Source organism: Quercus suber, unplaced genomic scaffold (assembly GCF_002906115.3).
Source record: "Quercus suber isolate HL8 unplaced genomic scaffold, Cork oak 2.0 scaffold_282, whole genome shotgun sequence".
Lineage (NCBI taxonomy): Eukaryota > Viridiplantae > Streptophyta > Magnoliopsida > Fagales > Fagaceae > Quercus > Quercus suber.
Window position 1 is genome coordinate 752,924 of NW_027069738.1, and position 53,085 is coordinate 806,008.

The following is a 53,085-nucleotide window of genomic DNA, read 5'->3' on the forward strand; positions in this document are numbered from 1 at the left end:
ATCTCTGAAAACTTACAACCTGCAATAAAACTTACAAAGATAGAGCTTGAGGCTTTGATGGTTAGAGAGAGTCGTATTTTCTGAGCCTACCAGTACCAGGGCCGGCCCTAAAAATTTTGAGGCCTAAGGCGAGAATTAAAATAGGACATTTTTTATATTTATGTATTAATTAAATTAATATTTATTTAATATTTTTATATTATAATATATTTCATTTAAAATCTATTTTTCTTACTTTTTGAGATGCAAATTGACTAATTAAATGTTTGTATTCAAGTTCTTCTAACATCTCATTTTCAATCGATAATATATCTAATCCATTTAATCTTTCTTGAGACAGTGTATCATTTCATTATCTTCTAACTCTTTTTGGTGAATTTCTTGGCCATTTGTGATATTTTCATCTAAATTTTGTGTTATATTTTGTTTATTATTAATAACAAATTTATCCATTGATCCTTTTTGAGATTCAATTAATTTTTTTTTTCTTTTTTTAAGTTTTTCATATTCGGATGCATATTTCTAGTAGACATTTCTAATCAAACAATATATTTATAAAAGACTAAAATAAAAAATAACTTTCAAGTGTAGAGCAAATGAGAAATAGAACTTGATTTATATAAAAAGTATTGTTGTAGTTTCACTAAATTATACCAACTTTTAGCAATCTCAACCTGCATAACTAAATATTTATTCATTATATTACCAATCACTAAATATATATATAAAAATAAAATAAACAAGATAAAATATAAAAATAAAATAATCACACATAACAAAACAAGCCCAGCCCAGCCAAGAACCTGCCAAGACCCACCCACCACAAAAAACATAAAACAAATCCTAATATCCTATTACATTTACACCTATAACAAAAAAAAAAAAAAAAAAAAAAAAAAAAAAAAAAAGGCAGCACGGCCCATTACCCAGCCAGAATCAAGCCTAAGCCTTATAAGTTATTAGGGCCAAAATGGGAAATTAGCCATAATTTTTAAACATTATAATTAGTAGGCTAAGTTTTCAAACTATATTTTTTAATAGCATCTCGAGTCTAAGAAACTCGATTTATGGCCTATAAATCGAGTCTTTAAGGGTCGATTTTCATGTTCTGATCGGGTCTGAGTTGACACTTTTTTCACGTGGCGTCCACTTATAAATCGAGTCTCTAAGACTCGATTTACATTCATATTACATTTACAATAAAATGAAAAGATTTTGGCCTTTACACCTTCTGACCTTAACAACAACAAACAACAAAGAAAATATTATTTTCGACAACAACAACAACCACAACGACAACAACAATGATTCCATCGACTTCTTTGAGTTCTTCAGCAACCTCAGTTACTCTGAAAATATGTGTTCATCAGAGGAAAAAAAAAAAAAAAAAAAAAAAAAAACCTAGAAACAAAAACAGCTGCGCGCGGCTTGGGTCGCACTACGACCTGGGTCAAGCACGATCAGGGTCGCGCTGCGACCTGGGTCTGGCGCGGCTTGGGTCAGCTTGAGCTTGCATCTCCATTTCTTCTTCTTCTTCTTCTTCTTCTTCTTCTTCTTTCTCTCTCTCTCTCTCTTTTTCTTTTTTCTTTTTTTTTTTTCTGTGTCTTCTGGGAATGAATCATTGTAATAATAAAATGAGTTATAAATCGAGTCTTAGAAACTCGATTTTCATGTAAACGCCACATGGAAAAAAATACCACATCAGACATGATCAACCCATGAAAATCGAGTCTCAAAGACTCAACTTATAGGCCTAAATCGAGTCTCTTAGACTCGAGATGCTAGTAAAAAATATAGTTTGAAAACTTAGCCTACTAATTATAATGTTTAAAAATTATGGCTAATTTCCCATTTTGGCCAGTTATTAGACTATTTATACCTGAAGCAGTGAAGCTCAAAAGTCAAAACCCATTACTCTGCATCCCAGCCAGAATCAAAACGCAGCATTGATGGTAGCAGCGAAAAAAAAAAAAAGGGCAATCGACGGGAGGAAAGGAAGCTTGAGCCAGGCAGCCAGGCCCAGCAACAGTGGAGAGAAAGAATGAGATAGGCGGAAAGCAAGAGTTGAGAGAAAAAGAAGAAGAAAGAGACGGTAAAAATTTTAGGGATTTGATGTTTTTTATTTATTTTGATTATTGATTGTTTTGTGGTTAATTTGTTAGACCGGATTTATAGTTTATCAGGTTAGATTTTGATTTTTCTAGAGGATAATGATGTTATTTTTTAGACAATTGATTTTATTTAGACCAAAAAATTTTGTTGTGCTACCAATGTTTAACTGGGTATAAGTGTGTAACAGCAATTTTTTTTTTTGGTCACAGATTATCTTCCAAAGCTCCAATTCATCTTCTTTTCAGTGAAGCGAAATGGCTGAGGCTGTTGTTTTGGGTGTCATGACAGGGATTGGTGACTTGCTCATACAAGAAGGAAAATTCTCGTCCGGGGTGAGTAACCAAATTGAGCTGCTAAAAACTGAGCTCAATCTGATGCAAGGCTTATTAAAAAATGTAGATTTAAGGCAAGATGAACCAGAGCCTGTAAGACAGTGGGCTGCTGAAATAAGAGAACTTGTTTATGATGCCGATGATATCATTAATAACTTCAAAGCTTCTTCCGAGAGGGGAGGACTCATACAAAAAATCCTCAAGAGGTGTGGTTGCATCTTGGATAAATGAATTTCAATCCACAAGGTTGGGTCAGTAATTTCAAATATCGCAAAACAAATTTTTAAGTTGAGAAAGACTTTGCTAGACTATGGGTATGGGATAAGAGATTCAATAATACAAGTAGGTGGGCCGAGTTCTTTGGATGATAGGAAAACTTATTCTTCGAATGAGAGGGAACGAGAGTGCAGGCAAACTTTTCTCATCTTGAACATTATGTTGTTGGGTTTGAAGATGGTGTATATAAATTGTTGGAGTTTTTGCTGAAAGAAGGGGAAGGCAATAGAGTTGCTTACATATGTGGTATGGGTGGTCTAGGAAAGACCACTCCCACCAAGATGGTTTATAACCACCCCAATGTCAAGAAGCACTTTGAGTGTTGCGCTTGGGTATATATCTCATAGCACTTTCAAAGAAGACATGTTTGGGAACAAATTCTATTGATCCTTTAGTCTCTATCAAGAGAGCAAAAGGATGGAATTCGACGATTGAAAACTTACAACCTGCAATAAAACTTACAAAGATAGAGCTTGAGGCTTTGATGGTTAGAGAGAGTCGTATTTTCTGAGCCTACCAGTACTAGGGCCGGCCCTAGACATTTTGGGGCCTAAGGCGAGAATTAAAATAGGACATTTTTTATATTTATGTATTAATTAAATTAATATTTATTTAATATTTTTATATTATAATATATTTCATTTAAAATCTATTTTTCTTGCCTTTTGAGATGCAAATTGACTAATTAAATTTTTTTATTCAAGTTCTTCTAACATCTCATTTTCAATCAATAATATAGCTAATCCACTTAATCTTTCTTGGGATTTGTATCATTCATTATCTTCTAACTCTTTTTGGTGAATTTCTTGTTCATTTGTGATATTTTCATCTAAATTTTGTGTTATATTTTGTTTATTATTAATAACAAATTTATCCATTGATCCTTTTTGAGATTCAATTAATTTTTCTTTTTCTTTTTTTTAAGTTTTTCATATTCAGATGCATATTTTCTAGTAGACATTTCTAATCAAACAATATATTTATAAAAGACTAAAATAAAAAATAACTTTCAAATGTAGAGCAAATGAGAAATATAACTTGATTTATATAAAAAGTATTGTTGTAGTTTCACCGAATAATACCAAAATTTTAGCAATCTCAATCTACATAAATAAAATTTATTCTTTATATCACCAATCACTAAAATATATATAAAAACACAAGACTAAAATTTTTTTTAAAAAAAAATTAATCAAAGCCATAACAAAAACAAGCCCAGCCTAGCCCAGCCAAGAACCTGCCAAGACCCACCCACCACAAAAAACATAAAACAAATCCTAATATCCTATTACATTTACACCAAAAAAAAAAACGCAGCACGGCCCATTACCCAGCCAGAATCAAGCCTAAGCCTTATAAGTTATTAGACTATTTATACCTGAAGCAGTGAAGTTCAAAAGTCAAAACCCATTACCCAGCGTCCCGGCTAGAATCAAAATGTAGCACTGATGGCAACAGTGAAAAAAAAAGGGCAGTCGGCGGGAGGAAAGGAAGCTTGAGCCAAGCAGCCAGGACCAACAATAGTGGAGAGAAAGAATGAGATAAGCGGAGAGCAAGAGTTGAGAGAAAAAAGAAGAAGAAAGAGACGTTAAAAATTTTAAGGATTTGAGGTTTTTTATTTGTTTTGATTATTGAATGTTTTGGGGTTAATTTTAAGGATTTGATTGTTTTTTATTTTTTTTTTATTTTTTGAGGGAATACACTCTATTAGTTAGTACAAGAAACTTAAATAATTCAAAATTTGTCAAAAGAATGAAAAATAATAGTAATTCGAAAAGAAAATGGTTTGACTAATACTTTTATATTATTAATATATTAAAAAATTAGTGAATGCTTCCAAAATAATTGAGAAAAATATTACCACATAAAATTTAAAATAAAGAATTTGAATTAATTGTAATTGCATTTTAAATAATTTATAAAAATTAATTTGATATTGGTCGAGAGTTTGTATATTGGGTAAAAGTCAAATATTAGTATCTTCCATTAGCATGGAGCAAATTTCTCCAAATGGATCTACGATTCTCACTACAACAAAAAATGTTTATTACAATAAAAAAAAAAAAATTGTTGCAATAACATCGAAGTCATTACAATATTTTATGTGAAGTGTTGCAATAAAATTTGAGGTAATAAGTTTGTGCTACAAAAAAAAAATTTGTTGCAATAAACCTTAAATATTTTAATGAAAATTTTGATGTAATAATATATTTGCTATTGCAATAAACAATTTATTACTTTGAATATCTTGTAGCAATAGGCTATTATTTCATGAATTTTATTACTATAGATTGTAAAGAATTGACAAAAATAATTTGGGTTCAAATTATTGCAACGGTATATTTATTATAATAGTTAAATTTTTCATATTTTTTCTTACAATAGATTGTAAATTAATTGGAATTAGATCATTGTAATAATATATTCACTGCAGCTTCATGTTGTCATTGCAATAGATTGTAAAATAATTGATATTTTAGTTATTGCAATGTTAAATTTTTTGCAATAAGCCATCTCTTTGAAATTTCGATCTATTATAATATATCACAAAATATATAATTGGTATCAAGTTATTACAATGGTTTCTTCAATTTAAGTTATTAAAAAAAAAATTTGATTTCTTCAATTTAAGCTATTGCAAAAAAATTTCTAAATTCAATTTAGTATTAAAATCTCTATTGCAACTGAAAATTATAAATTATTACAACTAATTATTATTAATGTAATAATTTACTATTTTTAAGTTACTATTGCAACGACTTTTAATTTTTAGATGTGATATTATGTCTAATACCATTATACTAATTTTGTTGTATTAAAACTTGATATAATAGACTTATTTTGGTGTAGTGTCTATATCAGTAGTTAATAAATATTATGTTATTTGTAGACTTTCAAGCCTTTAAATATAGCTATTTGATGTTATTATTGTAGTTGATTTTGTTGTGGTTGTTGTAGTTCAAGAAGAAATGATATTATTTTGTATGTTGTTGGCTTTGCAGACTTTGTGACCAACGCTAATAAGCCTAATATTGAAAAATTAGGGAAGGAAATGGTTGAATATTGTGGAGGTCTACCGTTGGCTATCACTGTACTTGGAGGGGCTTTAGCAGCAAAGCAAACACAGGACGAGTGGGAGGATGTGCTTAAACATATTAAATCATACATTTTTAAAGAAGACTTAGTCAATAAGGTCTTATGTTTAAGTTATAATGATTTACCTTACCACTTGAAACCATGCTTTTTATATTTAGGCCATTTCTCGGAGGATTTTGAGATATTGACAGAGGAATTGATTCAAATGTGGATGGGAGAAGGTTTTATACTTCAAATTTCGCATGAAGAAGATAGTGCGGATACAATGGAGTATAAGGGAGAACAATACTTGAGGGAGCTAATGTAGAGGTGCATGGTTCAGGTGGGAGAAATTAGCCAAACTTGGAAGGATCAAAACTTGCAGAATCCATGATCTTATGCGACACTTTTGCATTTCAAAAGCCCAACAAGAAAATTTCCTCCAAATCACCAAGAAAAATATTCACTCCATGGAAGGAAGCCTAGGGCATATTGGTAAAATCAGAAGACTTGCTATCACTTTGGAATCAAATGATAATTACCTTAATGAATATCCTTACCTCAGGTCTCTTCTCTACTTTGTGCCTTCTAAAGAATTTTATTTCAAGAAATCCAAGGTGCTTAGAGTCTTAAATATGAAAAATTACGTAGGAAAAGACTTAGCTAACGACATTGGATGTTTCATCCATTTGAGATTTTTATCTTTGGAAAATAGCAATATAAATAAGGTGCCATCATCCCTTGGCAATTTGAGGTGCTTGCAAACACTTGATTTATGGCTTATAACTTACAAAGGGAGAATGCCAAATGTTTTTAAGGAGATGGAACAGCTGAGGCATCTTTACCTACCTTATAATTATAGGGTAAGTGAGAAGTTAGAATTGGGTAGTCCTTGTTATTTGCAAACATTGCTGAATGTTGAGCCTGAAACCATCAAAATGCCAACAAGTTTCCGATTCAACTATCTTCGGATTCTTGTCATCCGATATCAAGTTGATGGTGAAGGGCCCCACCTAGTACAAATACTAGTATCAAGCTGTCCACGTATATATGAGCTATATGTACACTACCCTATTAAGAAACTTCTAGACTCGCCAATTCTCTCTAAATCTTGCCGAGTTGAACTTAGAATACAATTGTCTTGAAGAAGAAGACCCAAGATTTGGGCTTCCATTCCACACCTAATCTTGGTAAGTACCTGGGGATTCCCATCAAACATCCTGGTCCCTCTTCTCAAGATTTTAATTTTGTGCTTGATCGAGTTAAGTAGAAGTTGGCGGGTTGGAAGGCAAATCTTTTGTCTTTGGCAGGTTGATCTGTATTTGTGAAGCATGTCTCTTCTACCATTCCTAACTATGTGATGCAATGTGCCCTCCTACCTAATAAAGTTACTGAAAGCATTGATCGAGTCAACAGGAATTTTCTATGGGGCTCGACGGAATCAGTGAAGAGAATGCATTAGGTCGGTTGGGATAAAATCACTAAGTCTAAGGATGAGGGGGGTTTAGGTATTCAAGCAGCTAAGGGTAGGAATATGGCACTCCTATCTAAGCTCAACTAGCATTTTCATATAGAAGGGGAGTCTCTATGGGCTAAAGTTCTTAAAGGAAAATATTGCAACCCTCGGAGATTGAGTTCTAGTAATAAAGATAAGCTGCCATGCTCAAGGGTTTGGGCAGCAATGAAAAAAGAGGCTGATACCTTTCAAAAGGGAGTGAGGTGGACTTGTGGTAGAGATAGTAGTCTCAACTTTTGGACTGACAATTGGTCCAAGTTTGGAGCTTTAAGGCAAACCATATATGGCCCTATGTCTAGGGAAATTGCAACTCTGAGGGTAAAAGATGTGGTGTCCACTTCCGGATGGAATTGGTCTTTAACTTCTTTTGAATTTCCAGATTCTATCAAGCAAGAGCTTCAAGCTATGCCCTTTGCTTTGGCAGCCCATGGAGAGGATAAACTAACTTGGAAGGAGTCCGAGCATGGCTTATTTAACCTTGGATCAGCTTACAAGCTAACCACAAAGCAGGGTAATGAAGATTCATTCAAGGGTCAATGGATTTGGAAGGTTAGGATTCTACCTAGAATTCAATATTTTGTGTGGCTTTGCTGTCATGAGAGTATTAGGGTGAAGGAATGTCTCAATCGAAGGGGCATGTTGGCTGATACTCAATGCCCTTTTTGTCATGCTTCTAGTGAATCCATTTTGCATGCCCTTCGTGATTGCGGAGTGGTTAAGCAGATCTGGTACCAGCTGGGTGAGAACAGGAGTAATAGTCCATTCTTCAATTGTAATTTGCAGGATTGGCTGGAGATGAATGGTACAAATCAGCGAAATGCTGGTCAGCATGCTATGTCCTGGAGTATAGTTTTTCTTTTTGCCATATGGCTCATTTGGAAGCAAAGGAACCATGTCGTGTTTAAGGAGCAAAGGCTGAATCCTTGCTTAGCCAAGGACATTACTCACAAAGCGCTTGAGTTCCAATTCTACGCTAGTCCTTTTAAGGAAGCTGTCACAAGAGTTTGCAAACCTGTCCAATGGAGTAAACCTGCTAGTGGATGGGTTAAATTAAATACGGATGGGTCCTCTCTTGGTAATCCAGGTCTACCAGGGGGAGGAGGCCTTATCCGAGATGAGGAAGGGAAATGGATTGCCGGATTTGCTCGTAGGATTGGAAAAACCACCAGCTTCATTGCTGAATTATGGGCTCTTCGTGACGGCCTTAATATGTGTATTAGCCATAACTTTGCTGTTGTGGAAGTGGAGTTAGACGCCAAAGCTATAGTTGATGCTATTATTAATCCGAACTACACTAATGTTTTTGTTTCTTCTCTCATGGATGACTGCAGGCTCTTAGTGTCTCGGATTTATCAAGTTTGCTTTAGGCATTGTTATCGCGAAGCTAATAGATATGCTGATGCCCTTGCCCGTATGGGAGGTTCTCAAGCATCTGATTTTGTTCTTCTTGCTGGTCCGCCTGTGGACCTAGTTCAGCTGTTAGATTTTGATTTGCATGGTTTGTACCTGAACAGGTTATGTCCTGTGACTTTGTTTTCCTCTTAGTCTTTTAATGAATTCCTTTAAACCAAAAAAAAAAAAAAAAAAGACCCAATGCCAACCTTAGAGAAGTTGCCCAATTTAAAAATCCTCCGCCTCTTAGAAAGTTCTTTCACTGGGAAGGATATGGTTTGTTCTAAAGGAGGATTACCTTTGCTTCAATATCTTCTCCTTGAGAGATTGTACTCCTTAGATGGGTGGAGGGTGGAGGAAGGAGCCATGCCCAATCTCTGCCATTTGACAATTTTTTACTGCTGGGGATTGAAGGTTATTCTAGATGGATTGAGGTTCATCACAACCCTCCGAGAATTGGAGATCAGAAACATGCCGAAGTCATTCAAAGATTGAGTTGACAAAGGAGGACCCGATTTTTACAAAGTCCAACATGTGCCTTCCCTTGTATTTGAACACTGTGACAAAGAAAGGTAATGATAATCATCATTAGCTAAGAACAATAAATTCCTGCACTCGCATTATTGAAATATCCTATCGTGCTTTCTTTTCTTTCAAATCTCTCCCTCCAATTAATTCAAATTTTCCCTAATAATATTTACAGCAAAATATTTCCCTAATCAATGTAAGGGTAATTCTTCTTTTGATTAGAACGAAGCTCTTATCTATTCTTATCACTTTTTTACTAGGCCTTATGATTTGAATGCTCCTATCTGCTCATTATATTACAGGTAAATTCTTTTCTTCTTCATCTTGTGGTGGACTCTTAATTTTTGCCTCTGTTATCATAAATTAAGCAATGAGTTTTATTTCACAGTTTGTTCTTCCTTCTTCTCCCCTTTTTTGGGGTCCTTCTAATTATTTTTTGGTCCTTCTCCTTTTTTCCTTTTATTTCTACAGCTTAAATTTATTGGTTAACGGCACATAGTTCTAAATGTTGCTCTAATGAGTTTATGTACACCGCATATTCATTTTAATTCTTTTTTTGGTAAACAACACATGGATTAAAATTAAGAAATAATAAGTCTGTTACAAAAAGCAGTTCCGACTTTCTCTCTAGCCAGTAAATCAACCACCACATCTGGTGGGTTATACAAAAGATGAACATCAAAATCATGGTTAAGGTCTGCTCCCAAGCATGCCAGACAATTAGCACAACCATTAGCTTCTCTAAACACATGAGCTATTGTGTGGTTAGGGAAGGTCTTTATCAGGTTCCTACAGTCAGATAAGAGAGGTTCAAGCATTAGATTAGCAACAGAGGGATTAGAGATAAGGTGTACAATAAAATCAGCGTCCATTTCAATGCAAATATTATTAATCCCCAGCTGCTTGGCCACAATAAGACCATCCTTCAAAGCCCACAGTTTAGCAACAGTGCTTGACATGTTTCCAAGTTTGCCCACAAAGCCAGCCACCCAATCACCATCACTGCTCCTCAGAATGCCGCCCCTACCTGCCTTCATCAGGTTACCAAACACGGACCCATCTGTATTGAGCTTTGTCCATCCTGGAGGGGGTTTAAGCCATCTCACTTGGATTTGCGTTCTCCTTGGTTTGTTCGGGCCATTGGGAACAATGGCATAGAACTCCACTCCTTTCTTCACACAGCAAGCACTAGTGCCCTCCTCAATTTTCCCAGTTTGAAAAATAGCCTTGTTCCTATGCAGCCATAGCGTCCAAACCACATGTGGAATTAGAATTTTCCAAGGCATACGGGGTCTTGGGTACATTCTATTAATCCCACAGTTAGTTTTCAGCCAAGCATCCAGATTCGGCCTAAAGAACTCCAGGTTACCTTCTTCAATTCCCAAGTCTTTCCACACAGATTTTGCCACCTTGAAGTCTCTAAGAGTATGAAGGATGGATTCGGGACTTTCTCCACACAACTCGCATGTTTGGTCAAGAAAAAACCCTCTTGATCCAAGCACTACCTTTGTAGGAATACTGTGATAAGTGCACAACCAAAGAAAGAACTTTATTCTAGGAGTAGTACTAGCTCTCCACACCCAATTATGAGGGCTAGTTTCAAAGTTCAAGATGTTAATCCCTTTAGTGATGAGGTAGGCAGATTTAAGGGAAAAAGAACCATCCTTAGAGTAAGCCCATATTAGGATGTCCTCTTGGTTCGGGTCAGCAGCAACAGGTATGCCTCTGATTTCTTGTACAATCCTGTGGGGAAGATTAAAAGAGATACTGTCCATATTAGCTAAAAAGCTCTTGACCGACAGCCTATTCTCCACTTCAGTCAAAGGTCCTTCAATTTGATTCCTGAGCGGTCCCGATGGGAGCCAAAAGTCATTCCAAAGACAAGCTTTATCCCCATTAGCAATGGACCATTTTAGCCCCTTGTTAAAAACAATACCTCCAGCCTTACATGCTCTCCAAATGCAAGAGGCGAGCTGATTTCTTGTTTCACCCCTAAGGCGTGCCGGAGTAAGGTATTTGTTTGTGAGCATTTGAGCCCAAGGCATATCCGGGCTAGATGCAATTCTCCAACATAGCTTAGCCAAAATGGCTGAGTTTCTAGCTTTCATCTCAAAAATTCCAAGACCTCCCACATCAACCGGATTAGTAACCTTGTTCCAGCCAACTAGATGAAGCTTTTTCTTTTCCGCCGTCGATCCCCAAAGAAAGTCCCTAGTCAGTTTGTTAACATCCTCACAAACCTTAGCCGGAAGCTTGTAGCACTGCATATTATATTCATTTTAATTCATTTTCGATGTTTTGGGCTTTAATTATTTTAGTTGATTGTCTCCCTCTATTCTCCTTTGCCTTTTTTTTTTTTTTTGGGCAGGTGAAATTACATATTAGCTAAAAAACTCTTGACCAACAACCTATTCTCCACTTCAGTCAAAGGTCCTTCAATTTGATTTCTTAGCGGTCCCAATGGGAGCCAAAAGTCATTCCAAAGACAAGCTTTATCCCCATTAGCAATGGACCATTTTAGCCGCTTGTTAAAAACAATACCTCCAGCCTTACATGCTCTCCAAATGCAAGAAGCGAGCTGATTTCTTGTTTCACCCCTAAGGTGTGTCGAAGTAAGATATTTATTTGTAAGCATTTGACCCAAGGCATGTCTGGGCTAGATGTAATTCTCCAACATAGCTTAGCCAAAATGGCTGAGTTTCTAGCTTTCATCTCAAAAATTCCAAGATCCCCCATATCAACCGGATTAGTAACCTTGTTCCAGCCAACTAGATGAAGCTTTTCTTTTCCGCCGTCGATCCCCAAATAAAGTCCCTAGTCAGTTTGTTAACATCCTCATATACCTTAGCTGGAAGCTTGAGCACTGCATATTATATTTAGGTATTGAGGTTACAGCTGCCTTAATAAGTACCAACCTTCCCACTGGTGAAAGGCACTTTGATTTCCAGCCAGCCAACTTGGCTTGAACTCTCACCACTACAAAGTGGAATTCATTTCATTTCCTCCCCTTATGAATGATAGGGAACCCAAGATATTTCCCAAGGTTGTGAGTTTCGCCAATCCCTATCTGATTCACTATCTCCCTTCTTTTCTCTGTTGCAACATTAGGAGAGAAGAGAATTTTTGATTTAGCTTTGCCGATTTTTAGACCTGTGAGTTGGCAAAATTCATCTAGTACGTCAACTATAGCCTCAATATTGCTCTCATCAATTTTGGCAAAGAGTAAGAGGTCATCAGCAAAGAAAGTATGTGAGAAGCCCGAACCACTACGAGAAGCTTTAACCCTTTTCCAACTTCCCTTTTCACACTTCAGATTGATGAGGGTGTTTAAAAATTCCATACACAGAATGAATATGTATGGAGAGATTGGGTCTTCTTGCCTCAAGCCCCATGAAGGGAAGATCTCCCCAATTTGACTCCCATTGAAGAGTAATGAAGTCGAAGTAGAGGAAATGCAGCTAAGGATTAACTCCACAGTATCAGTATGGAACCCCAAGCTCATTAACATACTTCTCACAAAACTCCATTCCAGTCTATCATACGCTTTCTCCAAGTCAATTTTTAAAATCAGAAATCCTACCTTCCCTTTCTTTCTTTCAATGGTGTAAACCAGCTCTTGGGCTATGATCACATTATCTATGCCTCGTCTTCCAGATATGAATGCTGTTTGGGAGGGGGAAACCAGTGTCGACATAAGGTGCTTCAACCTGTTCACAAGGATTTTAGTCACAATTTTGTAGATTGTGTTGCAAATACTTATTGGCCTATAGTGGTTTATGGATTCAGGACCAAGTTGTTTGGGAATGAGGGCAATCAGTGTCTTGTTGAGATGCTCAGGGATTTTCTTTGTTCTAAATTTTTTTTTAACTTCAACTCTGACTGACTCACCCGCAACCATCCAAAACCTCTGGAAAAATCTAGCACGAAGACCATCCGGCCCTGGAGTTTTAAACACTTTCATATTTTTTAAGGCAAAAAAAACTTCAGCATCCGTAGGTTTAGCAGCCAGGTTCTGTGCTTCTGATTCCGACAGACAGTTTCCCCATATAGGAATTTGGCTGGAAGCCTTGTGACACATAACCTGCTCAGTCCTATACAGCCTTTCAAAACCATTGGTGAAGATATCTTTCACTCTCTCAATGTTCTCTTCCCAAGTACCATCATCTTTCATAATCTGGGTAATACGATTGTTGCTTCTCCAAATGAGGGTGGAAAGGTGAAAGAAGGTAATGTTTCTTTCACCTTGAATTAGCCAGTCAGTCCTGGCCTTGATACCCCAGAGCTCTTCTTCAAGTGCCATAATTTTTTCCAGCTCCTCCGACAGCCAGGAGTGCAGGTTAATCAATCTTTGGCTTGGGTTGCTAGCCATGGCCTTTTCCACCCCAGTTAGTCTTGCCACTAAATTCTTCTTCTTCCAAAATATGTTCCCGAATTCCTCCTTATTCCATAATTTAGCTTTTCGAGTAAAGGTGCTAATTGCCTCTTTGACGTTATTCTGGTTTCCATCCCGCACATCTCTTACAATAGGAGGAAAGCCATCATGGCAGAGCCATATCGGTTGAAAGCGGAAAGGCCTTTCCCCTAAGCCACTAGGAGGATTATCCAAGGATAAAAGTAACGGGCAGTGATCAGAGTTGATTTGTGCAAGATGTTTGTATTTCAATTCTTTCTCCAAAAAAAAAAAAAAAGTATTTCAATTGTGCAACATTAGATATAACTAATAAATTAAGTTTGTTTTTTCTTCTTAAAGTATCTTTTTATTTTGAATAATTAGCTATTGTTGATGCATTTATTTATCTATCTATACTATATGTAAAAGGATTCCTCTCTTTGAATTGAACTTTTATATGGTTCAAAAATACTCTCATTAGTGAAGGATAACTTCTTTTAGAAATAGAGTCATAAATGTTAAGTAACAAATTTCATTTTGAATTAAAAAAAAAAAAAAAACTCCTAAAATTTAGGATTTTTTTTTCTCACGTTCATCTTTTTATTCCCTAAAAGTTAGCAATTTTTTTATTCCTTTTCTATCGAAATAAAAGTAAAACACCCTAAATTTAAAAATAAAAAATAAAAATAAGAGAACTCCTAAAATTTAGCGTTCTATCCCCTCACGTTCATCTTATTTTTCATTATCTCTAAAGTTTATCATTTTATTTATTTGAAAAATAAAAATATATATTTTTAAATTATAATAGAGGTAAATTATTAATTTTTACAAAAAATAAATAAATAAAAGAACCTTTGAGCACGAGCAATGCACGTACTTAGAGGCTAGTCAAAAGTTGAAAAATGTATCTAGAATAGCATTTTAAAAGTTGTACATAGCAGCCAATCCAAATGCATTTAGAGCATAATTAGCAGTTCAACAAATGCTAGTTTTAGCAAAAATGTTATCTAACCAACCAAAAATCAGCCCACATCAGCCTCAACAAACTTTCGAAATTTTTTAACAATTAACAGTACCCTTAATACTATTATTGAGATACAGTTTATTAGCAATGCTAAAAAAAAATATTTTCTTATTTGTTCTTTCTGAATTCTGATACACTCTCTCTCTCTCTCTCTCTCTCTCTCTCTCTCTCTAACTTCTTTGTTCTCTCTCTCACTGCAACCAAGATTGGAACAAAAGAACAATTTCACCATTACTAGCCATAAATCAAAGTAGATCAAAGGGTGGCTGTTTGGTGGTCTGGGGAAAGAAAAAGGTTATGCTGGCTGTAGTTTTCACAATTGTGTTGAGAGGATGAGATAAGTGTTTGGGTATTGCCGCTATGTATGAGTATGAGAGATGTAAATAGAGGGATGCGAAAAGATAGAAAACAAAAATAAATAATCAATAGAATAAGAATTTAAATGAAATTAGATATAGATTATTGAGTTTGATGCAAGTATATTTATAAATCACTTGATTAAAATAACAAAAATGATATTTTTATACCAAATATAACTAAAAGAGTTATGCTACACAACTTGTGCCCCTGCATAATTCTAACTAAAACTATATTTAATTTGATGTGAATGCTTTTATATTAAATTAAAATGTTAAATTAAATTGAGAAGAAAGAAAAATACGAAAAAGAAAGAGACGAAAGACAAAATAAAATAAAAAATGTACGAAGTATATTCATTGTTTGGTTGATGTTACTGTTAAGAAAAAGAAGAAGACAAAAAGAAAAAGACAAAAAAAAAAAATGGAGCAGTTGGAAAGGGTCATAATGATGATGTACTAAAGTAAACACAACACATATTTCCAAGGAAGGAAGGAAAGAAAGAAACAAAGAAAGAAGATAGGAGTATCTAAGAAATATCATGGATAAGCCACTTCTGTCAGACAATATTGTGGATGCTGTAGTAGACTACAAAGGCCGCCAAGTCCTCCGATCAAACAAAGGTGGCTGGAAGTCTGCATATTTTATCATAGGTAACACTTTAACACAACAGTCAGTACAGTACCCACAAATTTTTTTTTTTTTTTTTGGTTGTAATATTAAATTGCGTTTTGTGATGATTATAGGTATGGAAGTGGCGGAGAGGTTCGCTTACTATGGGATAAGCGTGAACCTGATAACGTACTTGACGGCTCCGCTGGGTCAGTCCACAGCCACTGCGGCGGAGAACGTTAACGTTTGGTCCGGAACGGCGTTGTTGCTTCCTCTTTTGGGAGCATTCCTGGCTGATTCTTTTCTGGGTCGCTACCGCACCATTCTTATTGCTTCTCTTATCTACATCTTGGTATGTGTCTTCTCTTTTTTGCTTGCTTCACAATTTCTCTTGGATATTGGTAATAAAAATGTGATATTAGTGATGAGCCCACATGAGAATTAATGAGAATTTGTAAAATTGTTGTAAAATGGTTTGTGTTTGTAGCATTTCCCAATTAAATAACTGCTTGTGCTAAAACTTCTTTGTACATCGCCAATTTATTCTTTTGTGATCAGGAGACTCAGGACTTTATTTATTCAAGTAATAGTTTTTTTTTGCATGGAAAAGAAGTAGTAGTATTTTCATTTGTGTGGTCACTTCATGAGACCACTCTTATGTAAAATCCATACGTGTAAAACCGTGTTTGTAAGAACTAAGAACACATGTGGGATAAGAAATTAAGAATGACAGCCCAACCCTGTAGCTATAGATTATGCTTTAGTTTGTGAAACTAGCTCCTCAGAGCAAGTTAAACCCCTCCTCACCCCCAAATCTAATGCCTAAATGCATTTAAACATGTTAACATCTTCATTATGGATTTGGATCCTCTCCATTCCAAGTGAAATGGAGAGTGTCCATTTCAAGGCTATGAATTAAAGTTGAATAAATCTAGGGACTAGCTTTGTAAGGATACATTTGTAATGGGTTTTGGATAGGCTAAAGCTATTATTTTGAACTCAAATGCTTATCCAAATTGGTTGATTGAGATTTTTTTTTCTTATCTATTGCCTGTTTACCTTGAAAGAGAAATTTGCAGAAGTTGATAAAACATGTCAAATTGTAGGTTTTTAGTTATTCAATTTGGCCCCTCAAGTATTAATTATGTTAATGTAGTCCCTCAACTTTCAATATCAATTGGGTTCTTAGTTCTTCTGTCCTTTTTAAGTTTATACAAAACTAGCTAATGTGGCAAATTGAGCACACGTGAAAAGGTTATTATAGAACATGTAAAAAATTCAAAAATTAAGTCAATTTCAACTGTTAGTTCCATTTAAAGATATATAGATTGGGGACACAAGGATGACATTGTACTGGTTTTGAAATTAATGGTTGAGTGACCAATTGAACTTTTACTAATACTTAACATTTTTCTAATATCTTTCCTTGGAACAAGTTCCCATATATGGCATCTTATATACAGTGTTGACAGTCTAATGAGCATTCATACAAGCATTCATACCTTCTATGAATGCTCTTAAGAAAGGCAACATTGTACATAAGTCTGTGGAAAGGCCAAAAGTGCAAAATTTTTATTTTTCAATCCTATTCTGTTCCTGCTTGATATGCTATTTGCTAAAAGAAAAAACAGAGCAAACTAACACCTAAACTAACAGAACTTACCTGTATCAAAAACAGAAACAGAAACTCTCCTGAAACTGCACAAAATTAGATTCTGTATAGTAATCTTTATTCTTTACATTCTTGCACAAGTACAACCTACACCCAAACATCCTGCCTTACAGCTTGATTTTGATTGATGTATTAGAAGGATTTGATTCTTTTTTTTTGTTTTTGTGTGTTTTGTTGTTTATATATATATTCCCATTATGAGTTTATTTATTTCCTTCAAAGGTGTGATTTGGGAATCCTATTTAAAGGTCCCATAATCAACTATTGTAGAAGGCTTAATAGAGATAAAAAAAAATTTTGGATGGGGATATCTGATTTTCCTTCCGGTGCTTGATGTTGCTGATTCCAAGCAAACCTACGCGCTAAATCCTAGGTTTTAGACTACTCTAGGTGGTGAAGCTTAGGGTTTGCTCTATTTTTATTGTTTATTTCCTAAAAGTGTTCCTTTGCAAATTTGTCCTGCATCAATTCTAATCCAGTTGAATGTGATAAATGACAACAACCCAGCAATTCTGCAAGTTCTTCCCCTTCAATTTCCTCAAAGCCCAAGCAAGCTTATCTTCCCAAGGACCAACTGCCTATCAAATAAACACCACCTCAAAGCATCCTTCCATAACCTCTTGGAGAAAGCACTCAAAAATAAATGGTCATGGGGACTAGGTTATCACGGGGAGTCAGAAATAAACACCACCTCAAAGCATCCTTTTAAAGAAATGCACATCAAATCCCCTTTATTATCCCAACCGGCCAGCCTATCTCTGGTAGTCAAGCTATTTACTGTGCTAGCCCTATAAATAAAAGACACATGCTGAACCTTAATTTATACGTTATCTTGACTTTGAGAGAAATTCCTTATTAAGCATTGTGTTTTAAGCTTCTTTCTGTCATATTTTTCTGTTAAATAATCTTTGACTTGGATTGGGATGAATCACAGGGACTAGGCCTGTTGACTCTGTCGGCTCTGCTTCCTTCTCTAAGCACTGCTGATTTCATTCACCCCAACAAAATTATGTTACATTCTACTCATCAGCTACAAGTAATCTTATTCTTCTTATCTCTATACCTAGTCGCTGTTGGGCAAGGTGGACACAAACCTTGTGTTCAGGCTTTTGGAGCTGATCAGTTTGATGGACTAGATCCTGAGGAGTGCAAAGCCAAAAGCTCATTCTTCAACTGGTGGTATTTTGGTATATGTGGAAGTGCTGCTGTAACAAAGTTGGTCATATGCTATGTACAAGAAAACCTTAGTTGGGGTCTGGGATTTGGAATTCCTTGTGTTCTGATGGTTGTTGGATTGGGTGTTTTCTTACTTGGTACTAGGACTTATCGATATAGTGTTAAAGAGGATGAGAAAAGCCCTTTTGTGAGGATTGGTCGAGTCTTTGTTGCTGCAGTTAAAAATTGGCAGCGGACTACCCCTTTGGCAATAATTATTGAAGAGGAAGCTCATGTAACCCTGCCACACCATAACTCTGAACAATTCAAGTAAGATAAATGCATTTCAAGCATATGCTGATAAATTAAGAGGAAAAGGGTAATAGAAATGTAGCAATATAGGTCCAGTAACAAATTATGGTACATTTGAAGTCTTAGATAAGCCTTTATTTCAGTATACTCACAATATCTTTGACAATTTCAAAAGAACTTGGAAATAGTAAAATTAAATTATCGAGTTTTGGAATTGGTACTAGTAAAATTAATTTATCAAGTTTTCAAGAGGCTTCCAAACGGACTCTCTTTTGTGCTTCCATTTTGATTTCATTGAGGGCTAGTCATTGTCCTTGACACTTTCATTGGTGCATTAATTGCAAGCCTTTTAAGATTGAGATTGGATCTGTGTAATGGCAAGTGCCTTCCACCAAAAGCGATAGGTTGCAAGTCAGGAATTAACCTCTCTAAAAATTGAAGGTAGGGTTGTCTACCAATCACCCTCACAAACCCCACAAAATTCAAGGTAAGGTATAGTTACTCTGGAAATTGACAACTATGCATCCATGTTATGTGGCTATTCACTAAACTAAAACTACATATACCACCTGACAGTGGTCCCACCTTAGAGATTAGAGGGCTCTTACATCTTTGTAGGATGAAACTTTTTAGCATGACACAAGGGACTTCTGTTTACACAAAGAAAGGGAAACAAATTTGAAAATAGTACGATGAACTTCTCTTATATTAAGAAGGCCATAATGTGATTCTCAGGTACTGGACAAGCCTTCCTCGTCTTGTAATAGAAGTTTACTCACTAAGACAACTTTGAATTGGTTATTTAATTTAGATAACAAGTCCTCTTATAGGGCATTTTGAATCCTGTGATGTTGCAGGTTTCTCAACAAAGCCTTGCTGTTCCCAGATGGTTCAAAAGAAGAAGGCAATATTTGTTCTGTTAGTGACATTGAAGAAGCAAAGACAGTTCTTAGGCTTGTTCCAATATGGGTTACGAGCTTGGCATATGCTGTTGTGCATTCTCAGATCACAACTTTCTTTACCAAGCAAGGTGCTACCATGGACAGAACAATTTTTCCTGCCTTTGAGATACCAGCTGCTTCACTACAGTCCTTTGTTGGCCTGTCCATTATTCTTGTCATTCCCATATATGATCGCATCTTTGTTCCTATAGCAAGAGCTTTTACTAGAAAGCCCTCTGGCATCACGATGTTACAGAGAATTGGAATTGGGATGCTTTTCTCTGCCATTGGCATTGTAGTTGCAGCTCTAGTTGAAATGAAAAGGCTCAAAACTGCTGAAGAATATGGGCTAGTTGATATGCCAGATGTGACTATTCCTATGAGTGCGTGGTGGCTTCTTCCTCAATATGTTCTGTCAGGAATTGCTGATGTTTTCACTGTGGTTGGCTTACAAGAATTCTTCTATGATCAAGTCCCAATTGAATTAAGAAGTGTGGGTCTTGCCCTCTATATCAGTATTTTTGGGGTCGGGAGTTTTTTAAGTAGCTTTCTCGTCTCTGTCATTGAAGAAGTGTTTGGTAGGGATGGCAAAAATAGTTGGTTTGCTGATAATCTTAATCGGGCACATCTTGATTACTTCTATTGGCTACTTGCCGGACTCAGTGCAGCAGCATTGGCTCCTTACGTATATTTTGCAAAATTTTACATTTATAATAGGAAAAGTATAACATAGGTACAGTCATATCAGTTGACTTCAATTTGTAGTAAGTAGTAAGCAAATAAGGTAGGGCTAATACACAAGAGTGAAGTGTGCTCTCATATTGTTGCAGTATAATCATTATACATGGTCGCAGCGTATGGGATGTGAGGCTTGTGTAGAGAGGTGAGCCATGTATATCTATTTACAATATTTTATCCTTTTCTCTAAATATGTTTCTAAATATATTGCATAATCATCATTTTCTATTATAGTAGAGCATTGGCAATTAACTTTGCCAATCTTTTGTTGTCCCATGTCAAGCACTTGTTTCCAATTAATGCCTTTAATTCTCAACTCTTGTTCCAACCATACCTCTCCCATTTTTTACTCTTTTCTTCCCTTCATAATTCCTCACCTTTATAGTTTTGGCACTTTTTAATGATTCACTTCTTGCAAAACAAGCTTCGCGTCTTCTACAGAACAAATCATCTCTTTTTCATAAGGTGTTCAAAGCTCGGTTTTTCCCTAATTGTTCTATTACGGAGGTCATAGATTCTAGATCGGGTTCATATGCTTAGTGGAGCATTCTTATAGGAAGAGATGTATTACAAAAAAGAGCTAGATGGCGGGTTGGGAATGGAGAAAAATTAAAATCTGGTAGCACATTTGGCTGCCAAGGAAACTCCCACCGCAGGTGACATCCTATCCATTTAAGTCTTTGGAAAATACTACTGTGGCTACCTTGATTGATTCCACTACAAGGTGTTGGAATGAAGAGCTAGTCGATGGTTTATTTGCACCAAGTGAGGCTGTGGGCACAATGGGGAAGTATGCCTCGGCCGAGTGGACAGTGATGGAGAAAAATAGAGTCGCCACCTAGATTAGGTCTAGGAACCATAAATATAGCGCCCTTGTAGAAGGACTGATCTGTACTAGAGCACGTGTTCGGAGTTTAGGTATGGGGATGGGATGATATTAGGCACCCAACTCCACCTGTCTCATAGGTCGACCTTCACTTATTGTGTTCCAAATCCTAATCCCATCAAAGGGTCTTTTAACATGTTATTTTAAATCACAAACACTAATAGGCAAAACGTGGACACTTATCCATAGCAAAAAAACCCTATCATTCATCTAGCAAAATACATATCAAAGGGCAATAAGCACATCCAAGGCAGTAACATTAACAAGACACTTAATCAAGCATATTCAATCATCCAAACCTAGCATCATGATATTCATCAATCAAGGATACCAATCATCATATTTAAAGATGCATGTTCATATTCATATGCATGACTTACCTTTACTTACCTCGCTACACCATAACACCTCAGAACCTATGCATCGATGCATGTTTAAGTTCTCATGAATGTTTATGTGGTTCAACCAAGACATAAACCCTAATTATTAATTTATCAATCCAAGCATGTGGAGCATGTTATTCTACCAACTCTAATGCTAAACATGTGAAAATTAGACTCAACAAGACCTAAACATGTGATTAAAAATAAATAAAGGAAACAAAAAAGCAAAAGTATGCGTGCACATACATAGGGTATGCGTGTGCATCCCAACTATATGCGTACGCATACTTCGAGTGTACGAAGTATGCGTACACATGCATAGAGCATGCACACGCATATACGCCCAAAAACACAGTTTTAAAGCAAGCAACTAAATGACAATCAAGCAAAACTTAACATGCTTCTAATATATTAATCCAACTCTTCATTCAAAACATGGTGAGACACAACAAAGTAAAACCAAATAAATCAAAACATATTTCTAAACATGCATAATATATAAATTAATTAAGAGCAATAAGAACACAAGTTATAAAATATCCAAATTAAGGAAGAGCCATGAAGAGAGACTCACCTTACTTATAGAACACAACTTGGTTGATATTTAACGGGCCCCTCAGTGCCTACACAACTAGATTCAATTGAAAGAACAAGAATAATTGAAGAAAACAATAGTTTTTAGGATAATTACAACTCAAGAACAAACTTATAATTGAAAAGGTTTTAGAAAACAATTTGGGAAAATAGTTTCTACCTTAGAAGTAACTAAAGAGAGGTTTTTAATTTGTAAAAAAACGTGCAAAGGTGCTGCCCTAGAGTTTTAGAAAAGAAAATTAGGGTTTTAGAGAAGATGATGCCAAAAAATAACTCTCACTGGCTTGGGTTTCGATTGGAGACATAAGATGAGTATTTATAAGCTTAAATTAGGGTTTTTAGGGCCTTTTAATGATCTTTGAATGTATCCAAGAGTCTATGGGCCCGCCCACATCAAAGCATGATGTTTTAAGCCCTTAAAATGAAATTTTATAATCCAGAAAATCGAACTGCTCAGTTGACTCAACTTCAAATGGTCAAACTTACTCGATATAAGTCCAAATTAGTCAAAATTTGTGTTCAACTTGAAGCCCAGGATGCCTACTTTCCAATGAAATAAATCTGACTCAAAAATTCTTTTTGGATCAAAAGGTATGGTTAAAATAGTGAGTAAATGTCATTTTTCAGCTTCATTTTTAAAGCGATTTGAGCACTTTTGAGTTGTGATTATTTCCAAATTATTAAAATAACTTCAATTACTTTTTGTAAACATGTTAAGCTCATCATTGGGACCGGGGACTAAAGTTTATTAACTGGGTACAAAATGAGGTGTCTGCAAAGGCTGAAATTATTAAAAAATATTCCTTTGTCCCGAACAGCTTTTGAAGATGTATTATTTTGGCCTCTCTCACAAGATGGTAAGTACAATTGCAAATCTGGCTATCGGTTTTTAAAGGAGAAAGCAGAGTTGAGTACTCCCCCGAACTCTACCAATCTTGATACGCAGCTATGGAAGGGCATTTGGGCTCTAAGGGTGCCGAATTAAGGTCAAGAACCTTGTGTGGCGTGCTTGTTGTAATGCCATGCCAACAAAGGCAAGCTTAGTCCGTCGTACCATCATCAATGATTTACTGTGTGATCACTGCCATACAGTCCAGGAAACTCCACTACACGCCTTGTGGTCCTCGCAGGAATTCATTGTGGTGTGGTCCGATCTTGAACTATGGTATTTCTGAAGAACAGTTCAATTTCTGGACTTCAAGGAGCTGCTGTCATGGATACTTATGCAACAAAAAAATACAGAATTATTTGCTATGATGGTTTGACGATGTGGACACAAAGGAACCAGGTAAGACTTCGACAAAATGCTTTGGCACTCCACCAAATTGCCCAACTCTCAAAAGAAAGGTATGCAGAATTCCTGGCTTGTCAAATTCTGCCTGTTGTTCGTCAACCCCGCACAAGTTGTCGTTGGCTTCCTCCACCAATAGGTTATGTGAAAATAAATTTTGATGGGGCTGTATTTTTCAATGAGAACAAGGCTGGTTTGGGGTCACATCAGGGACAGTTCCGATTTAGTTTTAGCCTCATGCTCTGAAATATTGTCCAAAGCCTATACCAGCAATGAAGTTGAAGCACTTGCATGGGCAAAGGCACTCTCCTTTGCAAAAGAATTGGGAATTATGGAGTGCTCGAAGGTGATTCGTTGGTTGTTATCAAAGTATTGCTAGATGAAGATGGTTCCTTGGCTTCCTATGGTTTGTTGGTTGAAGATGCGAAGATACACTCTCAATGTTGTGATCAATTACTTTACTCTCATATAAAGAGAGAAAGTAACTCTGTTACTTATAGTTTAGTTAGATATGCTATTAATATTCTAGATTTTTTAGTTTGGATGGAGAATGTTCCACCACAGATTTTTATTTTTATTTTTATTTTTATTTTTGTATTTCAAGCTAATTTAACGTTTGGGTATGGTGGCTAGGAGAGAGAGAGAGAGAGAGAGAGAGAGAGAGAGAATTAATTTAAATGAAATTAGATATAGAGGATTGTTTGATGCAAAAGTATTTATAAATGACTTGATTAAAATAACAAGAATGAGATTTTTTAACAAAAGGCAAATGTAACTAAAATTGAATTTAAGCTGATGTGAATGGTCTATGACTCTATGTTAAATTGAATTGAAAAGGAAGAAAAACACGAAAAGAGAAAAAGCAAAATAAAATAAAATAATGTACAAAATATAATCCCTTGTTTGATTGCCCTTTTTTTTTTGGGTATAATGTTATTTTATTTTTTATATATTAAAACACATACTGTAATAAAAAACAGGTGATTGGTGGTTGCTTTTTGAGAAGTGTTTGGAAAGTCCATAGATAGGCCATAACATGGACACCCCATTTCTGTTAGAAATAGTGGATGGTGTCGTTGACCAGGGGCGGAGCTATGTTGATGACTGGCCCCCCAAAAGTTTATTTTTTTTTATTTTATTTTTATTTAAGTTTAGAGAAGATAAAATTGCATACTTGAACCATATTTCTAAGAATTTGCCTTCACATGAAAAATTATTTGGCCTCCCCATTTGTCCATGTTTAGTGTTCATTCCAAACTTGCTTTCCATCTTTTAATATTTTCCCTCATTTATTATTAGTCTTTACTATCGAAACTCCTTCACATGTCAGACCATTGGCTTGATTAGAAATTTTACCTTTTCAATTCCCAAACTTCAATATATTTTTCTTAATTTGGTCTGAGCTTATATTGCTCTTTATTGTGCATTGTATTGCTCTATGTTGTAAGTTGATATTGTTGTCCGCATTTGTTGCTACTTGCTAGTAAATGTTGCTCTCTATTATTGAATGTACCTATTGCTATTTTTCTTGCTCTATTTTTTTTTTTTTTTGGCTCTATTTTGCTATGGCCATTCTTTTGGCTTTGTATTCTTTCTTTTCTTTGCATAAAATTTATAATTTTGTCTCAAAAAAGAGTGTTGAGCTTATTTGGAACTAGCAAAAATGACTCTAAGATCTTGAGAAGTACTATAGTATTCTTCTCCTTTTTTTTTTTTTTAATAAACCAATCGATAAGCTTTATTCAAAATTTCATTTTTGGCTTCTATTCTCCTCAAACAGCCAAATGTGAAACTCATCTTGTATTTTTATATATAATTTCATATTGGCTTATAAGGATTTTGTTATTTTTATTTTCTAAAAATATTATATCTTCTTATAGATGTAGTTGTTATATTTATATTTAATTTCTTGAATGGTTTGAACTTATGGTTTGTTAAAAGGACTAAGAGAAACTTAGAAGGGACAATGAACTTAAGATACTTAATTGGTCATTTAGTTTTGTTAAGTGCTAAGAGCATTCACAGCAATGGAGCTAAAAATTTAGCTATTTGGCACCACAAAAAGTTATTTTATCTATTTTACCTATTTACTTTACAAAACATCTAGCAACAGTGAATTTATTTTAGCTTTCAACACAATAAAATAATATAAACATTACAATAAAATAATATATTCACTACAATAAAATAATATATCCACTACAATAAACAACAATTACAACCATTGCAATTGCAATCGCTGCCACTACGGCTGCCACCACCGCCACCGACTCTTCCACCGTCGCTGCCACATGATAGCAAATAATCGTCTAGTATTAACAAGTGATTTTTTTAACCCCCAATTATATTTATACATTTTTTTTTTTACTAAAACAATTTCTCAATCATCATAATAGCAAATAACCATCTAGTGTAACAATAATATTTTGTTTTAACCCCAAATTATATATATACAAATTTATCTTTTGACTAAAAAAAATTTCTCAATCGTCATGATAGCCTATTCTCATCTAGTATAACAACATTATTTTATTTTTAAAAAAAACCAAATTATATATATACAAATTTATCTTTGACTAAAACAATCGTCTCAATTGTCTGGAAGCAATCTTGGAACAATGTGAACTATGAAATGAAGGAACTTTATAAGAAAACATATAAAATAAAATACATATTATAGCTGGAACAATGTAGTCCATCGATTACTCACATACATAACTCAAACCAAATTACAATAAAACTCACACACTCGTACAAGTTCCTATAACTCATGCTTCTCAACATATAAAAAAGGAAGTTCCTATGACTCACCTTACAATTGCCACAAATGTTCAATGAGGTCCAACTGGAGTTGAGAATAAATTTCTCGATCTCTAATGTGTCCATAGCTCTCAAGAAACATAACAAATCCATGCTTTTAGTGCCATAAGCAACCATTATACCCACAAGCACACACGCACAAGCACAAGACAAACAAGATGAACAATAAATTTAAAGGGTACTACTAAAATACACGAAAGCCTCTCATAAGTTACTACCAAAATACATAAAGGCCTATCCTAAGCCACTAACAAAGTATCACCTAAATGTGCCAACCTTTTCCTAACATTACAAAATACATAAAGGTCTAAGCTACTTCCAAAATGCAGTCAAACCCATTAATTACGTGAACTACGTCTTGCCATGATTTCCTCTTGGAGTTGTTCATAAAAAGCTTTTTGTTCTCCGGTCAAGGCACTTGTATCTTTCATCATTATTTTCTCCTCCTCTAACATATATTGCATCTCAAAATTTTTCCTCTCAATCATGACTTCCTTGCACGCAGAAAATTCCCAAACTAAAATTTATATCAAAACTTAAAATACTTAGAAGTATAACAATAGAACAAGGTTATGCACAAATACTTAATTTGACATGTAGCTTAATCACACTAATAAAGAAAACAACAAATTCATTTTTGAGCATCTCAAAACCAAACTAACAATTTCTCATTAAAACTAGAATTCATGATTCAAGTTTGTTTGTAAGAATTTCGAAATCAAAAAATCAATTCCTCATAAATTAATTCCAAAGATTCACCAATCAAATATTCATCATACAGATGCTTGAGGTTTTGGAAGGTTTTGCTCATTTGAGTATTAACCTAACAGTATAAAATTATATTAGATGAATATATAGTCTAAGTTTGCATTTTTTATTGATCAGCATCATATACACTTCAATTTCTAAGTGCTTAGCAGGTTCTTCAAACAGAGACAACATAGGTGATTAGGAAGAGTTTTAAAGGAATTTATAATGATTAAGAAGGCTCATGAGTCATGAAGGATTTGATTAGAAACAACAAACATAAACTTCCCTGCAACTAGAAAATTTCCAAAACAATTTCCAACATGACATTTATTGTAATAAATTAGAATCAACAAATAGAAAATCAGCAAGAAGCAAAAATAGAAACAAAAAAAATTGTAACCTTCCCTACACACAGAAAATTTCCAAACTAACATTTAAAAACAAAAACATAAATTCCTACAAACAGAAAATTCCCAATACATTCCAATCCTCAACGATTTATCATTAGATTCAACAAATATATAAATTTATCATTCCAATTACTCAAATAAAAAATCTCAAGCATGTAGATGAAGAAGACAAAGACAACTCACTTGAAGGCGAGTCGGGTTGGAGGCATTGTTCAGCGGCAGGACAGAGAGGTGAGAGTATAAGAGAGTTGAAAGTATTAGAGAAGGCTGAGATAGGTCGGAGGCGTGGATCGGCGACGGATCGAAAGTGTAGGTCTGAGGCGTGGATCGACAGCTTGGGGCTTGGGCCGGCTTAGGAGTTGGACAAAGTGGGTTAGCTGGTGGGTCGGTGACATCGAGCTTCGTTGGGCTGGTGACATTGAGGATCGAGTTGGGCCAGTGGCGGTGAGACAGAGAGGTGAGAGTTTGAGAGAGTGAGTTTGAGGGAGTTGAGTGTTTTGTCTTCAGAAGCTTGCACAGTTGGAGAATATAAGAATAATAAAAAAAAAAATATATATATATATAAGAATATAAGAATAAAAAAAAAAAAATATATATATATATATATATATATGTGTATATATATATTATTTTAAGTGAATGGAGAATAAAAAATGAATTTTTTTTTATAGCTCTCAGCTGTAGTGCAAATCCATATATAGCTGTGCACTATACCAATGAAGGTAAAATTTTTACCTTTAGCTCCACTATTGTAACACTCTTGTTTATATTTAGTGGTGTTAAAAACAGCTTTTTAGCGCCCCTATTGCTAGTGCTCTAATAAGAATTGCATTGATTAAACTAATGCACAAAAACATATATGTAGTATGTGTTTGGATTGCGTTTCACCGGCTGCGTTTGCATTTGTGTTTTCCTTTTTTTTTTTTTGATGCACGTGTTTCAGGAGACATAGAGCACTGTTCAGTGGGTCTCGTGTACTATTCATATGACCCAGAAGTACTTTATTCAGAAAAAAAAAATTAAAAATGGGTCCCACAGTACTATTCACAAATTTAAAAATTATTTTATTACAGTGTTTTCAATTTTCTGTTTTTAGCAAAATAAGATGTATCCAAATAGACCCGTAGTTTTTTTATTTTTATTTTTATAATTGTGACTGACTATGAGATGACTCACTATGAGATAGTTTAATCTTAGCCCCCAAATCAAAATTCCTAGCTCCGTCCCTGCCGTTGACTACAAAGGCCGCCCAGTCCTCCGATCCAACACAAGTGGTTGGAGCTCTACTTATTTCATCATAGGTAACACTTTAACACTACAGTCAGTATAGTACCCACTATTATATTCTTTTCTTTTATTTTTTTGGTGGTAAAAGTAAATTGTGTTTTGTGATGATTATAGGTGTGGAAGTGGTCGAGAGGTTCGCTACTATGGGATAAGCGTGAACCTGATAACGTATCTGATGGGACTGCTGGGTCAGTCCACAGCCACTGCAGCAGAGAATGTTGACTTATGGTCTGGAACAGCGTCATTGCTTCGTCTTTTGGGAGCATTCCTAGCTGATTCTCTTCTGGGTTGCTATCGCACCATTGTCGTTGCTTCTCTTATCTACATCTTGGTATATGTAGTTTGCTTTGCTTGCTTCACAAGTTCCATTAGCATTCGCTGCAAAAATTAGCATAAAAATCTACTTTTTTTTTTAATTTTTATTTTATATACTTACCTTTCAAAACACACTACAACAACCACTATTTATTCTCTTTCTTTATACTATACTAGGATTTGTAATTAAAAAAAAAAATTAAAGACTAAATGCAAAATGAATAGTATCACTATAGTAACTATATAAATTTACATAATTATACACTCACATGTGGGCCATTTTTCTATTATGCAACCACTGATACGAGTGCTAAAACTATTTTAGCTTCCTCGTGCTATGCTTTGAACTCTAGAAGCATGGAATTAAATTTATGCTTGCGCTAAAATGTCTTGTACATCACCAATTTAGTAATAGTTTTATTTTTTATTTTTAATTTTTAAATAAAAAATAAGTAATAGTGTTGAGTTCATTTGTGTGGTAACTTCATGAACCCTTTACCTATATATTATGCTTTAATTTGTGAAACTTGCCGCTCTTGAAAGACTAAAGTTAAACTCCTCCTCACCTCTTAATCCAATACCTAAATACATTCAAACATGTTTTTTTTTTTTGATAAATAACGTAAGAATATTATTATTAATAGAAAGATTGCCAAACCGAGTACATTGGGAATGTACTATAAGGGCATAAATCAGGAAACAAAAGAACAATGGTCAAGAAACAAAGAAAAGGAAGAAGAAGAAAAATGAGAAAAAGCCACACTCCATTCAAAGAGAGTGTGTAAGAAGAAAGACTAAATCTCCAGCAAAGAGCGTTCACAACCCTAAAAACTTCTAGCATTCCTTTGATGCCAAATGCACCAAATCAAGCAATGAAACACTAGTCTCCAAACATCAATATGACGATGTCGCGCAAACTTTCCTTGCCAAGTCTCAAACAACTCAATAATAGTATGAGGCATAACCCATTAAATACGAAACAAGTAGAAGACCAAAAACCACAACTCCCAAGCTGTGGAGCAATGAAGTAGAAGATGATCCACTGACTCCCCACACCTCTTACACATATAGCACCAGTCAAGCACCATCACTCATCTTTTACGAAGGTTGTCTATTGTTAAGATCTTACCTAAGGAAGTAGACCAAGAAAAGAAAGCCACCCTTAGAGGAACCTTTGATTGTCATATCATTCTCCATGGAAAGGAAACAAGAGTAGGAGTGTAGAAGGAGCTATAATAACCTCTAACCTCAAAATCTCTATTCCTTGCAGGTTTCCAACAAACCTTATCTGGGCCAAACCCCCGCATTGTTGAAGAATAGACCAACCCCATAAACCGGTCAAAGGCTTCCTCTTCCCAATCTTATGGTGGACGACGAAATTGTACATTCCAGTGAAACCTCCCAGCAGACTAACCCATAACTTCAGCCACCGAGGAATCCTTTGACCTACTAAGACAATAAAGCTCCAGAAAGGCCTTTTGGAGAGTACAATCCCCACACCACATATGCTTCCAAAATTTCACTCTAGTACCATCCCCCACATCATAAACAAGGAGTTTAGAGAAGTTCAACCAGCCACTTCTAATGTATCTCCACAAGCTGACCCCATAAGGACTTGTCACCTTTTTCGTACACCAACCACCCCAAATGTTTCGATATTTTGCCTCTATAACCCTCCTCCGTAAAGCATAAGTCTTCGTGCCATACCTTATCAACCATTTACCTAGCAAGGCGGAATTAAAGTTCCTTAACTGTCTTATACCCAACCCCCCCACCTACAAAGGCCTATAAACCTTGGCCCAATTAACTAAATGTATTTTGGGTTCACCACCAATCCCATTCCACAGAAAAGTCTCTCTGTAATTTTTCCATACACTTTGCCACCTTCCCTGGTAAAAGAAGAAGGGAAAGAAAGTATGTAGGTAAAGATGAGGGTGAGCTTTTAATGAGTGTCACCTTACCCCCTTTAGATAAATACATTCTCTTCCAACCTAATAATCTCCTTTCAATTCTCTCTAGGATAGGATTCCAAACAGATAAATCCTTAAATTTTGCACCTAATGGAAGACATAAATATTTCAAGGGCAAAGAAGATTGGTCACAATCCAACAGACCCACCAAAGCCTCCTCAAATCTAGCAAGAATCTCCCTTAGATTAGCAATCTGAAAAGGTTCAGCATCACAAAAAATTAGAGTGTCATTTGCAAATAAAATGTGAGACACTATCACTGATGAACCAACCATACTACCCACAGAAAAACCTGAGAATTGCCTAGTGGAGGCAGCCACATCCAACATACGACTTAATGCCTCTATCACAATATCAAACAACAATGGAGATAAAAGATCCCCTTGCCGAAGCCCCTTAGAACTTCCAAAGAAATCTGATGGGCTACCATTGATCAGAATGGAAAACTTTATAATTGAAATGCAGTACCTTATCCATTTTCTCCATTTCTCTGAGAAACCACAATGCTGAAGCATATACATTAAAAAATCCTAACTCACATGATCATACGCCTTCTCCACATCCAATTTACACAACACACTTGCAACTCCTGACTTCAATCTACTATCAATACATTCAGAAGCTATTAGGACGGAATCCAAAATCTATCTACCCTTCACAAAAGCATTTTGTGAATTTAAAATAAGCCCATACGCCACCCTACGAAGCCGAGCTAATACCTTAGAAATAATCTTATAAATCCCACCAACTAAGCTAATAGGCCGAAAGTCCTTGACCTCCACAACATCCACTTTCTTGGGAATAAAGGCAAGGAATGAGGCATTAATACTCCTCTCAAACACCGCTTGAGTATAGAAATTGTGGAATACAGCCATAATTTCTGTTTTCAAAACACCCCAACAAGACTGGAAGAATGCCATTGAAAAACCATTCGGGCCAGGTGCCTTGTCACCATTAAAGTCATTGATCACCCCAATCACCTCTTCTTCCTCAAAAGGCCTATCTAGCCAACTTGCATCTTCCACCAAGATACTAGAAAACTCCATATCATCTAGGACAGGTCTATGAGCCACATCCTCCAAATAAAGCTGCTTATAAAACTGAGAGATACAATCTGCTATAGCAGCCGGGTCCGAAGACAACACCTCATCCACTGTAAGCTTATCAATAGAATTAACCCTCCTGTGAGAGTTAGCTATGCGGTGAAAAAATTTAGTATTCCTGTCACCTTCCTTAACACAAAGAACTCTATATTTTTGCCTCCAACTTATTTCTTCCAATAGAGTAGCTTGTTCTAACTCATCACGGATTCTTCCCATTTCTACCGTTTCCTTCGCTGATAAACCCTGACTCTCCTCCATATTCTCTAAAGCACTTAGGTTTTTCCACAATTTTTTAATTCGAACTTCAACATGACCAAACACCTCCACATTCCATCTTTTCAAATCATTTTTTAAGAGCTTTAATTTATTGGCCAAAATGAAACTCGGTGCACCATGAACCTGATAGGAGTCCTACCAAGACCAAACCCTATCCACAAAACCTTCATCCTTAAGCCACATATTCTCAAATCTAAACGGCATACACCCTCTCTGAAAAGATCCACCCTCAAGGACAATTGGAAAATTATTCGAGCACAACCTAGACATCCGTCTTTGAGAAACTGTTGGAAACCTATCCTCCCAATATGCAGAAAACAAGAATCTGTCTAGCCTAGCCTTTGAAGTAACTTCTCTAGAATTTGACCAAGTAAAAGAACACCCTTGCAATTGTAGATCAATGAGACCTTGTTCCAAAATAAAATTGGAGAACTTCCATATAGCAGTAGTGAAAGAGTTAGACCCCAATCGTTCGGAAAGGAAACTAACCACATTAAAGTCCCCACCCACACACCATGGGACACTCCACTAGCTATTCAAGCCACAAAGTTCCTCCCATATAAACCTCTTATCTCTGTGTAAATTAGGATCGTAAACACCAGTAAATGCCCAAACAAATTGATTTGACACACTTGTAAACTTACAAGAAACTGAAAACCTCCCCACTGCTTCCTTCATTTTATTCACTACTTGAGTGTCCCACATCACTAACACCCTACTAGAAGCTCCACAAGAACCTAAGTAAGACCAGTCAACATGTTGTCCACCCCACAAGCTACAAATCACTGCTCTATTAATCAGCCCCATTTTGGTTTCTTGAATAGAAACCACATCTAGCCCCTACTTTCTAATCAAGTTTCTAACCTTGAGCCTTTTATCCTGCTAACATTCCATGAAATAATCTTCACATTCATTGATAAGGCACAACAGCCCACTCAGAACCTGCACTCCTTACTTTATTTGGATCATACTCAACATTCAAAGATGACAACAAATTCTTCAACTCCCGTTGACCTTTCTGGCTCGACTTGACCAACTTCATCTGATCACCCACCACACGTTTCTTTTTATCTTTCTTTCTGGCCTCAATGGCTAATAACAATCCTGTAATCTGCTCCTCAAAACCTTCCAGTGAAGTGCCCATAGATTTCTTGAAAGCCTTTATCCTATTGGTTACCCATTGTGATAGTTGGCAACTATCTACACTCTCCTTACACCCAATCTCCTTCACATGACTAGACTCCAACTCCGGCAGACCTTCCGTGGCCAAAGGTACCACAACTAATGGCTCATCACAACCCTCACAAGACCTCAACCTTTCACCAACTTCCCACAACTCACTCTCTGACCCAAGATCCACAGACAAGGACTCTACTAGCCTTTCACACTCATCTGCCCAACTAACCCTTTTCCTTTCATAAGTACTAGAATCATTACTTGGTACACAGTCTCCCTCTAAACTTGAGTTGACTGACATACTAATTGGAAAATGATACAGAGACAATGAGAGCACTAATTGCTTACCATCACGCAATTGTAATATCCAGTCTTTGGAATTACCCCAAGACTTATCCAAGTCTCCTACCAATTCCCTTATAGTTGGGCCAGGTATTTAAGCTCCCTCAAAATCATAAGTACCCGGTCCTTCCAAACCCACAAAATCCTCCCCCCCAACCTTCGATGCCACTGGAGAATCCAAAGATACTAGCGCCGATACTATCGGGTTCATTACCGATTCTGATATCATGACTAAAGACACCACTGACACCAACTTCTACCCACTCAGCTTATTGATCGGCGATATTTGAACGTGGGAGGCTTGGGCCACCACCACTGGTCCTGTCGGTGCAGTGGGTGGCTGAGCTAGTGGGATCGTGGTATCCTCTCTGCCCTTACCTGCCACTTCCGTCACTACTAAGGATGAATTCATGCCCACCGCTACCCTCGACGACAACGTAGGTTGCTTCGATATGGTGGGTGTGATCCTTAAGCTCTCAAAAACCTTTGTGGCACTCCTACCTGAGCTCGGCATAATGAACCCATTTTGGTAAGAAGTCTCTAGAGCCCTTAGTCCACTAAATGAACTCTATCCAGCCTTAAAATTAGGTGGGCTTGACAAACCCAGGCCCAAAATGGGTTCTTTATTTCCCAACAAGGCTTGGGCATTTTGCTTGGATGAGCCCAGACCCACGTTAATATTATTGTCAGTTTTACTCAATCATTTGCCAGTCTGTTTACCACCCTTACCACTATCCCAAGATACCCGCCTCTTTCCATATTCATTCACAATCACAGTTAGCCCTCTCCCTAGCCAACATGCTTTCCTCCTATTATGCAACTTTCCAAACTCAACCATATTTGAATTCAAATTGGGCTTTAAAGAAATATTGAATTTATTTCCTTTTGGGATTTTCTCCTCAAATTTATTCTTACCATTAACACCACCTTTTCCACCCTTACCACCACCCACAGCTGATTGGGGAAAACTTCCAGCTTGAGTTTCAGAAGCTACTACCTGTGTGCGAGAATTATCACTCGAAAGCTCCTTAAAATTCTTCATAGTACCAGTTTGAACCTTTTCTTTGTTGAGGGGCTGCTGAACATGCTTCAACCTTGCCTGTACTGGAGCTTTGACAGTTTCCACATAAAACTTAGCAGGTTGATATTTTGGGATTTGCATAAACCTATACAGTACAAACTTCGATCCACCCAATGCATATTGAGAAGGTTCCAATAGCCTTCTTAATTCAATCCCAAAAGTTCTCCATCCTTCTTGTAATTTTTCGACAGGAATAATGATAGTTCACCTCAGCCCACCTACCTTAAGCTTTGTCATTGATAAGTACTGCCCAAATGAGTTGGACCCTCTTTGCAACGTGTAAGCAGTATCGCCTTCCTTGAACGTGACAAATTGCTTAGGACTATCCCCAATCATGGTGTGTTCCTACATCTTCATTATGGATTTGGACCCTTTCCATTTCAAGGCTATGAATTTAAGTAGAATAAATCTTGGGTCTATCTTTGTAAGAATAAATTTCATTTGTAATGGGCTTCGGATAGGTTAAAGCTATTTTGAACTTAGATGTTTCTCCAAATTGGTTGATTGAGAGTTTTTTCTTCTTCTTATCTATAGCCTATTTACCTTGAAAGAGAAATTTGCATAAAGTTGATAAAACATGTTAAATTGCAGGTTTTTAATTGTTCAGTTTAGCCTCTCAATTATTAATTATGTTAATGTAGTCCCTTAACTTTTTGGGTCCGTTTGGATGGAGGAGTGAAAAAGTGGGAGGATGGAAAATATTTAGTTTTTCCTCTTATGTGTTTGGTTGGAGGGGTGGAAAAGTGGGAAGGTGGAAAACTCTTTTATTTGGTTGGAGAGAAAAAGGGAAGAATGGAAATGTAATTTATATAAATTGACTATTATATCCTTGTTACATAATATGTAAGAAATAGATTTATTTGTACTAATTAAATACTATAAAATTTACCACATCATATATAAATTTATATTATTATTTTTATTATTATATTGTAAAAATTAAAATAGATCACGTTGAAAAAAAAAAAAAAAAAGAAGGAATATTTTTACCATTATATTGTAAAAATTAAAATAGATCATGTTGAAAAAAAAAAAAAAAAGAAGGAAAAAAAAAATGAGAGGAGAACCTGGACCACTGGACAGTGTGCTGAAGGTAAGATGAGAACATGAGAAAAAATGATAAGGATTTGTGGGCAAAAGTCGTCAGGTGGGGTAGGTGAGAAGGTCATGAATGAGGGTAGGTGGGAGAGCATTATGCTAAAAGTGTTATGAGGCACTTTTCTCTTATGGCTTTTCCTCCTGATTTGGGAGGAAAAAATTTGTGGGCCTGGAGAGAAAATTTTCTCCCAAGTTTTCCACCCTTCCTATTTTCTTTCTATTCCCAAATAGTGGAAAACTCAGTTTTCTACCCTATTTTCCTTCCTATGTTTTCCATCCTTCCTAAATTTACTCCAACCAAACATAGTGTTAATATCAATTGGGTTCTTAGTTCTTCTCTCCCTTTTAAATTTATACAAAACTAGCTAATGTGGCAAATTGGGCACACCTGAAAGGGTAGTTATAGAACATGTAAAAAATTCAAAAATTAAGTCAATTTCAACTATTAGTTCCATTAAAAGATAAATCAATGGGAGACTCAAGGATGACATTGTACTGGTTTTGAAATTAATGGTTGAGAGACCAATTGAACTTTTTGCAATACTTAACATTTTTCTAATATCTTTCCTTGGCACAAATTCCCATGTATGGCATCTTATATACAATGTTGACGGTCTTGTGAGCATTGTATGAATGCTCTTAAGACAGTCAACATTGTACATAAGTCTATGGAAAGGCCAAAGGTGCAAATTTTTTATTTTTCAATCTTATTTTGTTCCTGCTTGATATGCTATGTGCTAAAAGAAAAAACAGAGCAAACTAACACCTAAACTAACAGAACTAACTTGTATCAAAAACAAAAACAGAGACTCTCCTGAAACTACACAAAATTAGATTCTGTATAGTAATCTTTATTCTTTACATTCTTGCACAATTACAACCTCCACCCAAACATCCTGCCTTACAGCTTGATGTTGATTGATGTATTAGAAGGATTTGATTCTTTTTTTGTTTGTTTATATATATAAACCCATTATAAGTTTATTTTTTCCTTCAATGGTGTAATTTGGGAATCCTATTTAAAGGTCCCATAATCCACTACTGTGGAAAGCTTAATATAGATTAATAAAAATTTTGGTTGGGGATTTCTGATTTTCCTTCCAGTGCTTGATGTTGCTGATTCCAAGCAACTCTATGCGGTGAAGCCTAGGGTTTAGACTACTCTAGGTGGTGAAGCCTAGGGTTTGTTCTTTTTTTTTTTTTTACTGAAAGTGTTTCCTTCGCAACTTTGTCCTGCATCAATTCTAATCCAGCTGAATGTGATAAATGACAACAACCCTGCAACTCTGCAAATAATCTTCAGCAAATTCTTTCCCTTCAATTTCCTTACAGCCCAAGCAAGCTTACGTCCCAAGAACAACTGCCTATTAAATAAACACCACCTCAAAGCATCCTTCCATAAACTCTTTGAGAAATCACTCAAAAATAAATGTTCATGGGAGTCAGAATCAGAAATAAACACCACCTCAAAACATCCTTCTGAAGAAACACACATCAAATCCCCGTTACAACCCCAACCAGCTAGCCTATCTCTGGTAGTCAAGCTATTTACTGTGCTATCCCTATAAATAAATGACACATGCTGAACCTTAATTTATACGTTATCTTGACTTTGAGAGAAATTCCTTATTCAGCATTGTGTTTTAAGCTTCTTTCTGTCATATTTTTCAGTTAAAAAATCTTTGACTTGGATTGGGATGAATCACAGGGACTAGGCTTGTTGACTCTGTTAGCTATGCTTCCTTCTCGAAGCACTTCTGATTACATAGACGCCAACAAAATTATGTTATGTTCTACTCGTTAACTCCAAGTTATCTTATTCTTCTTCTCTCTGTATCTAGTCGCAGTTGGTCAAGGTGGACACAAGCCTTGTGTTCGGGCGTTTGGAGCTGATCAGTTTGATGGACTAGATCCTGAGGAGTGCAAAGCCAAAGCTCATTCTTCAACTGGTGGTATTTTGGTATATGTGGGGGGTTCTGCTGTTACAAATTTGGTCACATGCTATGTACAAGAAAACCTTAGTTGGGGTCTGGGATTTGGAATTCCTTATATTCTGACGGTTGTTGCATTGGGTGTTTTCTTGCTTGGTGCCAGGACTTATCGATATAGTGTTAAAGGGGATGAGAAAAGCCCATTTCTGAGGATTGGTCGAGTCTTTGTTGCTGCAGTTAAAAATTGGCGGAATATTCCTTTGGCGATAATTATTGAAGAGGAAGCTCATGCAACCCTGCCACACCATATCTCTGAACAATTCAAGTAAGATAAATGCATTTCATCATATGCTGATTAACTAAGAGGAAAAGGGGAATAGAAAAGTAGCAATATAGGTCCAGTAACAAAGTGTGGTACATTTGAAGTCTTAAGCTTTTATTTCAGTATACTCACAATTTCTTCGAAAATTTCAAAAGAACTTGGAAATAGTAAAATTAATTTATCAACTTTTCAAAAGGCTTCCAAACGGAGTCTCTTTTGTGCTTCTATAGGATATATCATTGAGGTTTAGTCATTGTCCTTGACACTCCTTAAGAATAAGACCCTGCAATGCAAAATAAATAAAATTGGGGGGGGGGGGTGTAAAAAAAAGGGAGTTTGGTGTACTCAGTACAAGCTTTTTAAGATTGAGATTTGGTCTTTGTGTAATGACAAGTGCCTTCCTTCAAATGCAACAAGTTATAGGTTCGAGTCAGGAATTAACCTCTCTAAAAATTGAAGGTAAGACTGTCTACCAGTCACCCCTCACAAACCCCACAAAAGTGGGAGCTTTGATATGGCATTTTTTTATGTCATATATATCCAATTGTTTGAATTATCATTTGGTAGGAGGGCAACACACTATACTTGTAACTTACATATGATGCATATTGACCTAGCTTAGGTACAGGTACGACATGATACTACGGGGTACAAGAATATGACATTTTTTGAAAAACTAGGACACAACATGTTAGGGATATGGCAACTAATTAATTTATATATATTTTTAGGTGTATTCCATATAGTTTGATTCATATTGTCTGTTTATTTTGATTTAGAACCATAAAAATATTTGAAAATATTCTAACATTTTAAGAAAATTAATAAATTATAATATACACGGATACAGGGTAAAATAAAATGTAAGTACACTGTTAATTGAACCAATTTTACAAATGTTGAACATTATAAAACTGTTAACATAAAATTGTAGAACTGTTAATGTTAATTTGTTAATCTTTACAGGGGGAAAAAACAATACTAATAGGTTGTGGTCCTAGAATTTTTCATACTTGAAAAAAGTATCATATGAAAATGGGGGTAGAATAATTGGTGACCCTAGAATTTTTAATACTTCAAAGAAAAAAGGGTGTTGTCATTTAGTTAGGGCCTAGGGGTGTAATTATTCAGCCAATAAAAAGGGCCTTGGGGTAAATACAGGTCGAGAGAGACGAGACTGAGACTGAGAGAGTCCAAGAGTTGCTTGACAATACAGCAAAGGAAGAGCACTGCCATACCTCACAGAGCAGTGCCAACGAGCCAAGTTCAGCATCAATGAGTTGCATATCGAAAAGCGATGAGAAATCTCCGACATTCCAAAGCAAGAAAGAGATAGATTGTGCTGGATTGTAAAAAATCTCCCCTTTTTTTTCAAATTTTTTCTCCTCCGTTTCCAAGCCGTGTCCAAGTTGAATCCAAATTAAAATAAAAAATAAAAAATTCCTTCAACATGGATGTACCTGTGTCAGATACTTATCGGATGTGGGTATCTTAGATATTGACTTGATGCTTCAGATGCATTACCTTGAGACTTCAGATAATTCCATATAAAAAATAGTTACTCTGGAAGTTGACAACTATGCGTCCATGTTATGTGGCTATTCACTAACCTAAAAACTATATATACAACCTGACATTGGTCCCAAATTAGAGGGCTGTTACATCTTTGTAGGATGCAACTTTTTAGCATGACACAAGGGACTTCTGCTTACCCAAAGAAAGGGAAACAAATTTGAAAATAGTACAAGGAACTTCTCTTATATTAAGAGTGCCATAATGTGATTCGCAGGTACTGGACAAGTCTTCCTCTTTTTGCTATAGAAGTTGACTCACTAAAACAACTTTGAATCAGTTATTTAAATTAGATAACAAGCCCTCTTGTAGGGCCATTTGAATCCTCCGATGTTGCAGGTTTCTCAACAAAGCCTTGCTGTCCCCAGATGGTTCAAATGAAGAAGGCAAGCTGGCAAGGTTTGTTCTGTCAGTGACATTGAAGAAGCAAAGACTGTTCTTAGGCTTGTTCCACCCAATATGGGTTACGAGCTTGGGATATGCTGTTGTGGATGCTCAGATCTCAACTTTCTTTACCAAGCAAGGTGCTACCAGCCTACCATGGACAGAACAATTTTTCCTGGCTTTGAGATACCTGCTGCTTCACTACAGTCCTTTGTTGGCCTGTCCGTTATTCTCGTCATTCCCATATATGATCGCATCTTTGTTCCTATAACAAGAGCTTTTACTAGAAAACCCTCTGGCATCACGATGTTACAGAGAATTGGAATTGGGATGCTTTTCTCTGCCATTTGCATTGTAGTTGCAGCTCTAGTTGAAATGAAAAGGCTCAAAACTGCTAAAGAATATGAGCTAGTTGATATGCCAGATGTGACTATTCCAATGAGTGTATGGTGGCTGCTTCCTCAGTATATCATGTCAGGAATTGCTGATGTTTTCATCATGGTTGGGCTGTGAGAACTTTCAAACCAAGCTTTACAAATTACAACAATGGTGTTCACACAGTAAAACACTCAGGGGGAAGCTACAAACTTAGATAGAAAGAGAAGAAATTTTAGAGAGAGAAGAAGAAGAAAATTCTGAGAGAATAACTGTTCAACTATTCATCACAGTAATGTAGAATATATATATATATACACAAGGATCAACCACGGCCTGATTAGTGATCCTGAATTCACGGGATTGATCCGTAAATTACGGAGAGAAATTAGGAACTAACCAACTGCTAATAACTGCCTAACAGACTGAGCTTATCCAACAATAGCTATACAAAACGCAGTGTTTTAGTAAGTGTAAACACAACGTTTCATTTAAATATATTCACAAGTCTTTGTGTAACTAGAACGACATTGTTCTGATGAATTGCTGAAGTAGCCGTTGGAAAACTAGTTGTTGGGCATGCTCTGTTTATCCTTATGACTTCTTCTGGAACTACTCTCAACATCCCCCCTCAAACCCGAGGCAGAGCCAGCCAAGAGTTTGCTACGCAGAACCAGAAAATGGGGACCAGGCAATGGTTTTGTAAAAATATCCGCAAAATTGTCACGACCAGAAATGAACTTGATCCCCAAAGTACTCCGAAGAACACAACCCCTCACATAATGATAATCAACCTCTATGTGTTTGGTTCTGGAATGAAACACAGGATTTGAGGCCAGAGCAATAGCAGAATTGTTATCACACCAAAGGATGGGAATGTGGGGAAGAAATAGCTTAAGTTCCTTAAAGAGTGTGCGAAGCCAAACTAATTCAGTTGTTGTGGAGGCTAAGGCACGGTATTCTGCCTTTGTGGAAGAACTCGAAACAGTGGATTGTTTCTTGGAAGACCAAGAAATGGGGCTTGAGCCAAGAAAAATCAACATGCCAATAGTAGACTTTCTGTCAGTGGGGTCACCAGCCCAATCCGCGTCAGAGAAGGCTAAGAAAGTGAGAGGACCAGGAGCAAGATGTATGCCAAAATGCAAAGTACCCCTCACATAACAAAGAACACGCTTGGCTGCCTCTAAATGAGAAGTAGTGGGTTGATTCATAAACTGACAAAGCTGATGCACACTAAAAGCTAAATCAGGCCGTGTGAATGTCAAGTATTGGAGAGCTCCCACCATGCTTCTGTATTCAGATGGATCAGGTAAAATAGAACCATCAGAAGGAGTAAGACGCACATTAGGATAGCAAGGAGTCTTGGCGGGCTTGGAGTTCTCCATTTTGAACTTGTGAAGCACATCTGAGGCATATTTGGATTGGCATAAGGTGAGTCCATATCTGGAAGGCATAATTTGAATGCCTAAGAAATAGGAAAGAGCACTCAAATCCTTAAGCTCAAATGCTTGACTAAGGGCAGTGACAAGATGAGAGATTTGAGAGGATGAGTTGCCTGTGATGATAATATCGTCAACATACACAATGAGATAAATGATGAGCTGATGAGAGTGATACATAAATAAAGAGGAATCAGCCATGGAAGCTTCAAAACCAAGATGCAACAACTGAGAGGCAAATCTGTCAAACCAGGCTCTAAGGGTTTGTTTCAAGCCATACAATGATTTGTGTAACTTGTAGACGTGATGAGGAAAGTGATGATCCACATAGCCTGGTGGCTGTTCCATGTACACTTCCTCCTTCAGAAAACCATGAAGGAAGGCATTGGAGACATCCAACTACTTGAGAGGCCAATGAAGACTCACTGCAATGGAAAGAACAAGTCCCATTGTAGCTGGTTTCACAACTGGACTAAATGTCTTAGTGTAGTCCACACTAGCTTGTTAATGAAAACCCTTTGCAACCAATCTGGCTTTATAGCGAGCAATGGTGCCATCAATGTTTAATTTCAGCTTATACACCCACTTACAACCCACCAAATTGATGCCAATAGGAGCAAGAACAAGAGACCAAGTTTTCTGTCTTTTCAAGGTAGAAAATTTTGCATCCATAGCTTGAACCCATTGAGGAAACTTAGAAGCAACCTTGTAGGATGGTGGTTCAGTTTGAGTGTAATCAAGGATAGCCTTAAAACAAAGTTTAGGCTTAGTAATGCCATTCTTAGATCTGGTGGTCATAGGATGGGAATTAATAGGTGCATGGGTAGAAGCTAAAGTATTTTGTGGAGGAGCAAGAGGCAAGGAAGGAGAAGGAGCTGAGGCAGTAGGTTGTAAAGTGGCAGGTAAGTGTATAGGCTGAGGTTGGGATGGAGAGGGAGAGTGAGACTGAGATGGGGAATTAAGAGTATGAGCTAAACTAGGACAAGATAAAGATGAGGTAGAGATAGGTATGGGAAAGGAGGAAGAAGTAGAGGCATAAGGACCTAGGATAGAAGGCTGATTGGAAGAGTGAAGATACAAGAAATTGGATAGCCATATGTCTGGAGTTGGTGGATGAGAAGATGTGATAGAAGGTGATGTAAGAGGAAAAGTGAATTTGTGCTCATTAAACAACACATGCCTGCAGGTATACAACTTGTTAGAGAGTAAATCAAGACAAAAGTATCCCTTAGAGGCATTGGAATAGCCTAAGAAGATGCATTCTACAGTTCTGTGATTAAGTTTGTGTTGACTGTATGGTCTGAGGTAAGGGTAACAAGCACAACCATATACTTTAAGAGAAAAAATATCTGGATTAGAACCATAGAGTTTAAACCAAGGTGACGTGAAGTCTAAGGTGGCTGTGGGAAGAAGATTGACAAGTGTCAGTGCAGATTGAACAGCAGATGACCAGTATGTGGAAGGGAGAGAGGTTTGTGAAAGTAAGGTGATTGTGGTTTCAATTAGGTGCCTATGTTTCCTTTCAACTAGACCATTCTGTTGAGGAGTGTAGGGATAGGAAATTTGATGTTGAATTCCATTGGAAGACAAAAAAGACTCAAAAGACTTAGAAGTAAATTCACCTCCCCCATTTGATCTGAGAACTTTAATGGTGGAAGAAAATTGTGTTTTAATCATAGCATGAAAAATGACAAATTTAGAGTAAACCTCTGATTAATTTGTGAGCAAATACATCCATGTAAAACGAGTGAAATGATAAACAAAGATGACATAATATTTGTAGCCATTTATTGAATCAAGAGGTGCAGGACCCCATAGATCTATATGTACAAGTTCAAAAGGAGAAGTGGCTACAAACCTAGAACTAGGAAATGGAAGTCTGTGCATCTTGCCATGAAGACAATGAATACAAGAATTTGCAAGATTAACACTATTAGGAGAAGACATTCCATTATTATGTAAAACATGTCTAAGAACTTGAGAATTAGGGTGACCAAGCCTGCTGTGCCACAAGTGCCAGTGAGAATGAGACAACTTGACTGAATTACACAGTTTTTGGGGAAGAAGAAGCTTAGTGGCCTTGTGAGGATAGATGGGGTAAACACCATCTTCACTCTTGCCTTTGTAAAGAATTGTCCCTATGGCTAAGGCCTAAATTAACAAAGTATTTGCATCAAAGTAACAACTACAATTATTATCACAGCAAATTTTGTGGACAGATGCAAGGTTAGAAGCAATAGAAGGAACCCTTAACACATTTTTAAGCTGAATAGTAGAATTAGAAGAAGGAATTAGAGAATTACCTATATGAGTGATAGGCAAATTCTGTCAATTCCCAACTGTGAGTTGTTCTTGGCCAGTGTAAGGTTTAGGGAAGCTTAGGTGGTTGAGGCTAGATGTGACATGATCAGTTGCTGCACTATCTGCTAGCCAAGGTTGCTCCTGAGTTAACAGATGGTTGGATGTAGTGACCATAGCTGCTAACTTTGTTGGTGGATGCTTGCCTTGATAGGCATAGCCCATCCTGTGGTAGTAGTCAATGGCTATATGACCTGCTTTACCACATATTTGACAAATAGGCCTCTCTGCTCTAGCATTAGGACCTTGAGGCTGTGGTGAAAAATGATTAAACTGACTTGAAGATAGACCTGGATCTTTGCCTCGGCCTCTGGCATTGTTGCCTCTTCCTCTACCTCTATTAGTATTATTTGACAGATTGTAGGTATGAAAATTACCACTAGTGTAATTGAATCCTAGTGTGGAGTTAACTGCCATTGCAAAAGTGGAGTCTTTGAACTCCATACCTTCATTCAGGGATTCTTCCTCTGCATTCAACAGAGTAGCAAGTTTATCAAAACTTATTTTTGTGCTTCTGGTTCAATTGCAGACCTGAATGCACTAAACTCCTTTGGTAGACCTTTGATTGCTACATGGAGTAGTTCTTCATCATCCAAAAGAACTCCTACTGCCATTAATTTGTCTCTGATCACCTTAATCTTCTGCAGATATGAATCTACAGAATCAGATCCTTTCTTCACATTATGCAGTTCACCCTTGAGATTCATCACATGAGAACGTGAAATTGAAGAAAATCTGTATTCAAGAACTTTCCATACTTCTTGAGTAGATGAACAACCAACAGTGATAGCCAAGACTGAAGGTGTTAGGGTAGAACTGATGAAGGTCAATAGTTCCTTTTCCTTTGATTTCTAGGTAAGATAATCTAGATTAACCACAGAAGTAACAACTCCAGAAAGATCTTTGAGAAATTTCTCAAGAACAAGAGGGACTTCATCGAGAAGTTCAAGCATCGAGTATGTTTCCAATACCATGGAGATCTAGTGCTTCCAAACAATATAATTGGAAGAATCCAGTTTAACTGTCATCATATTTGACATATTAGACAGCAACAATAGAGGTTGATTAGTGAGATTGATTGAAGAAGAGGTTGAAGGCATGGTGGTGGAGGTTGAAGATACAGTAGAGGAAGTTGATGTTGAATTTGTTTCTGCCATTGTTGGACCTTGGGATCGTGGTGGCTCTGATACCATGAAAACTTTCAAACCAAGCTTTACAAATTACAACAATGGTGTTCACACAGTAAAACACTCAGGGAGAAGCTACAAACTTAGAGAGAAAGAGAAGAAGTTTTAGAGAGAGAGAGGAAGAAAATTCTGAGAGAATAACTGTTCAACTATTCATCATAGTGATGTAGAATATATATATATATATATACACAAGGATCAGCCATGGCCTGATTAGTGATCCTGAATTCACGGGATTGATCCGTAAATTATGGAGAGAAATTAGGAACTAACCAACTGCTAATAATTGCCTAACAGACTGAGCTTATCCAACAATAACTATACAAAACGCAGTGTTTTAGTAAGTGTAAACGCAGCGTTTCATTTAAATATATTCACAAGTCTTTGTGTAACCAGAACGACATCGTTCTGATGAATTGCTGAAGTAGCCATTGGAAAACTAGTCGTTGGGCATGTTCTGTTTATCTTTATGACTTCTTCTGGAACTACTCTCAACAGGCTGCAAGAATTCTTCTATTATCAGGTCCCAATTGAATTAAGAAGTGTGGGTCTTCCCCTCTATCTCAGTATTTTTGGGGTCGGGAATTTTTTAAGTAGCTTTCTCATCTCTGTCATTGAAGAACTGGCAGGGATGGAAAAATTAGTTGGTTTGCTGATAATCTTAATCAGGCACATCTTGATTACTTCTATTGGCTACTTGCTGGACTCAGTGCAGTAGCATTGGGTGCATATGTATATTTCGCAAAATCTTACATTTACAATAGGAAAAGTACAGCATAGGTACAGTCATCTCGTTTTCACTTCAAAGTTCAAATTGTAGCAAGTAGTAAGCAAATAATGGAGGGCTAATACATAAAAGTGTTCATCAAAAAATAAAAAAATAAAAATAAAAATAAAAGTGAAGTGCGCATATTGTTGCTGTATAATCATTATACATGGTAAGTAGAATATGGGATGTGAGGCTTGTCTAGAGAGGTCAGCCAAGTATATCTATTTGCAATATTTTATCCTTTTCCTAAATGCATTTGTAAATATATTTCACAATCATCATTTTATATAATATTAGAGCATTGCCAATTAACTTTGCCAATCTTTTGTTGTCCCATGTCAAGCACTTGTTTCCAATTAATGCCTTTAATTCTCAACTCTTCTTCCAACCATTCCTCTCCCATTTTGACTATTTTCTTCCCTTCATAATTCCTCAACTTCTGGTAAAGAGGGGCCTGTTCATGACGTTCAGTGGTCTTATCCTGGTTTATAATTTTCTGTTGTTTTTGGGATGTATCCTTTTTCTCTTTTAGATTAAAATTTTCAGAGAAACAACTGTCCAATAAGCAGATATGGTGAACCTAGTGACGATATCTTGAGTTTATGTTGTATATTTTTAAAACCACCATGTCTGGTGTGCTAGTGATTAGTAGATTTTTACTGCCTTTCAATGGTCTATCTCTTGGTTAAATTATGATCTTGTTCGGGTTTTTTTATTGAGATTTTCTAAAAATATTTCATAGTCCTCCTGGTGGGACAAAATAAAGTAAATTGAGCTCTGGATTGAGAAAATGCAGGATTTTTAGTTTTTAATTGTATTTTATTATGATTTTTTTTTTAAATTTAAATTCTAGTGGGGGCAAAGATGATATCTGGAGTGAGGCACCTCCACTGGTGGATCCTCATTTATTAAGCACATGCCATGCATCTGCTAATGGTTATCTATAGTCAAGGCAATGACCAAGGTTATGAACTCTCTGGAAGGATTTTCCTTTTCTTGATTTTGGATGCGTATTGTTGTGCATATGTTTGTATCCTTATGTTCTGTTTTTCAGCTGTTATTGATCTTCTTTTGCAATTATTGGCACCATTATTGTACCCCTTAACTAATTATACTTATGCCCGCTAAGGCAACTGTGTTTGACAAGAAGTGCAATCCTCTACTGGAGCTCAGAATGGGGTCCTTAAAACACTATCCAGTGGAACCCAAAAGGGAAATGTGAAAAGAAAGATTACATGTACTTCTTCAGAATATCAAATTTATATATTTTTCAGATTTAAGAAATGATCATTCTTCCTTTTAATATATGAATTTATCAAGAATTGAAAAATACTTTTTACATTAGTGGCCTTAACTCTCTGGTTTGCAGTTCTATGTTTGCAGGTTTTGGTTGCTTACCTGGTGACATGGTATGTAATTTTAGATGCGTTTGCTTTCTTTTCTTGCTCTTTTGTAGGTTGTGATAAAAATTAGTTTGATTTGAGTCTTCCCATGACTTGTGACCCTTTTTCTTCTAAAATAACATAATGTTCCATGATATCTTCTTCTTACTTTTTTATTTTTCAAACAATTTCCACAATATTTTCCCTTGGCTGAGAAAAATTCTAAAATAGAATTCTTAATATTGACCAACGTAATCAGTTATATTGATAGGAAATGTGATTGGTCAATTACTGTTATGTTTATTCATTTATTTGTTTATTTTTCGGGGGTTGTATTGCCAGAAATTTATGATGCTTAATCTTCAAGGTCAGCACTCAAGCATTTGTGCTAAGCCTTGTGATTGCCTGTAGAAAGAACTCAAAGAAGTCCTTTTGTGATTTGAAAGGAAACCTTGTATTATTTCTACTTTTAAAGCCTCATAAGGACTAAACATACATTCATTTTCCATACTATTCGTTGGTGTTTTATGTACATGCAATCCTCTAGGTGGATGGGATTCAGTATGATGATCTGATCCTTAGACACTTATTGCAATTGAATCATTTTGTGATTTTCTTGTTCTTATTGAAGGATTAAATTTTTCCACCACAATGGGTCACTATGCTTCAAGAAGATGTTTGACAAGTTGTATCGGATCAGTGTTGATTGCGACCCTTTAGATGTTTTTGCATCATTCAGCTTATACTCAATTGATTTTTCAAGGGAACCATCTGTACAGGCTGGCTGGAAACCAGAGTCACCTGAAAGGTTTGCTGAAATTGTTGAACACATCAAAGGTTTCCTAAATCCATTATATACGATTTATGCACCTGAGCATGGACTTTGAGGCTTCTGTGTGGATCTCCCTGTAGTTGACCCTTCTCAAACAGGTCTAAGCATATACTGGTTCTTGAGCGAGTTTGTCTTGCAATTTCTCAAAACATGATAGGCCAAAAAACGAATTGACCCATTCTGATGAATTAATTGATTAATTAGCCAAGTTTAATTAATTAATCAAATTAACATGTAAATATGTGGTAGCACAAACAAATCACCAATTAAACTAAGTATGCAGCGGAAAATAAATTGACAAGGTAATTTGTTTACAAATGGGGAAAACCAACACAACAAAAACCCCACCGGGTGATTTTAAGGTCACCACTCCCGAAATTCCATTATTATCACAACAAGCGGTTACAAGTAAAGGAATTCTAGTACCTACCAACTTACAGTTGAATTCTTACCCCAATACCCAATTGGACTTGTTCTGTAGTGATAATTTCTCATTTTGATGCATGGCTTTAGTATGTGACTAACCAATTGCGCGGATCCCAGTACACGACTTTAATTACCAACTAAAGAAGGTTGTTGGTTGCAAAGTTTTTCAGTTCATCCACGATGAAGTTGAAGAAGATGCTTGGTTATAAAAACCTATGGTACACAAACACAGCAACTTCTTCACAAGAATGATGAACTAGGGCAAAACTCTGTCTCCGGTCACAATTTGCTTGAACAAACTTTGTTCAACATTTGTGCAACTTATGTTTTCTTTGACGACTCTTAAAATAATCTTTTTATATGTCTAGGGTTGTGAGAAAAGAAAGTCCAAACACATAATCACGGATAAAAGTCAAAACAGATTTGAAATTTTGTTTTTCATAAACCTCGACAAATACCTAGCTGTCGAGCTACTGTTGAGTAGTTATCGAGCCACAAGGCTGGAACAGCTCTTAAAGCTCGATAGACGGCTAGCTGTCGAGCTTTAATGATAGACACTTTTCAGCTTAAATCTTGGACAGACTTGCATGGCTTCAACACTTGATCTTGAAACAAAGTTTCTTGAAGTATTAAACACATCCTAGATCTACCCAAATACAAGTAAAGTGCGTTTTGTTAAAAAATTAGTCAATTACATAAAATAGTGACATATGTTCCTAACAAGTGAATCACATATGTCCTAACAAAACAATTTTAAGGCAGTCAAAGTAACATTAAAAGTGTGATTTTGTTTATGATGCTAGTGTCATGCTTTGTAAGTTTTAATGGGAAATATGGTGATAAAAGGGGAACAAGGGGATGCCCCTGTTTTGGAAGATGTGGAACGTTAGATGATAGATTATGGATGTAGTTCTTTTTGGTAATAGCAAAGTTGGTATTTAATTTAATTTTATTTTTTTTGTGTGGATAATTTAATAGTCGGGGGAGGGGAGATTTGAACACTGAATGTTTCATTTGAAAATACTAGGAGGTGCTAACCAACTACAAGGCTTTTGGTGGTATTTAAATGATTTCAAACTACAGCTACAATGATAAATGGTTCTCCATCTGAGGTTGTGTTGTCATCTAGTTCATGTTATAAATTACTTATGTTTGTGGTTGTCTTGCTTCTCGTTGTCACTAAATCATGCACAGCTTCTGTTTAGTCATGTTGTTTAAAGAGGTATTAAGAAAAATGAGATTGAAGGTGATAAAGCTTGTCTCTCACTTGAAAGAGTCAAAGTGGAACCATCGGTCCTAATTGTTGCATAGCTATCATGATGACCAATTCTTCCCTCCATTGCCCAAGAATTGTTGTGCTGGCTGGCTCCAAAGGAGCTAGACCATTGTGACCAAGCACAATTCTGATAGGGTTTTTCCGCTTTGATTCATCTATATCTGTATCATCATTTTCTTTCCATCATTTCTTAAGAAAAATATGCATATCAATATTAAATTATTAATGTATGCACTAATGCATTATACCTTTACTAATTCTAAAAACTAATTATAACTTCGTAATTATGATATAACCATCACTTTCCACTACCATGACTTTACACATTTTTGAATCTAAATGTAACTTATAATAGAAAATACCTGTAATACAAATACCTTAATCAGAGATACTATTTATTTATATTTAGTTTATACTCACCTAAAAAAAATCTCATTCCACCACATTATATTCATATCCTTGAGGAATACAAAAGAATGCTAGTATTACAAAGTACGGATCCAGCTGTGATACCGACTCCACTGGCTCCCACCAATAAGAGGCTAAATCCCCAGCTCAGTGGCCGTAAGAACACAATTCTTTTTTCTTTTTCCTTTTTAGAGTTACCCAATTGGAGAAAACAATGAACTCAGAAGATGTTATTATGTATCAATTTCAAAGTCACAGATTTTTGTCTCTTTTTCTTAATGATTTGAAGGCTACCTTACCATTGTAAGGATAGACACAACTTCTTAATCTTAAATAGATGAGCAGTTGAGTGAATGAAAAAGAGATTGAAGCTTAATCTTGACATATATAGAAAGAAGATTCTTTTCCCTTCCTTAATTTATTCTCATTCTTATCCAATTATCATCTTTGAAGGTTTTTTTTTTTTTTTTTTTTTAGGTCTTTCTTCTTCTTCTCCTCCTCTATTATCATTCTTACGCAATTTCATATTCAAAAATAAGATTTTGTAAGATCAAGTACCTATGTATATATTTTTAATAGCATTCTTTTGTATTCCATTTTTTCGTCACTTTTGCCCATTGTTAACTGCCTTTTGGTTTGGGACTACGCCTATGGTTGTACCATTGTTAGCAATAACAATCGAAGTCTTTTTTTTTTAGGGAAAGATAGAAAAACTTTATTGATAATTAAATGGTATACAACTTTAGCCCACTGGACCTGATAAACACAGGGGGCATCAAACAAGACAATGGATTAAAAAACTGCAGCATTGTACAGAGAAGGACCCAACGGGTAATACATGCATAGACAGCCAGGTTAACCTCCGTGTACAACAGGTTGATCTCCATGTGTAGCTCTATTCTGTGCAGCCACAGAGTGTTGGTACTCTGCTAAAAATCCAAGGGCGTCATCCAGAATCTTTCTTCGGTGGAGCTGGACCTACTCGAAATAAAATTTATTTCGAGCATTCCACAATGCCCAAGAGACTGTGGCCCATTTTTCCAGTTCAGCTTGAGGCAATCTTCACACCATCATATGGAATAATAGAAAAAAATCCTAAGCCTCGTTTGAACACTTCTGAATCCTCCCACTGCATAACCCCCATACATTTCTTGCAAATAGGCATTCCCATAGTAGGTGACTGGTTGATTCATGATGTTGGTAGCACAGTTCACATCTTGGGTCCACTCTTAGCTTTCTTCGATGGAGATTGTCTCTGGTAGGCAGTATATTTGAGTATGCCCGCCAGACAAATGTTCGAACCTTCGGATGGACATTCAACTTCCACACACGACTCCAAAGATGCCTATATGAATCTGCTGCAGAGTGTTTAACTCGATTTGCCTCCTTCAGTCTACAAGCCACCAGATACACTGATTTCACAGTGAAGGTCTGAGACTTATTTTCCTTCCAGACTAAAGCATCACGGGCTGAGTTGCTGGCCAAGGGAATAGATAAGATATCCATCCTAGTCCTGTAGGCAAACAAATCAAAAATATTTTCCCTATCCCATTGCATTGTGGCCCTGTCAATCAACTTGTTTACATACATTTGAGGTCTACGAGTCCCCAGGAACACCGGTCTGTTTAGCAGCCATTTATGGTTTGAGACTTGTATGAAGGAACCATCTCCTACCTTCCACATTAACCCTTCCCTAATCACCTCTCATAGCTAGCAGACTTCTCCAAACGTATGAAGGGTTGTTGCCCAAATATACCTTCCACATTAACCCTTCCCTAAACATGTTTGCAGCAACTGCTGCAAACAGGAACAGGTGTCAAACGCTTAAAAGAAACACATAAGCAAAGTCATGTGCAACGCACATGGCACATTTTAAGAGGATTGCTGTTAACCCTAACATTAACAGCGTTAATCAAAAAGTCTTCTCCTCAAACACAAACGCCTCTCTCCTCTCTCTCATCTCCTCTACCTCTGTTTTCTCAGCAACCTCAAACCGGTAAGAGCTTCCTCCCTCTCATCCTCCTCCACCTCTGTTTTTCTTCAGTAACCCCAGACCGGCAACTCTCTCAATCTAACCCAAACAACACACAGCCAAGCCAAGCCCCTCTCATCCTCCTCCTCCACCTTTGTTTTTCTCGGAACCCCGGACCGGCCAAAGACTCACGGCCACATACAGTGGCCGCCGATCTCGCTTGACCATATCTCCATTTC

At 36.3% G+C, this 53,085-nt stretch overlaps 2 protein-coding genes, 1 long non-coding RNA gene and 1 pseudogene across 3 annotated transcripts; 3 read left to right on the top strand and 1 right to left on the bottom strand.

The window, feature by feature from the left end:
- Positions 1 to 2,366: 2,366 nt before the first annotated feature.
- Positions 2,367 to 6,940, top strand: LOC136071067 (disease susceptibility protein LOV1-like). The gene is given in 3 exon segments (XM_065781914.1): positions 2,367 to 2,650; positions 5,679 to 6,144; positions 6,146 to 6,940. Coding segments are annotated over 3 exon segments (1,545 nt in total).
- Positions 6,941 to 15,459: 8,519 nt separating this feature from the next.
- Positions 15,460 to 20,663, top strand: LOC111992189 (protein NRT1/ PTR FAMILY 5.10). The gene is made up of 4 exons (XM_024024026.2): positions 15,460 to 15,655; positions 15,749 to 15,966; positions 18,221 to 18,771; positions 19,611 to 20,663. Exons 1-4 carry the CDS (start codon positions 15,544 to 15,546, stop codon positions 20,425 to 20,427), a joined length of 1,698 nt encoding a protein of 565 aa, XP_023879794.2. The 5' UTR covers positions 15,460 to 15,543; the 3' UTR covers positions 20,428 to 20,663.
- A 3,959-nt stretch (positions 20,664 to 24,622) lies between these two features.
- On the top strand, positions 24,623 to 48,819 carry LOC111992169 (protein NRT1/ PTR FAMILY 5.10-like; annotated as a pseudogene).
- LOC136071059 (uncharacterized) lies at positions 26,243 to 28,069 on the bottom strand. The gene is made up of 2 exons (XR_010632373.1): positions 27,750 to 28,069; positions 26,243 to 26,896 (listed from the first exon to the last, which is right to left on the bottom strand). It is a non-coding gene; the product is annotated as an uncharacterized LOC136071059 (long non-coding RNA).
- Positions 48,820 to 53,085: the final 4,266 nt, after the last annotated feature.

What these genes read in the sequence shown, in the direction of transcription:
- LOC111992189 (XM_024024026.2), top strand. Translation starts at nt 15,544, where the DNA reads ATGGATAAGCCACTTCTGTCAGACAATATTGTGGATGCTGTAGTAGAC. An exon ending in CTTCTCTTATCTACATCTTG is followed by an intron (nt 15,967 to 18,220) that starts GTATGTGTCTTC and finishes GATGAATCACAG; the next exon opens with GGACTAGGCCTGTTGACTCT. An exon ending in CATAACTCTGAACAATTCAA is followed by an intron (nt 18,772 to 19,610) that starts GTAAGATAAATG and finishes GTGATGTTGCAG; the next exon opens with GTTTCTCAACAAAGCCTTGC.